The 58,786-nt window shown below is 42.7% G+C and overlaps 2 protein-coding genes and 1 long non-coding RNA gene across 3 annotated transcripts; 2 read left to right on the top strand and 1 right to left on the bottom strand.

The window, feature by feature from the left end:
• The first annotated feature begins 5,463 nt into the window (after window positions 1-5,463).
• Window positions 5,464-5,772, top strand: LOC119703726 (anti-sigma-I factor RsgI2-like). The gene has a single exon (XM_038143954.1). The coding sequence runs from the start codon at window positions 5,464-5,466 to the stop codon at window positions 5,770-5,772; it is 309 nt and encodes a 102-aa protein (XP_037999882.1).
• A 5,570-nt stretch (window positions 5,773-11,342) lies between these two features.
• On the bottom strand, window positions 11,343-47,824 carry LANCL3 (LanC like 3). Its single transcript, XM_038137405.1, has 5 exons — window positions 46,956-47,824; window positions 20,425-20,548; window positions 19,452-19,649; window positions 18,285-18,492; window positions 11,343-17,242 (listed from the first exon to the last, which is right to left on the bottom strand). The coding sequence occupies exons 1-5, from the start codon at window positions 47,499-47,501 to the stop codon at window positions 17,083-17,085; spliced, it is 1,236 nt and encodes a 411-aa protein (XP_037993333.1). The 5' UTR covers window positions 47,502-47,824; the 3' UTR covers window positions 11,343-17,082.
• LOC119701178 lies at window positions 47,121-55,217 on the top strand. Its single transcript, XR_005257033.1, has 3 exons — window positions 47,121-47,255; window positions 50,276-50,371; window positions 51,023-55,217. It is a non-coding gene; the product is annotated as an uncharacterized LOC119701178 (long non-coding RNA).
• The last annotated feature ends 3,569 nt before the right edge of the window (window positions 55,218-58,786 follow it).

Here is a 58,786-nt window from a genome sequence, read left to right as displayed (position 1 = left end):
CACAGAAAATCCCGCTCGGGCCGCGCCGGCGCCGGTGTTCCGTTCCGGCAGTCCAGTAGACGGACCGCGGTCCTCCGATTTGCGCGCCTTTTTTACCGCCATCTTGAGAAGGTCAAGCCCGTCCGCGACACGCCGCGCTCGCCCTGCCGCCCGCCGCCGCACACAGGCGTGCCCGCCGAGCGCCGCTCGGCCGCCGAGCGCCGCTCGCCTGCACTACCGCGCTCTGCCCACAGGGTGGCAGCACCGCCGCCCGCCCCACCCCACGCCGCGGCGCTGCCGCCGGGGAAGGCGGCAAAAACCGGCAGCTGCCACCGCAACGGGAGCCGCCCCCGGCAAAAAACCCTCCAGAATCAATGCCCCCCGACAACGCGAAAGGAGAAAAAGAAAAAAAAAAAACAAAAACAAAACCCTGCCTCTACCCAAATGAAAGCCAAAAAGAACCCCTTTCTTTTCAACTGCATTTAAGTTTAAAAAAACTCCATATTTTTATATTTACATTCCCATTTACATTTAAAATGTCTATTGATGTGTAGTGCTATCTGTATTCTATATTACATCTCTTCCTATCCCTTCTATTTATTTATATTTTATATTTCTGGAAATATTTTTTAAATCGTGATTATATGTCTCTCTATGTAGAACTGTATAACACTATCAAGATCTGTATTATTTAAAATAAAATAATTAATCAATTAAAATAAAAAACCCCGCCTCAAACCAAATAAAAAGCAACCCTCCCCCCTTGATTTAAACCATATTTTTTAGAGTATTACATTCAAGGTATTACTTGTAGTATAGTGGAAATTTTTTAGGCTATTACATTTTTCATAATTATATATTCATATCTCCATTTATATTTTTTATTTATTATGTAGATTATACATGTTATATAAAATACCTTTTAATATATTTTTATATATACATAAATATATATACATATATGTGTACATACTATTCTTAGATATCTCTCTTACTTCTATTAATTCATAGGTAATATTTATAGATATCATTATAGATATATTTGGATCTTTGGATTTGTATTTTTAGATTATTTCTATTTATGTTACTGAGTAAAAAACCTGCCTATCAACTAATAAAAACCAAAAAAACGCCCCGTTTATTTTAAACTGTATGTCATTATTTTTATATTTACGATCTATAGTTAGATATTTTTGCGTATATAGAATAGACTGTGTTTTGTATATGTTATACCAGGTTACAAGAACATACTATATATTACAGTTTGATTTGTTTCGATTCTTATGTTTACCCTTATAATGTGATCTTTTTAAATGGATATTTCTTTCTATTTTAAACTAGATATCGAACCCCATAAATTCACTAACCTAACACATCAGAACCACAAAAATGCTGCACCCTCCTCGGCACCGCCACGCGCTCACATCCCAGCACAACACAGAAAAACAGAGCCCGCTCCTGTTGCCAACAGAGCAGAGATCCCACAAGGCTTCCCCCGATTAGAAACTCAAACAAACCCATCTATAAAGAAATGTAAAAATCCCATTAGAGCTAGCCCAAAACCTCCGTGCTTCCTCATCATAAACTTCCTCCTCAATCAATTTCTCAGAAACCCAAAAAACTCCAATACACATCCAAAAGGAAAGAACTGCTAAGAAAAACAAAACCTGTACAAAATAAATCAAACCAGCTCCCTAAACTCCAGACTGTACAACTGACCCTAAACATTACTAAAAAGACCCCCGAAGCTCTACCTTTATGCTAACTCACAAGTAATGAACAATAATCTGTAGAAATAATTTTAAATTTAAAAAAAAACTGATGAAAACATAAAAAAAATTCTAAGCTATTAAAATGTCAAAAAATATCACTGCTAAAATTTTAAAAAAATATATACTGCCTATAAACACCCACCATATAAATGCTCCTGTCCCCAAAAAGAAAACTAAACCCCCCCCCCCCCCCCATACACCGGCTGCACACAACATGAAGCAAGACAATTAATTCTAAAAACCACCTTAAGCCACTACGTAAAAAAACCTTTCAAAAATTAAAAACTGCAGGTAACAAAAGCCATCCAATCACTTAAACACCCAAAACTCCAGCAGCCGAGTTGCCCCTACCAAATCTCTGTGTTTATACCTACGATAAACAAAGCCAAAATCCCAGCAATACATCTCAGAAGTCTATTAAAGAAACCTGTTGAAATTAATTCTGCCTCAAATACAAACCAAGCCATCCACAGAGTTATCTTCACTCAAAAAACAAATGACACAGAGTTAACAACACCAAAAAAGAAGACAACACACCGTACACCACCAAAGAGTATCACGTTGAAGGAAAAAAAAATAAATTATTTGGCTTTTTTTCAAACTAACTTCTTTTATTAGCTAGAACTAAAGCTTTCAAAACTCCATACGTATCGCAAGCAACGTGCAGTTCTGGTTTCTCCCCGTACACTCTTTGTACAAAGGGCCTGGGCACAGCACAGGGCCGGGATTCAATGGAATGAATGCATCCCCCACGACCTTTCAAAGAGCTCCGGCACCGCGGCTCGCAGATCCGGACTGCCGTGCTCAGCTACCCTCACGGTCACGTTCAAGCACAATCCACCAGATTGCTCAGAGAATTCCCACTAAAACTCAGCTATAATCACTGAGCAGAAAGTCCTTTGGGGTGCTGCTCCATCTCTCAGCTGCTCCGGGCAGAGGGAAGACGGCTTCTCGTCACGCACGGCAGCAGCAGCGATGGATCCTGGAGGTGGGGGGGGGGGGGGGGAGGGTTGGGGTTTTTTTGTGGATGTTAAAAAAAAGGGTAATGAAATTAAACCAGGTCTGATATAAATGTCTTGAAGCGCCATTCGAGCTTCTTAAACCCAAGAAAACCGTTCCGATTCCTGAGTCCGGTCTTCCGCTGCCTCCTCGCTCTTTGCGCTCGCAGCCTGTTGCAGGAAGCTCTGCAGCCTTTCTTCCCCATCCTGTGTTAGAGAGGGGACAGCTATTAGGGGGCACGCACACGCACAAACGGTCTTCAAAAAGATCAAATGCCCTGCAGTAAAAATTACATAAGTAATATCCTCTCTCAAACTGTTCAAGAAAAGGGAAACTGGAGGTTTAATGTCCCTCTGAGGGATATGGGATAAAATCTTCCCCCTGAGTGTGCACACAGTAATAAAATACTGATTTTTTGGACCAAACGAGGTAGGTCTGTATGAGACCTACAGCTCAGGGGGCTTTCACGGCTCCCGGCGATGAGGACTGAGCACAGAAGAAAGTTAAAGATGAAGTGTTAGTCCCCTGAATTATTGCCCTGATGTAGCCAATTTTTTTTTTTTTTTTTTTTCCTGCTAAGAGACATACCAGCTTCTTCCCTTTGTTTCTGGGTTTCCAAGTCACCCTGCAATTTGTAACCTGCACCAAGCTGACACGGCTAAGTGAGGAATCCGGCTGCTGTGCTCCAAGCCACGTGTCCCTGGCGTGACGGGAAGTCAGGAGTACAGAAACAGCTGTGGAAGAAAGGTGAGAGGAAGATCAGAACAGATATGCTCCTAGTTCCCCACAGCATTACCGAGCCAAGCTGCTCGGTACCTCCAGGACTATGCTTTAAAAGAGCTCCCTAACTCTTTTCCCACCTGGAGTAGTGGCTTTGCCCACGCAAGGCCAACAACTCTACTCGCAAAAGGAATGACCATTTTCCTGTTCAATCAAGCGGTTTGAAATCGGACCCCTCAGATGCTCTCACTGACCAGCAACAGGGATCAGTGTTGTAGTGCGGTATTTAAACCATTTTGGTTTTAATGGTTTCTCCCAGTCCTCCCCTCGTTGTAACTAAGTGTTGGCTCAGCCCCGGGTTTCCAGCCACCCTCCTGATTGGTTCCCTGCTCCCCAAGTTCAAGTTGTCAGTCATATTCCTCCACCCCTGTTACCATTGTTTTTTGCTTAATCATTCTGTTAACCCCTCCTTAAGTCCCTGTCCGTCACCTCATGATTCCACCCTTTATTCTAGAATATTCTCTCCTACACATTAGGCGATTGGACCAAGGGAAGACACCCCGCCTCATTTTATTTTCTATTTGCTAGCTGGGACATGCATTATGTTAGCCCTACCCTTTCTGCCTTTCCTCATTCAATGTAACTGCTCTTCACTCCCCTCCTATATAAGTTGCTGTCTCCTGTGAACTTGGTCTTTTGTTCGGTTGGCCTCCCTGGAGGAATAAATTCTCTGGACTGCACCTCGGCTTAAGACGTTCTTTTCTTCGCCTTGCCTTTCCTTCTGCCGTTGCCTGACTCCTGCAAGGTGCTGCTTGGAGCCTATGGTGGTATTGCCGGAAGGTAACCCAGGCAGTGCCCCTTCTGCCATTTGGTCTGCGTGTCGGCTCCTACCTGGCACAAGCCTCCTCCCAGACTGGGAGTAGCGCCTTTTGCGGACGCAGCGCGGCAGTCTGGCGCACAATGTGGGGCCTGAGATACAGCACCGGACCTCGGAGTCACTGGCTGGAGTCACTGACCAGAGGAAAGGCTTCGTCCGTCTCCTTCAGATCCGGCACTTGTTCCCTGGATGCCTCACTACCCTGAGCCGTGAGCAGACCCATTTTAGGGTGGCGCTCCAGCTGGGGATTGGATCCCTACCTCCTTGCACCCTGGAGTGGATCCAGGGTAAGGACCATCCCTTGGCTTTTTCTCCTGCCGGCGCCGGTCGGAGTGATGAGTACCCCCAGCACCCAAACTTCGGATGGTCCCCCTCTCTCAACCCCCTCATTTCACCCGTCAGGTCCACTGGTTTTGTCCAGGAGCCAGTGGGGTTAAGGCTGGTGCCTAGGAGATTTTGGTTTAAGTTTCTATTTATTTTTAGTCAAGGGGTGGATTGCTGGGTACGATGGGTGCCAAGCTTTCGTCCCAGCAGAAAAGAATTTACCTCCAAGTTGTGGGGATCCTTGGGGGGAGGGATGTAAAAATTAAGAGGGAGTTGAAAGCACTTGTTTTATGGTTGTTCACACATTTTCCTGAGATCTCCCCAGAATTAATCCAAAGCATAGGCTTTTGAGACCAAGTAGGCGCCAAATTAGTTGAATTAGGCAAAGAAAGGGGGATTGAAAGCAATTAAATTTACGTATTGGAGCTTCCAAATTGTTAATGCCTTGAAACAACAAAAGAAAATGCGAGAAAACCACCCCCAGTGACACACTCGCCCTGTCCTCGTGTCCCTGATTCCCAACCCACCCCGGTTTTCCCCCAAAAGCAAGGGACCTTGAGGGCAACATCCCGCACTGACACTGCGCCGAGCTCATTACATCTCTCGGGTTCTCCTCAAAGTCTCCAGTCCCCCTGCTTCAAGAGACCCGGCCAGTTTCTTGGAGATCCTTTCTTTCCCCATCTTTCCTCAACCCCGAAATCCCCGGCTGCCAGAACCCAAGTTCATTTTGCAGTTCCAGAGAGCTCCAACTTAGAAAATGGCTCCCAGGGAGCCCAAAATGGTGGTAGTCGCATGGCCTTTCCCGCCACAGCCCTGTCTTCTACCCATAATCCTTTTCTTTCCGCCAACCCTTTCTCCACCCCTAATCCTTACCCAAACCCCACCCCTTCTTATACCAACCCTCCACCCATTACCCCGCCCCACCTCTCCACCCCTCCTCAGGTTCCTCCTTCCAGTCACACCTCCAAGGTGGAGCCTTTGTTGTCACCTAACCCTGCCCAGACTCCCACACTTGATCCCTCCCCCTGGGCTTCCGGTTCCCACGCTCCCCAATCCAGTTCCCACGCTCTGGACTCTGAGGAGGGGGAGTCGGCGAACTGAGATGCCGGAGCTGCTCCTATCATCACTGCAGCTCTGGTCACATACTATCGGGAGGCAGGGGGACCAACCAGAGCGCAGTGGTTGCCGTTTTCTCACAGTATCATCAAGGAGTGTGCAAGGCGCAGAAGGAGTTTTCCCTGGAAAGTGAGTATTTCCAGGGACTCCTTCAGGCCTCTTTATTAGAAACTAATGTAGTACCCGCCGATTTGCGGAAGCTTTTTTCATGCCTTCTCAATCCAACAGAATTTCTAGTTTGGGAAGAGGCATGGAAAAAGGGCATATGGGATATTCTCCCACAACTCTGGGAGAATACCCAAACTGACACAACTCCTTTAGGTGAAATGATAAGCACTGACCACTTAAGTGGCCTAGGGGATTGGGCCGACGGGGCCACACAAGCAAGAGTGATCCCCCGTCAGGCACTCAAGGAGAGTGCGAGAGCAGCAGAACAGGCATTCCTAGCCTTGCGATCGACCTTTCAAATGCCATCTTTCTCTAAAATTTACCAAGGTTTGGAGGAACCATTTATTGTTTTTGTAGAAAGACTACGTTGCTCAATAGAATTACAGGTGCACGCCGAGGGAGCGAGACTAGAGGTGCTGCTCGAGATGGCTTCCACCAACGCTAATACCGCGTTTAAGGCAGCCATACTCAGCCTGCCTCTAGATCCGCACCCCACAATTCAACAAATGAAGAGGTGTGTCAACGAAAGGCCCCTGTGGTTCCCAAGGATGACTCCAACACCAAGATGTCAACGCGGCGAGTCTCTTTTGCAGAGTCCGAACCTCATTTCAAAGATGTAATGGCTGCAAACAACTCCTCACACCAGAGCACGCCCACCATGGGAAGAAGGCCACCCCCTGGTGGTCAATATCATCTTTGTGGGAGTCCTGAACATTGGATGCTCGACTGCCCGCTCCGAGACTCTTTTCATGAGTATTGGAGAAAATGGGCATCTTCACAGGAGGGATTGAATCAAAAAAACTAGATACAAAGCGCAGCCCCTCCCTGTGCTCGGACATAAATAAGGCAGGACCATTAACATCCAAAAGAGGGGAACTGGGGAGGGGACCCCACGCTAACTGCCCTTTACCGGACTTTACACATTCACCGGACATGACTTGTCATCCCATGGAAACGCTTCCAATCCTAACTACCTCCTCTGTAATCTCACCCTTCAGGTTGCAACAGGCAGACCCCCTCGACATCCGGGACAGCCAGTGCCGTCTCACCACGGTGAAGGTCCAAGACTCAGGTACCTGGTTTCGGGTCACAAGTAAGTGTGTTGTAGTGGGGGACACAAAATTCACACTCTCGGAAATCACCATCATTCTGGGGTTGCTGCTTTCCAAAACTGATAGTTTTGCGGTAGGATTCTATTTCATCCACCCACCAATTTTCCTCCCCAGGGGACAAACAATCGCCCAAGCCATCCCGGTCGATTTGTCTGAATTTTGGCAGTGTGAAAGACCACTTCCTTTGCATAACCAACCTCCGTCATTTTGCGTCAACTGGTCTCAAGCCTTGGGACAGGAAAAGCCACGTCTCACCTGCCACATGAGTTGTGATGGTCAGACGACCAAAGTAGATGGAATGTTGGACACGGGGGCAGATGTGATGATCATTCCCTTTTGGGAATGGCCGTCACATTGGGAACTGCAAAACGCAGCTGGTCGTATTCAGGGTATAGGGGGCATGCAATTGGCCAGTCAGTCAAAGAGCGTTGTGCAAATTATGGGGCCGGATGGGCAATTGGCGTCTATATGCCCATTCGATTTAGATTATGCGGTACCCCTGTGGGGAAGAGATGTTTTATCCCAATGGGGAGCCAAAATTGACTTACCCAAAGCTCCCCAGGTTTTCTGTAATGCGGTCACTGAAGAGCGCCCTACCCACAAATTGGCTTGGAAATCCGATTCACCTATTTGGGTAGAGCAGTGGCTGCTGAATAAGCAAAAGCTAAAGGCGCTCATGGAGCTCGTAGAGGAGTAGCTCAAGAAAGGACACATTGTGGAGTCCACCTCACCGTGGAACTCCCCAGTGTTTGTCATTTAGAAGCCAAATCGGGATCAATGGCGTCTCCTCCACGACTTCCGCCAAATTAATAATATATTAGAAGATATGGGGTCTCTTCAACCAGGGATGCCCTCCCCAACAATGCTCCCCCAAAATTGGGAATTGGCAGTGTTAGATATTAAAGATTGTTTCTTTCAAATTCCCCTACACCTGGACGATGCCCCGCATTTTGCTTTCTCGATTCCGACCATCAATCGGGAAGCCCCAAGGAGGAGGTATCACTCCAGAGATTCCACCAGAATGCCCCAGGCTTAGTCTGTCAATTCCAATTGACAAGGGACCAAGCAAAGGCGATTGTGGCCACATGCCCACAGTGCCAGGCATTTCAATTACCATCAATCTCTGCTGGCGCAAACCCTAGAGGGCTCAAAAGCTGTGAGCTATGGCAATGTGACGTTACGCATATTCCCAGTTCCGGTAAATTCAAGTTTGTGCATGTCTCCACTGATACCTTTTCTGGTGTCATCTATGCCTCCGCCCACACAGGGGAGAAGACCTCTGACATTAAAAACCATCTAATTCAGGCCTTCTCTGTGTTGGGCATGCCTAAGGAGATCAAATCGGACAACGGACCAGGGTGCACCTCCAGGGAGTTCCAGCGCTTCCTGCAGTAGTGGGGAGTAAGTCATAAAACTGGCACCCCTTACTCTCCTACGGGACAAGCCATGGTGGAGCGAGCCCACCAGAGCCTCAAATGGACCCTTGAACATCAAAAAGGGGCAATGAAGGTGGAATCCCCCCAGGTCCGACTCTCTAAGGCCTTATTTACTATAAATTTCCTGAATTGTAGCTAGGAAAATTTAAACCCCCCAGTGGTGAGACACTTCTCAGACCATCGAGAAGCACACCTGAAGGTGAAACCACCTGTGCTGGTGAGAAACCCAGAAACCTGGAAGGTGGAAGGTCCCTTCAACCTAGTCACGTGGGGATGTGGGTATGCTTGTGTGTCTGCCTCCACGGGACTGAGGTGGGTCCCTTCCAAGTGGGTGAGACCATACCTTCCAGGTTGAACCCCCAAGATCAACACAGCAGCACAGGTAGAGGAAGCAGCATGGAGGCACAAGAGTAAAGTAAATGTGAAAACTGGTGTTCCCTGGGTTGAACCTGAGCCAACTGTTTTAGATTATTTTTTACATCTGCACCCTGGTGCACTTGAATAAATCTAATGCTATCTCTTCTTTACTCTTAGTTCCTGGGAGTATGTTTTTGGTGGACCCTTCTCACGGTCCTCTCTACCCACCTGGTGCGCCCATGGGTCATCCCTCAACCTCGTGCGAATGTCTGGCGGACCTTGGCCAAAGCTATGGGGCAAGACCACCTCTGCCTTGCAACAAGTTCTGCAGCTGACCCTCTGGCCACCTGTCTCGTGGGGATACCATTATGGACCAGTAATTTCCCCTCACCCTTTTTTCCCGTCCTTAAACCCCTTATCCCAGAATTTGCTCCTGTTAATCGCCCGGAACCCAAGGTCACTTGGAGGGTGTTATTAGCTGCATTAAATCAAACAGATAAGGAACCCCCAGAATTTGACCTGCTCGGTTCCTCCCATGCCTCCCTTTGCTTCCAATTCCACCCCCACCCTGGGTCTCGACCTTCCAAGAAGTCCGCCAGGCTGATCCACGATACGTCTCCTCAACCTGGTGTGACACAATTGTCCATGTAAAGGTAGCTTCAACATTCTACAGTCAGCCCAGGGTGCTCCCAAAAGACACCTTTTTTATTTGTGGAGAGTGAGCATGGGCAGGCATCCCCTATCATCTATCAGGAGGGCCCTGTACTTTTGGTCAGTTGACCCTGCTTTCCCCCAGCCACACACAAATTCTTAATTGGAAACAGAAAAATGTCACACACAATGTGGCCAGACCTAGAAGAAACACCCACCAACTAAATTCACAGTGTGACGCCGAAATTACTCATTGGTCCAAGTCAAAAAACATTGCTGTATCGGTAATTTTGCTGTGGGTGGCGGCAGCAAAAGCCCTCGGGGAATTGGAAAATCTCGAGTGCTGGGTGCCTAAGCAGGCGAATTTAACATCAACTGCCTTAGCGGACCTCCTTGCAGATGAGGAAACAACGAGACAGGCAACCCTCCAAAATTGTGCAGCCATTGATTATTTACTCCTCCTTCATAACCATCATTGTGAGGAGTTCGAGGGTCTGTGCTGCACGAATCTGTCGGCAAGGGCTGAAAACGCCAGACTGACTATACAGTGCATGTCAGAATATATAGAAAACATAAAACAAGAAACCTCCGACTGGTTGAGAAACCTGTTTGCGAAAATGGGACTTACAGGCCGGGTTGGGTCCATAGTGTGCACAATTATGATTGTCATTTTTATTTTAATATGTGTCATTGTTGGAATTAGCATTATTTACAAGTATTGTTGAGTTTTAACAAGCGAGAAGCGAGTCACCATCACAGTCAATATCAACCATCTTACCATTCCAGTGGTATTCCCAGTATCCAATGAAGAAGCCCAAAACCCCAATGACTCCTTGAGAGATCAAGCCCCCACAAGCCAAAATTGGTTTGGAGACACATACCCAAACTCTGAGTACCTTCCCCGAGTTGAGTTTACTTCATTTTAATTTGTTTTATTAAACAAAAAAGGAGGAAGATGTTGTAGTGCGGTATTTAAACCATTTTGGTTTTAATGGTTTCTCCCAGTCCTCCCCTCGTTGTAACTAAGTGTTGGCTCAGCCCCGGGTTTCCAGCCACCCTCCTGATTGGTTCCCTGCTCCCCAAGTTCAAGTTGTCAGTCATATTCCTCCACCCCTGTTACCATTGTTTTTTGCTTAATCATTCTGTTAACCCCTCCTTAAGTCCCTGTCCGTCACCTCATGATTCCACCCTTTATTCTAGAATATTCTCTCCTACACATTAGGCGATTGGACCAAGGGAAGACACCCCGCCTCATTTTATTTTCTATTTGCTAGCTGGGACATGCATTATGTTAGCCCTACCCTTTCTGCCTTTCCTCATTCAATGTAACTGCTCTTCACTCCCCCCCTATATAAGTTGCTGTCTCCTGTGAACTTGGTCTTTTGTTCGGTTGGCCTCCCTGGAGGAATAAATTCTCTGGACTGCACCTCGGCTTAAGACGTTCTTTTCTTCGCCTTGCCTTTCCTTCTGCCGTTGCCTGACTCCTGCAAGGTGCTGCTTGGAGCCTATGGTGGTATTGCCCGAAGCTAACGCAGGCAGTGCCCCTTCTGCCATTTGGTCTGCGTGTCGGCTCCTACCTGGCACAAGCCTCCTCCCAGACTGGGAGTAGCGCCTTTTGCGGACGCAGCGCGGCAGATCAGCATCCAGGCTCAAGTGGAGTTGGGTTTTAAATATCACCACATCATGGCTGTGAATGGCTGTAACACTGAGAAACCAATCTAGGGTGTGGCACATACTCAAGGAATGAACATCACACACTGGAATATACTGAATAATCAAGTGTCACCAACACAAACTAGACATTAAATAATGCCATTTAAGTTCCCTGTACTTTTTTTTTTTTTTTTGTATTGGTACTCACGTATATTGCAGAGATTTCGAGATAAAATGTGTATAAATTGCCATCAAACAGGGCCCTGCATATGCAAACACCTGTGCTTTCCTCATACTACGCAGACAAGCCTTACTAATTCCATGGGACTCGTGTAAAAGAAAGTTTGTAGGCCTGGGGTCTGGAATGACATAGTTTTACCCCTCTTTCACATTATGTTGGAGGAGCTATCTTACATGCCGTTCTAGCAGAGGTTCACCACGGACATCAGCAGGTGGCCTATCAGGCTCTTAAAATGAGTGCAGGAGACCAATTCAGACCATTGTTAAAGGAAATCCTCTCTTGCGTGGTCATGGTAATGAAGACAGAAGCAGAATTAAATTTCTGGTCAGACAGCCTTTCCTCTTCTATATGATATAAAATATATGTTGGACAAGAATCTGTTTTCATTCCCTACTGGATATAACTGACTTAAGGACTTCTACATAGTCATACAATGCTGTTCCTGGATATCAGTACACTATAAAATCTCTTGTATTCAAATGTCATTATACCTCTTGGCAAAATAAGCTTTGCATTAATTTTCTGCCATTCTAGTTGGTATTGCTGTACTTGACCTAAATGACTCCATCTTCTCTTTGAGTCATGCCATGAACAAAGTCAAGGGACTCCCCTTCTAAGCATTAAAAATAAATATGGCCTTATGTGTTTTCAAGAAGATTGCTATTTATAAATTTTTTGAGAGCATGATGTAGAATTTCCAATACACGGGGTGTAGGACCAACGGTGACAGTACAAATTAGCCAAGTTTAATAATTCAAAGGCAGATTGAAAAGTTGTTGCTGTTGGCTTCTTGAATGTATTTTTTTTTAACTGCCTTATCATGGACAGTGCACATCACTTCTGTTCCATTAAAAGATAGGAGTAGGCAGTAGATTCAGCTACAGACAACTCCTTCACAGGCAAATGTTTTTTACATTTGATGACTTTGCTATAATGGCAATGGTGTGCTGTTCAAGGCAGCTGAAACCTGCACAGTGCTTACCTGTGCAATGAAACACTGTGCTGCTCCTTTGGAAAATGCCTATTCACATCCCTAAATTGCTGTATTATTCTGTAGGCCCTGAGCATTTTTGGCTTATGGCTTTGAAGTATGTTGTTCCCTCACAGTGGGATTTTTGGTCATTTTCTCATTTCTTTTCAATTTAGTTTCTGCTGTTACTACTTAGTATTAGACATATTTATATAAACTGAAACGTCTTCTCAGAGCAGTCCAGGCTGTGCTGCCAGCCAGTAAGTGTTAGCTCTTCAGAGCAAGATTACTCTTTGAAAATCAAACAGGCAATTTTTTCCTGATATACTAATCTTCCTACAGATTAGAATATGCACTCATGGCAGTGAATATTCAAGGTATGTAGAAGATTACCGCACCTGAGATTTACTTGGCAGACTTCAGAGATCCAAAGAACAAGGATATAATCTCAAAATGCATGCATACACTAAAATAGGTCACTGTTGGCATAAAACACGCAATATGTTGGCAGATGCTGTGACTGTTTACGCAGAAAACTGTATGAGTACAAAAACAAAAACTTGACTGCTTATCAAAGTTTCCATTTGCACATATTGCCCCTACAGCAGATACCTATGGTTCATTTATTTCCACAGTATTAAAAAACCAATCAGTATTCTTGTCATATGCTTTCCATGTCCATGTATAATCAGTATTAGAACATCAAAGTGGCATTACTTAATTTGACAGAGTAGCAATAGAGGTGATCCCTTTACTTGCATTCCCTTATGTATATTTCCCAGAACTACTTAAAAGTGAATTTTGGAATGTTTAGCCATTTCACTTGCTTTGGATTGTCCTGACAGAACTGAAACACTGAAGCATGGAGAAGTGACCATGCTCCCTAGAAAGTCTCTGTTTTATTAATGAAGTAAAACACCAGTGACAGTTGTTATAAAGGATAATGATTTTTCCTTAGCAGGTGGGAAATGGCACAGCCAGAGAGAAGAGACCATCTGGGAGCATAAAATAATGTAATGCAAGTTAGTAGAACACCCTGCTTAAGCAAAGTCAATCACTCTTATTTTCAAGAACAAAAGCCCTTGGCTGCTTCTTCAGCCTCCTCAAGTCATTCAAAGGTTGGGAAACAAAGGCAGGGAAATTGAAGGCAACAATGATGCAATCAAAGCAGATATTGAAAGCAGTGGCACAAAATAAACATGCTATTATGATGAGAAGTTGTGTGTAGCAATTAAAAATAAAGATATATTTGTTAGAACTGTACTTCTGATAAAACTTACAGCATCTGGTTCTAGGAATCCTGAAATCAATAAATCTGGACACTACAGATCTAGCTTCCCTCAAAACTATTCCCTGACAGTAATCTATGGATGGCAGGCTAGAAGTCATTAACAGTATATAGCTCCTTAAACTGATGTGTAATCTACAGCTTTACTCACAAATAGTACCACACAAACACAGATACATCACAAATAAGCACCAATACCCACAAAATGCATCCTCTTTGCTTTAACAGCATAATAAGAAACACCATTATATCACTTAAATTCCTATTTGCCTACACTTTAGAAACTAAACGCAACCAAGAAACTAATGTGCAAACATGATGTAAGTTCTGTGTTTTACACCCTGAAAGAGGCTTCTCGAGTTTCCCAAAACACAGTCTTTTGTCACAGCACCAGGGCAGAATCTGTTCAGGAATACATTTTCCAGTCCATAAGGGCCTAATTGGGGAGCGGGAGACAGCATTCCATGGAGAATGTCTAGCAAAGGTTGCAAGGTTGATTTCTCAAAGCAGGAAGAAGGGTACACAGAGGACCTTGCTTTTTATTACACTGGAAAGTGCTGACAACTCTACTCAGGTTACTGTTCTGTCAATGTCTTAAAAGCAACAAATAAAGATTGCAACAGCACGTTTGTAACAGCATATATAGTACAGACAGAAAATCAGATAAGACAATAAAGAGGGGAAAGATGAAAAACCCCTGCTCATTTAATGAGTCGCATTTTCCAAAGAGCCCTGGGATGTATTTGCACTGTGTTCAGAAGCTGTGACTGCAGCACATCTAGAAGCCACCTTAACCCAGCCAGGTCAGGTAAGAAAAGCCACAAATCCTGAGAGTGAGCTCAAACTGCCATGTCTGATGAAAGAGACGAACAAATATGTTCCAAGATTTTTACCAGATTTATCCCATGAGACTGGATGTTCATGTGCTGCCCTTGCCAGAGTCAGTGCTGAACTCACGTAACCTCCAGAGATGTTTGGGACCTAGATTTCAAAAACTGGGTGGTTCCATGAGTTTTCTCATTGTTGAATGGACTGACTCTTACTCAACTCTTTTGTCTCTCCAAAACATATGACTTCATATACAGAGAATGGTTGTGGGGACAGGAGACCTGTTTTGAGTGTGCTGTTGATCACAACACAGAAAAGATCAGTGTCTCCTCTGAATGTGAATTGGAAGAAATTCTACAAAGAGAGACACACAGGAAAAACCACTAGAAAACTGACACTGAGCTCAATGTTTATTTCCTGGTATTTGTGAAGAATCACATTTAGAAGAAGTGGATAGGCTAAGTTTTACCTTCCTTAAACTTTTCCTTAAGAAGACTCCAGTTATGTAATTTAGGAGCCAAATGTGTTACAGGAACCAACTAGGTAAAAAATCCTAATGGATTTGGGATCTTCACTACTGTCAGTTGGCTCTGCTCTGATCTAACAGGAGCATTTCCACAGTGCTGGGCAGAGCACACTCCCATATCCACTGACTTTTTGATTCAGCCTCATGTGTACATCCTCCCAATGGAATTCATCCCTCTGTGTGCACACATGTCACTGCTCAGAGTAACCAAGTAAGTAACATTAGTGGCTTTCTTAAAAGACCATATAGCCTTTTAACTTATGTGCTTTAATAAACACATAACAAATGTATATTGACATTTTAACATTACCATTCACTAAAAGATACCTGAACTCTTGACAAACTGATACAGAACTGCATTGCTTTACTCACCAGTGAAATATGGTTATTTCTATGATTAAGTAATTAATTAGAGCTGCACAGTGCAAGACAGAGTAACAGAAATCCTTATCTGCAGCTCATAAGCTCATAATAATGTAAGCCATCTCATTAAAATAACAGCGGCAAGAGCAGGAAGGGATTATTATATTAAAATGTGGAAGGATTTCAAGATCCAGCTCCATCCTATAGCCTGATCAAAGCCCACTAAAATGAAATGGGAACTTTAATCCATTAGGCATTAAAAATAAAGAAATTGTAATCTCCTCCAGCTGAGAATGCAGGAAGAGGGACTGCATTGTTTGGCAGTGCATGTACAGCAGCTTTTTCTCTCTAACTTCAGTTTTAGACATACTGGTCTTCCTGATTTGTCTTTACAGATATTATTCCCATATAAATAAAAATAAATAAATAGTAAATAGATTTTAAATACAGATATTAATTTTCTATTTTTTAGTACAAATCTATGTTAGTGTTTTCTTTAGCTTTCAAGTACCATGTCATCATATCTACAGTACATACAAAACACCATATATTTGCAACTATATGTGCTAGTGCAACTAGCATTGAGCAACCCATTTATTTCTATCTAAATTATTTTCTAGCTAAAAAACATTTGGGCATATACATTATCATGCTAACTAGGAAAAAAAGCAATTTTGAGTTTTGTTATCAGTTTTTTTCTGAGGATTGGTATGCCACCCCAGGATTGTATTAACTTTGAAGGGTTTGTAGTGAAGAATTCATCAAGGAAAATAGGTTTTCCATCATCTGAAAAACTTAGGGTACTGTTCAGAAATGCTGCTATAAGTAATTAATTTTTAAAGGAAGCTTTGTATCACTGAACAATACTTATCTAGCAATGCTGCATCATGAAGAAAGCATCTGCCTGCTGTATCTTTGCTACAGAACTTTTCCATCCAAGTCTTCTCCATGGCTCCACCCATCTTCCAGGTGACTGGGAAAATACTGACAAGGCATGACACAGTTACAGTAGATCAGAAAGGAGACCAGCTCCTTGCCACAGACTGAGCTCTAAAAGGAAGGGTCCAATTCAATGATCATTTACACACGAGACCCCACTTGCTGAAATGAACTGTGAAACTGCACTCTGAACACACAGCTATCTAGAGAACTGCCATTATATGAGGATCAAAGAGCTCAAAGAAACAGATTTTCCTAATACATGTTACTAAAACTAGCAGATGTGGTTTAGGTTAAAAAATCCCAGATTTTGCCTTTGTGCAGTGCAGTGACATGTCTATAACACCCTCCCCAATTAGTTTTGCTCCACGAATTGTTTTTGCAGGATTCTTTTTAAAACCTACTGGGTGCATCACTGTTTCTTCTTTGCATGTCCCTGCAATTCTAGCTTGCCTTTTTTTCACCAAATTAAAATTTGATAATGCCCCTTTCTCTCTCACTTGAATAATTAGATAAATATCTACGATATCAGATTCAATCAGCTCCCCCATTTTTTTCCCACTGACCCATTTATTTTGACCACACACTTCCCCACCCCCCAAGCCCCAGCGTGTGTTGTTTTTGATCTGACTCCCAGCTACATTAAGGCTAGCATTAGTGGTACCCTGGCTCGTTTTGTACATAGCCTGTCTTGAAAGGTAAGTGGAACTGCAGGTGCCCTCTCCCACTATCTCCAGGATGTGGCCCTGGAGAACATCAGTCTTTAGACAAAGACACTGAAGAGAGGAAACTCGGCTTGGCTGGGTTGCAGCAAGTCAGTCAGGAAACACACAGTTCCTGAAAAACCTTCATACAGACTGTATACACTTTCTAGTGCCCGGGAACCAGACTTAAATTCTTCTGTAAATAAGAACTCTGCAAACCTAAGAGAGAAAAAAAAAGTTTGTTATTATTTTATGTTTCTCTCTGTCTACTTGTTGTTTGGAAGTATCATTTTAATAACACTCTATAATTAAAGAAAGTAGAATGATCAGTATTTAACCTTTTCTGCAAATTCTACACTATCCAATTTCCACAAGAAACTGAGGTTCATTAGATCCAGAAGAGACAAACCTTTGCAATCTGTGTGTGCATTATGTTTGTTTAAGAGCTGTATTTTTTTTCTGATTTCTGTAAGACGTATCATTAAACAAATACTTTTTGATAACTTTTAGGATGCAAGCAATGTTTCAAATCAATGTAACAAACTGTGTAATGCTGAAACAGCTACACAAATTAAAAAAATAAGCAAAAGACTGAAAATCAGTCATCTTAATTACTATACCACTTCCCCTTGTTATTCTGTGCTGTAAGGAAAACAGTACCAAACATGGAATAGTATGTTTTTAAACAAGTACAGTAAACTAGAGATACATAGTTCAAGATAATTGCAGCACCACGACAGAATTTTCACTGGACCACATGTGCTTGCAGTCAGACAAAATAGAATTAACCCCACTAGCTAAGCTAAAGTTGAGAATGATAAATTTAAAAAATATAAAATAACTGCACACCACATCCTATACTTACTTTTCGTTTCTAGTAATATGGAATAGTGTTAAATGCTCTGAAAAAATCCTAACAAGTCATGTTTTACTCCACCCCTGGACTTGGGTAGACAGCTTGTCTGGGTTCTGCCATCACATCAGGATGAGACCTGGATGCATGTGACCCCTCCACATCCAGCCCAGTTCCCTCTGTAGGAACCAGGCTCCTGGGCAGGGAGGGAGCCTGGGAGAACCCAGGCAGCCTGGAAGGAGACTGCAGAGTTCCCACAGAGTGCACCCACCCCAGAACTCACAGCCGGAATTGATTGTGAACCTTAAACACTCGGGTTACATCTGAGGGTGGTGATCACAGACTCTGCTTTATCAATGTTCCTGAAACTTTTGGTATTACCTAAATCCAGAAGAAAGGAATGCTCACCTCTGTGCCCTGTATATGTATTTGGAGTTCCCAGTGAGCCTGTACAGCAGCAGGAACACATAAGCACTACCAGCCACCCCGTGGCATATGCCAGGGCCCTTCTTCAGGAGGCCTTTCTGCCAGGTGAGCTCTCCACAGCGGATACAAGTGTCCAGATATTGAGGCTTCTTGGAAACCAGGTAAGCTTTGGCAAACAGATATGCAATGCCTAGGAAAAGAGCAGTGAGATTGTCTTTTGTAATAAGCACACCAAGGGTTTCGAAGAACACCTAAGAAAATAAAGATTAACACACTAAAAAACTGCAGGCTCAAGCTCTATACATGTCAGTGTAGCCTCTAAATGCTCCACGAGGGGGGAGTGTCTGCTATGCTAAAAACACACAGTAAATGTAATTATCCACTCCCTGTGACAGTACCACTTTCAATCTTTTTGAAGCATTATTGAATTTCAGGGTTTACTCCAATATTCACAGACTTTCATAATTTTAAAAGAGCAGTCACATTTTTGCCTTTAAACACTAAACTCTTAGCATTGTCTTCTATTGGCTCCAAATCCTCATTCACCTCACCTGCTTACACTGACAAAAACACAAGGATGGGCAAGGTAATGTCTTACACTGGCAACAGACACAAACTTTTACTAAATGAGAAAAAGAAGCTGTATTTTTTCCCAATGAGGCATACACTGCTTTATTCTAGTTATACACAGTGATGCATACTAACTTCTGCTAAAAATAAAGCTATTTGGCTTATATTTAGAGGGGATTTAAATAAATTAATCATAATTCATAATTCACCAGAGCACTGCACAGCTCAGTTCACAGTAACCTTATGGGAATGCACATGACACATAACCAACTCAAGTGCCTACGGAAATGCTTAGCTGACTTGTGGTCTGAATTTAACAAACACTGGAGTAGCTGAAGTGTTCTTGTAAGCTACAGGTGTGTTACTACCCAAGAACAGTGATGGGATACAGGTTTCTTTGGGGAAGAAAAATAGCAATTAATGAATTTCCTCATCTCAAAGTGTAACTTCTTTATGTCTTTTGGGTTTTTTTCACTTTGGTTGAATTTCACCTGAGATTATCTCTAAGATGGAATCACCTAATGTGGAAAAGCAAAGTGATCAGTATCTGGCTGTGCATAGCATCAACGGGAAAAGAACCTGGAGCTCCATGGCACCAGTGCACCAGCTCGTTCTCCCTCTCGATGGTCTCCCCCAGCTCAGGGGGCCAGTTGCTGTTCTGCTCCTGGTCCATCAGGAAATCCACACTCTGCCACACCAGCTCCTGATCTGCTGGCTGCAGGTACTCGTAATAGGAGAGCAACATCTGCAGGATTGAGGAAAGCCCATGTGCTGCACCTGAAAAAAACAGAAACAACTGAATTAGAGTGGGTTTAGGTCCTGTCTGCACCTCATTGCAACTTTCCCTTGGGACAGATGTCCTTGTCAAGAGCATGGCTCCTTTATCTTCTTCATGCATAGTGGAATAGTGCTTGTAATAAAAGATTTCTAGATGCATAACACCGTATTTCACTACTTCTGTCATTTCTAGTTCCTCTAGCTTTGCAAAAAATATGTATGAATTCCTTCTGCTCTCACTCTGATACGACTGAAACTCACTATATGAAGTTGAACTGCACCTGAACTGAATTCTGTTTCAAGGTGTTACTCTTCTTAACACACTGCTGAATGTGGGCCATATATTTGCATTTGTTGAATGCAAATTGAAACTGGGCCATAAATGGGTATTTCCAGCTACTGACTGACAGTATCGGTGAAGTAACACCTAAATTTCAGTGCAAGAACTCTCTGTACTTGTCAGTGTCTGTGGAACACACAAGTCAGTGATTGCTCTATTTGCTCCCCTGCCAGGGAACTGTGCACCAATCTCACACTTTCTGCAGTGATTCTGTGCCTTGAGAAGTGCACCAGGGCCCTGCTCAGTGGCCTTTCATCTCTCCTTCAGGTGAGCTCCAACTCAGCTGCCCATGAGGAGGAGGAGGAGGATGGATGATCCCAATTGGTTCAGGAGAAATCCCACACTGTAGATTTTATGTATTTTATTCCTGAAGTGCCTACTAGCTCAGGATCTCCACACAGCAGACTCTCAGAGGTGTTGGTGCGTTTTACTCACCAAGATACTCTGTTCCATAGTAGGAATACATCAGTGGTACTGGTTTCCTCTTCTTCACTGAATACTGTTTTCCTGATTCTAGTATGGCCAGGCAAATTGATTTAATTTGTGCTGCAGTCAGCACCTAAACAGAAGCATCAAACAAACATCAAGTCTATTATAATTATTTCATTTTTAAGACTTTTTTTCAGGAGTCTGGCTTTTTAGCCAGTGCACAGGATGCAGTACTGCCTTTAATCTTATAAATATGCTGTAATGTACATCATTATTAGGAGTTCCTTACATAACACAGTTGATTTGCATAATGTTTCTCAAAACCAGAGTTTCATCCTGTCTCAGGAAGTGAATGTCAAATCTTTAGCTGCACAGATGAGGTGAAAAGAGGCCCTGTAAGAGTCTTTCCTTCCCAGAAATCCTTCAGTCTGATGGAAGCTGACAAGAAGCAGCAGGCAAGCTGCAGAACAGCAGCCTCCAGACTGGGGGAAGATGCATTAGGAGAAGACAAAGGAAAAGATGAAAGAAAAAAATGTTACAAGCTTTATTGGGACACACCGCCCTAGACAGATTTTTCTACGGACAAGATTTAAAAAAAAAAAGGTACCAAGGAAGAGTTACTAAATTGTTATTAATTCACTACTACATATGAGGGTTCAGAAACCTCTTAGTAAAAGAATCACTTTCGTAATACAAGAAAATGCTAAGAAAAATGAAGTGCAAGACAGGCTTCTATGAAGATAGGCTAGCTATGCTTGTGGGACTTTAGCATCACAAACGGGTTAATGCAGTCCCTAAAAATGACTAATGCCTTACTCTTAGAGGTGTCAGAAGTAAGATTGACAAATCACACATTTCACCAGACAGGAACTTTTCCATGTTAATGATCTAAAGCATTCAGTGAGAGATCAGTTTTACAGGTTTTAACTACAACTCTTAATTACATGCAATTAACTGCAATCATCAGCAATGTCCTGTGTCAGCCACACCTGGACATTACTGATCAACACCTAGGCCAATTAAATAATTTAGCCAAAGTACTGTTTTAGCTCTGGGGGGAAGCCCATATAGCTGCAGTACTTTGAAGAAATATATTTCAACTTGTGAAAAGAGAACTGAGAAAGCAAAAAGGAAAAATGACACAGAAAAAAAAAAAAATAAAAGGAAAAGGCTATACAAATAGACTTGACAAGATAAACAGCAATCCTAAAAATATCTAGAATATCAGTAATTAATGTCTTTGAAATGTTTCTGAACACATTTGGGTTTGCTATAATTTGTATTATCATAGGATTGACAATTACTTCCTCAAGTTTAAAAATACTGATAGGTTTAATATGGAGACAACATCTGTTATAAACTATATTTTCTCATTTAGACTGTAAAAGATACTACAGATAATTAATGTCACTTAAAACTTGACTGAAAAATAATGGCTGAAAGACCTTATTTGTGTGTCTCACCTTGCTCCATGATAACAAGGGATTTTATTACAGCTGCTCCAAATGACTCTGGTATTTGTACAACCTGGAGAACAACCTAGTTCTCATCTTGATTAGTGTTAATGTCACTGCAGTAGAATTAAATAAGCCATTAACATCTGGAGACCTCACTCATTTCCAGTCATTTTTAAATTAATTGTCTTAGCTTCACAGAATTCAAAGAGATGGTTTGAATCTTAGCAAATGAGGAGAGCAAGGACTCGGTGAGAAACACTGAATTCTCTCCAGAGCACTCATTTCACTGTCTTGAAATTTGGGACCTACTCCTCTGAATTCCATACCTTGTAAAAGCATTAATAAGATCATCCCTTAAAAATAAATGTGAAGGATAGGTTCTTCTAATTGTAATTCTGAAAAGCATGTGGGTTAGAAGAATCTCAATCAGTTCATCTTCTGTATGTAATGATTCATTCACTTAATATTATCAACTAGCCTTCAATATAAACCATGCTTTGCTAAGCTTATTTTTATGTTCAGCACATTTAATTTTTAAATTGAACTAATGACTGTTTTAGAATGCTGACTGCGTGTGTATTTTAAATGGATATAAACTTCTATCTAAATCCAGCCTTCCACAGTGCTGCATAAAGAAGTATCAGCTAGATAAGAATGCACCATTCACTGTTTTTTAATATAAAGTAAGTGTAAAAAGACAAAACACTTGAGCACTATGAATACCTAAGTCTATACATTCGTATAGTATAGACTAAGTGTAAGTATACCCTTTTGGCTGGCATAATGAAATATGCTAATGAATGTCACCTCTTTTTCAGAATGCAAAAGCAGCCCATATGCAAAGACAGATGAAAAACGGTTTTTAAAAGCATGAATCAATGGTAGAAATCAACCCACCTGATCCAATTCCACATGACCAAAGAAAACGGGAAAGAAAATGACCTGTGTATCTTGAAAACAGCCTTATTTCTGGCCTCTTGGACTGATCTGTGGGCTTACACCAGGTAGATGTGTCCTAACTAACAGCTAAATAAATAAATCTTTATGTTGACTACAAATACCTTTTACCAAGTCACTCAAGTCACAGTCATTGTGAGGTTGCTGCCTGTTTCCCAAAACATTTAAGTATGAAGGGTTTGCATTTGCTCCTTATTCTGGGAAATGGTTGACTGGAACAGCAACTCTCACTTACCATCACTATTAGTGGCCTGCCAAAGGCTGAATAATCAGCAATCACATTTAAGCTATCCATTGGTTTGACACATTTTATTTCAACCAGTTTTGTGTTAAAATCTTTAGATTTCCATCACCTTACCAAAAAAAAAAAAAAAAAAAAAAAAACAAACCAAAAACCAACCACCAAAAAACAAACAAACAAACAAAAACCCAAACCAAAACAAACAAACAAAAAAAGAAACCAAAAAACCAAAAAACCTGTGGCTTGTCTCTGTATGCTCCCTCACAGTATCTTTAAAAAAATCAGCTAAATCTTATGGCCAAAACAATCATAAAATACATTAACCATAACCACAGACAGTGCAACTGTGGTCTTGCAAACTTCATTTTCATTTCAGTGTAGTCGCAATGCCTCCTTGCCCCTGGGAATTACTGAAGTAATGTTTAATTACTTCAGAAAGTAATTAAACAGACAGAAAAGAAACAGACTGATCATCCTCAGACTTTGAAGGGATAAATCGTATATTGATACCACGTCCTCTAGAGCCATCAGATGCTTTGATGCAGAATAAAGCCAATATGAGAATATGCTACCTAGAAAAAAAAAAATCATACTTGAGATAAGATACATGTTTGGAGAAAATTCTTGAATGCCACTTAATACGAGCATGAGTAAAATTATTCTTTATCATGTCAGTGCTTGAATGGAAGACTAATAACACTAAGAGATATATTGCTAGTGCTTTAAAATTTCACCTAATTTATTTTTGTATTCTTGAAGACATCACAACCTGTTCTACCACAGATGGTTTGGGTTGAAGGCACCTTAAAGACCATTTAGTTCCAAGTCCACCACCATGGGTAGGGACACGTTCTACTAGACCAGGTTGCTCAAAGCCCCGTCCACCACGGCACTGAACAACTTCTCCACAACAATTTGTGAAACAACTTGTTTCAGTGAATCACTACCCTCACAGTAAGGAATTTCTTCCCAATATTTAGATGTAAGTTGCCTTCTTTCAGTCTAAAGCCCTTCCCTGTTGTCCTGTCACTACATGCCCTCTTAATCTTTCAACTATTTATCGGACACACACATCATGCATGTGCCTTTTCCTGGTTAAGTAGAGGTGGCCTGCCCACTTTAGTCAAAAGCAGTGATTTTGTCTCAGTTGATGTTAGAAATGTTTATTTTAGTCTGCTCACTAGACTGAAGTTTGGAATACATGCATTCCACGTTTTCCCTGCAATTTCTTTATCAGTTGGTCGCTGGAGTTCTTTATTTTCTGTTTAACATCATTGTCCAGTGATGCTGAGTGCTGCCAAATAATTGCTCCACTCACACTGGTGAAAGCTACATTCCCATATACCCGATACTTTAAGCACAACACATGAGCAGCACTTAAATACTTTCTATTTGTACCACTGTCTGTGTCTAGGAGCCTGACTTGCAGTAAAAAAAGCCACTGTGATTGTTCATAAAGTCTCTCCATTTTTCTCTGGTGCCACTGCAGACAATATGCCTCTTCCCATAAAGGCACTCCACACTTTTGAGAATTATTTAAGGCATGCCTTCTTTTCAGTAAATCCCTGTTTAAAGGCAGCCAGGAAGTGCTATGTCTACAGCAATCACAGAGCATCATTCTGCTTTTTGTTAGCAATCTCACCCTGAGATTGTTTAGTTGGAAGTCAATAATTTCACAACTCCTTTTAATCTACTAAAAGAGATTTTGCAGTTATTGGTTATGACAGTGCTAAGCCCCACACATGTGTTTTGAAAACTGTAGACAGAAATCTTGACCTTGAGGATTAGGCAGAAAGCAGCAGGGTGAGCTGTTCTGATTAGAGTAACATTTTCAGCACTTTTTCATTCCTCTGAATGCTCGTACAAACCCCTTGGCTCATTTTGAAAATCACTGCCACATCAAACTGCATACTGTATGGAGTGTATTTGACGGCTGTAAGCTTTTAATTCTTTTAACAGGTCTGTATTTATTTCCTTAGAGCTCTTTTCTGTGACAGAAGGCATTACTGAAACCAAGTATCATGATCTTTTGATAGATGCATGAGCACTTTCAGGAGGTAACAGCTACAGTTTCATTATTGTGGAAAAATCTTCTATGCATATAAAACCATTTTATTATGCATCTAAAACATCAAATCTCTCTCTGTTACACTTCTAACAAGCCACTTACATGAATTTGATCATACACTATTTCTGATGCTGTACAAAGTGTCAAAATAAGCTGAAAAAAATGGGCCAGTCTGCAAATAACATCACAGGAGCTTTGCCATTGCTCTCCTATGCTGGGAGCCCAGCAGAGGGAGCTTGTGAATTAGTTATAATGACTCAAAATGCTGCAAAAAATGATAACATATTTGTGTTCAGCAAGACAGCAGACACTGGTAATTTCATGATACTTACTGCAGCACGTGGTATTTCAGTTCATTCCCTAAGCTTGATCTTTTCCTGCCAAAGACAGGGACTGGCATTGTTCAGGAACCTTTCTATGCAATGTCACAGTCAGGTTTTTCTCTTTCAGATGATGACAACACCTGAAACCATGGAAGAGCAGCAGGTACAATAACAGGGTCTGCCTCCCCTTAGTGTTATTCCAGTTTGATTGATCTGCCTCTCCTTTAGCACAGCTCCAAGTACACAGACACAGAAGCTCATGAGTCTGCTTCCCTCGTGAGCACTGTCAAGTGCACTTCTTTTAAAGATAAAAAATATATGGTTTTAAATCTCCTGAAAACTTGGTCAATAAATTAGATTAGTTTCAGAAGTACTGTTCCTAATCCAGTCTGTTTGATGCTGTAACAGCACCACGTATTGTCTTGAGAGTGTATTTTCCCAGATTTTTCACACTAACACAACTGACAATGACAGTGTGGTCAGACTCAGAACAACTGCTGCTATGATTCTGCCAGTTCACTGGAAAATGGTACTTGACTGCAATCCTGAGTAAGTCAGACTTCCCTGTAGATCCCATTGGCACTGCTTGTTTTTAACATGTCAGTTTGGGTGGTTTTGAGGCTTGTTCTTTGCCTCAGCACCATGGACCAGAAAAAGCCTGTCCTGTTTTGTGGGTTACTGATCATGACTCTAATCATAAACTGAAGGCTGCCTTTATTCCTGATGAATCAGATTACTGGTAAATAAGACAATACAGAAGTTTTGTTACATTAACAGAATACAAAACTTCCACAGGTCCTACCTGCCAGGGCTGTGTAGCACTAAACCCATCAAATTCTGCTGTTAAACCTGTCCTTCAGAAGGGGAACATGAAGTGTTGCAGAAAAGGATGGAGCACAACTGTCACTGTAGACAGGTGGCTGGCTCAGAGCAGCTGGTGCTGCTACACAGTTGGTCAAATGCAATGAGCATCTCAATCCCTTATGTCTCCACTTAAAAATTGAGAGTTTCAAAGAAAAACAATTGGCCCTTTGTGGTGGTGACAACCACACCCACCAGGGTCTTGGTGTGCACTGTCCACACACACTTCTCTCTCCTTTGTGATTGTCACTGATGGGCATTTTCATTTGTCCTGAGCTAAGAACACCAGGTAGGAACTGGAGGAGTGCCCAGGTGGCCCAACCTGCAGCAGCATTTTACACCCCTTTGCAGGCTGATATGTACCACAGTCAGCAGCAATAATCCCAGCTTCCCCCATGCCTGGAATGCATTCAGCTCCCTGGCAGGAGGGTGTAGCCAGGTGGGCACTGGCCTCTTCTCCCAAGAGGACAGTGTCTGAAGCTGTGCCAGAGGAGGTTTAGGTTGGACATTAGGAAGAATTTCTTCACAGAAAGGATGATTAGACATTGGAATGAACTGCTCAGGGAGTCACCGTCTTTGGAGGTGTTTAAGGAAAGACTGGATGCAGTGCTGTGGTCTGACTGACGCATTGGTGCTCAGTTGCAGATTAGATCCGATGATCCCTGAGATCTTTTCCAACCTAATTGTTTCTGGGATTCTGTGATTATGCAAGCAACCACACAGTTCCTCCTGCATTCTTTTCTTAGGACATTTCTCCCTAGGTGTTCTCATCTTAGGACAAATCACAATGCCCAGCAGAGATGATGGGAAGGGAGAAGGTGTGTGTGGAGGGGGAGGAAGCACAAGAAGACCTGAGTATTTTTTTTTGCTGCTGCACTTTTCTTCAAGCTCCCCCTACCCTGTGTCAGTGAAGAGAGACGGAAACATGAGTTTTTCTTAGTTACACTCAGGCTCCCAACACCTCCTACTCTGCTCCACCAGGGTGTGGCTGGATACACTTATCCAGTTGTAACATAGTGGCTCTCCCCGATCTTGGGAAGGAAAAAAACAGTTCTTCGTTACTTGAAGAAAGTAGGGAGGCACCACCTCCCTGCTCTCTGCTGCTGGAGAAGTGAAGCAGGGAAGATGCCAAGGAACAGATCCGGATCAGAACAGTTCAGATAATCACCATGACTGAGGAGGTATCAGTCTGCCCACTGAGAGCTGAGGTCCTGCTCAGCAGCAAAGCCAGCAGGGCATTTCTCAGGAGGACAAGTCCAATCACAGGAGAAGTGACGCATCCCGAGATGCACTCCTGTGCTGAGGCTTTTGAACAGCAGCTCTCTGCACCCCAGTTGCATTTCTCTGCTGCCTAGTCGAGGGTTAGAGTTACCACAGAGCACAGAGAGCCAACAATTTAATTTCAAGCATCTCTCCCTAGAATTGCACCCAAATTCAAGAGCATGAATTGAAAGGCGTGTTTAAAAACATTAAAAAGAATTGCAAATTAAGTGAGAAACAAGCCCAGCACTGCTTGGAGAGGCTTCTTCTTACATTACAGAATTCTACCCCAACGTTTTTCAACAAGCATGTAAAATCCTTTTGTTTTTTTCCTTTTTCACTGTTGTTATTGACTAGCCACATAATGCATGGCTGAGCAATAACAGGCCCAAAGACCATGGAAACTGGCAAAAATGGATGTATCAGAGATCACCTTTCTGCAATCCAGATCCTTGTTTGGAGCTCCTGTGTATCAACCACTCCTTCATCAGACACAGGAGCAGTTTATGAGAGCTGCAAATAAGCAGAAGATTACTGCTGCAGGGATACTGCTTTCCTTCCTATTCTCCTCCTACAGGCAGGAAGAAGATTATTCATGCATAAAATTCATCAGTGGGAAATCCTTTGACTCTGTTTAGTCTCAGTAAGAAAGTAAATCAGTTCATGAGCTCTGTAATTGGCTCATGCCAAAAACACAGCACAGAGCTGTCAATTCCTGATGGGAGATTTATCCTTCTGCACTCCAGACAGGTGTCCCTGACAGTGGTGCGTGATGATGACAAACACCTTCCAAGCTGGGCACCTTGCACTCTTGTAGGGGTAACAGTGTGCTGTAGCTGTGCTGCCCCAGGATCCCATCCCATTTATAACACTACCAAGCAAGGAACATCTGCTCTGCCTGTGAATACTGGATCAGCTTACTGCCCCTTAACAGCGGCTCTGCTGGTTCTCTGGAAGTGATTCCATGCCTTCAGCTGTTCCACAGACATTTCTTGTGCTAGCAAAGCTGTCCTGGTGCTTGGACTGGTACGTGAATGCAATCTATGCAGAGGCATATTAAGTACTGTCCATTCTTCCAGCTCCAGAGCAGCAGGAAACAGGATTCATGAAACTGTCCTTGCAAGAGACAAAATCTTTGTAACCAGCAATGAGAGGACCCCCTCCCCCAAACACTGCATTAACCTGTGGCTTTAGTCTAAATTAAAAAATTATGCAAGTCCAGTTCATTTGGGCACCATCATTTGCTACTAGGAACCCAGGCAGGCTGCTTCTTGGGAAAAGGAATTTATTGTTGTTAGTACACATCTGCAGGTCAGCAGATGGGCAGAACTCAATTTCAAGTTAATCAGTAAAGGCTAACATTAGTCAAAAGGAAACTGACCTAAGCTTAGAGTTCTACAAATGAAAATGACAACTGTATCTAGAAACCAAAGAAAGTTGATGAACCATTTCTGAAGATGACTTGAAAGTCTCCAGAAAGAACTGGACACTTCTGTTTCTTCATTCTTTTGCTTCATCAGTAAAGATGTGAGATCCCAAAAAAACCATAATAAAACTAAGAGATTATACTTAAAAGCAACTATGTAATACAACAAATTAAAAGTACAGGATGAGGACAGAGAAAGATTGATTGCTAGTTCCTTGAGAATATCTCTTAGGAAGCTCATCATTCAATTAATCTTAAGTAACACCATATCTTAATCACTCACAGTAATGGAAAAGAGCCTTCTCAAACTCATGCAGCACTGCACTTTTTCAATTTGTCAAAGTTACTTCAACTATTAGATCATTCTTATGGCTTTTAATATCAAAGTTCTCATTGACCTGAACGGGTCTTGACTGTAGAGGCTGTTATTCCTGGCAAGTATCATGTAAGAAATGCTGAAAAATTTACAAGTTTGTTAGGGTTTCTTAATCTTGCTAGTATCATCATAAGGCTGGCTCATGGTTTGTTGGGACTGATAATTATGTCCAAGTTAGCCCTTAAATACTGAGACTTCAGGAACATGAAATACTTCACAGAGTAAAATGCTGACCTCACTTGCAGAAGCTGAGTAGAGACCCTTAACAGATACACCTGAGCAAATATCCAACTCTTCAAACACTGATCCTACTCTCATTTCAGTCAGTTTGGAGGAAACTGACTAGCACATGCACTGCCATTCATTGCTCTAAACCAATGTGGAGTGCATGACTTAGGGGCAATAAAAAATATTTGGGCTTTTAAAATCACTTTTTTCCAGGGCTGAGCATACTTCATGCCTATTGAAAAAAAGCTGCTTTTATAAGCAGTAGTTCTCCCTCAGACTCTCAAAGAACTGCCAACAAATATTCTCAAGAAGACTGTCTACTGTGATGAGCCAGGCAACATGTCTTCTGCATCTAAATGAAACTGAAAAAAATTTCAGTTGAGGTATGAGGCACCACTCCCCCGAAGCCAGAATTCCAAATAATGCATTTTCTGTGGAGGCAGAGCTTGAGCTCTACTCATGCTATAGATCTTCTTTGCTGCCACAAATACATTACTTGAAGAATTGAAATAAAATAAATAAAATTAAGAAGTTTGAAAAAAAATAAAATAAAGGATTGCAGTTTATATACACACCAGCAGATTGTACTGGATCAAATTATCTCTCATCTTGCTTGATAGTTAGTTTAACAGGAATTCACTTGCCTTTCAAACTAATATCCTGGGTCATGGTTCACAGATGTAGCTGAGACTGTCAGACATTTACAGTTTTCCATGGAGAATGTTTTTTTCTGTCAGGACTACAGGATTTGCCCTGGACTACACCAGTCAAAAACATTTTACCACTTTTCAACAAATCAAGTATTACAATGTAAGCAGCTGTACATCCACTTAATTTTACATATAAAGTGTGCTGCTGGATGTCATAGGTTCATTCTTTCTTCTTTTTCTGGCTTCCTTGAAGTTTTGTTCAGCATTGTTGACACAGCTGCAACTCACAAAATATGCCAGGGACATTTGAAACTCAGAAAACAGAGACCTCATTCTATACATTTTTAGGTAGCCTTATAATTTTTTCCCCTCTTTATGTTAAAATTACTGCATTCCACATCTGTCATTATCATCCAGTCGTTTCATGTTCTTCACGCAAGAATTCCCAGTCTACTTCCAGTGCCTGCAGGCTTCTTTTGGGAGTGTTCAGACCTCCTCCTCCTGTACAAGTGAACGTGCGTCATTCACAGGCTTACCAAACTAAATAAGAAAACAGATACATCTCCTCAAAGCCTCCTGGCAGCAGTGTTGGAACCAAAAAATTGATGGAGGAGGAGAAGTGCAGCAAGTAGCATTTGGAAACCTATCCATAAAAGACTGTACAGCTTGTTACTGTTAAAATTTGCAGAAATTAACTACTACTCATTCCTTCATTTGTTTCAAATTAAGGCTCAGAAAGAGAACACAGTTGCTGCCAGCATCAGAGGCTCCTAACTACAAAGCCTTCAACGCACTGGGGTTTTTTTTCCCACATTTAAAATGAATAAAAGCTTGGGCTTCCATGCTAACTTGCTGCCTAGGGATACACAGAATGCCACAACAGGGCATTCTGTATAATCCAGGTACAGCTGTAACAGCTCAGTACCTCAGAGGAGTCCCTGACCTGCTCGAAATGTGACACTCAGGGAGAAGAAGGACCTAAACTGTGTGTGACAATTCTCTCAGAGCTGTGAGCAGCTCTGCTATCTCTGCTCCGTGTACTGCAGCACTGGGGAAAGGAAACAGAAAGTATTAGGATTCATGAGAGTAAAACTGAAATGATTATTTAACAGCGACTTTAGCACTGATTGCTTTGTTCTTTCTTTGGATAATTCTCTGGGTCTGTTCTCCCATTATCAAAATAAACAAAACAAGAAGTCAAGCAGAAACAAATACTTTAGAGGTAATTAAGAAATTCTTCTAAGTGAAGCCAACATCTGTTTTCTGGACAGGAGATAATGTGTTAAAGGAGATAACGTGTTAAAGAACACCAAAAATTACTTTATCTTGCAATGTATGAACAAAATGATAGTTTATGAAAAGCTGCAAGTTTAAAGACAAAATATCTCTCTGCTCTCCCAAGACTCAAGTAAGCTAGGGAAATTACTACTGCAAAATTTAGCTGATTCCACTCACACTGTGTATTTTTAATAAACCAACTGAACTTTTCCATAATTGAGAATTTTTAGAAAGATCTTTGGCTTGGCTGCTGGAAGTGCTCCACTGCTCCAACTGAATTAAATTTGAATTGTTCATAACCCATGTTGTGTAAATAAATAATTTATCACCTTTCAACTCATCCAATATTACAATGTAAGAACATTTATTCTTGACTGTGAGAGACTGGAATGTTAATGGTTAATGACTCAAACAATTTCCCATTTGTGCTTTGCACCCCCTGAAGGGCAGGGAGTGAGTTTTTGGGTGTGTGATGGTGAAGCCTCTGCTCCCCATAAGACCAAGGGTGTGAGCACCCACCACCAAGGGCTACAAGCCAGGCTCTGAGCCAGGTAAGATCCTGCAAAGGTGGGATGGTGCTTTTTATCGTGCCAGTTGTCCTCCCTCCGTTGTAAAACTCCCCCTGCTACCCCAGGGAAAGGTCCTGAGGGTGTTCATCCCCTCTGATGGGGCATAACTGGCTCAAATGGGTTGACTTGAGAGGCAAGAAGGGCTCATAAACCATCAAAGACCCCCAAAGCACCTCCAGGGTTATTTCTGAGGCTTTCTCCCAAAGGACTCAAAGTTCCCCCACCAGGAAAGGTCCTTGGGCATTCTCATCAAGCCTAAGCACACATTAACCCATTGAACTTTGTGTTTTGGGGCCTTCCCCCACCCCCAATGCATCAAGACTGTGACCATCACTTTGACCAATGGACATCAAAATTGCATCACATCTCACTGCAGGGGCTCATTAGTGGGATATCTTTCTACTCTTATGCTTTTTTCTTTTCCCTTGTACATTTACTTGAGTGTTATTTTTATGCTTTTCTATTGCTATATTACTAAAGATAATAGTAACCAAAATTATTATTTTACAGCCACTTACCTGCTCTCCTTTGCAACCAAACTGTTCCAAAATAAACCCTACAGATATATGTTTACAAACACCAATCATTCCGTGTTGTTTCATTCTAATCTGCTCCAAGGGATCTATTAACAAGAACCTGGGCTACTCTTGCCTTCAGGGATCACAACACTGCCAGATGTTGCAAGGCCAAGTCATAGAATCAACTCCCAGAAGTTAGCCAATCAATTCTGGAAGAAAAATGAAGCCTTGTGTTTCAGAGCATAAAGCCAGTCCTTAATAAAAGCAGGTTAGGCATGTTACAGACAATACATTTCACAATCACTTTCCACAGACATTTGTGTAGCTGAGTCATCTAGCACTGGTACAAGACATTAAACCAGATGGAGCACTAGAAACAAATCTTGAAGGAGAAAGATTTGTTTATACACTATAGTACTCCTCACTGCAATCAAGTGGAAGCATCCAACTGTCCATGCTGTGCTGCGTGTGGAACAGTTTGAAAACTGTTATTTAAACCTGTTGTGCAGTTACTGTGCCTCTGCCATGCTGCAAGCAACAGTTTCTTCCCATGCTGCCACTTCAGGTGACAAAGACAGCGTTTGGGGCACTTCCCTCCAGGCTGTGTTCTGAAGAATGTTCGAGTATTAAACGGGAGTAATTTCAATCAGAGGTGCAATAAGATGCTCCAGCCATCAGCACACTCTGCTGAGAGGCATCAGCTTAAATCACTGCACTGTGTCAGAAAAAGAAGGGAGGGGAATTTGAATTGCCAGGTCTGTGATGAAATCTCAAGGTTATTGCATATAAAAAGGAAGACCCTCACTTGTACTGTAATTTGCTCAGAGCCCATTTGGTCTTAAAATTTGTAAGGGTGACGAGAGGTGAACACATTCTGCCCTTGCTACTGGGAAAAGATGTGATGCCAAATTTGCTTTTACTCTGCAGCAGGTCAGACCCTTGGGGCTCTGTGAGAAGAGCCCTTCCAGCAAACTGGGAGGGATGAGCTATGTGGGATGTGCTCCCCAGCTGCAGCTTTACAACCTCCTTTGGAGGATGTAGAGACGAGTTATGGCAGGTGAGATGGAGTGCAAACTGCCACTACCTGTGGGAAAACTGGAAGGAGTTGCATAAATACCATGGAGAAAAGAGAGCACTATAAATCTGCACCAGAGCTCCACAGATGGTGAATGATGTAGCTGCTGGCCTATGAATTTTGGCATGGCTTATGTGACCCTCAACACAGCACTCTCAGGATTGGCACACCTATCAAAAGATGTCCAGAAGATTTCCAGGGCATAAATCAGGTGCCTTGGACATATAAGGGTATCCAGCCTCATCCACCAAACCAAGAAAGTTTTGACTGCAAAACTTTCCACACTTCAGCATCCCAGGTGAGTTTCAGGCAATAGAAAGGTCTGAGGATTCACAGAGAGTGAATACTTAATATCTCTGTTGGATGGTACAGCTGTGTAAGGAGTCCAAAATGGCATTGATCTTTGCGGATGCCATGTTGTGATACTGAGAACTGGTTATGGCTTTCCATGGATATCAGCTGTTAATCCCACAGAGAATAAATGCAAAGGAATGGAAGGAGAATTTACATTAAAGTAAGTGCTGAACTCTGATGTACTCAGGCTTTGTCATGTTCACCTTACTTGAATCTCACTTTCTTCCTAGCATACAGGATAGCTATTACAGATATTTCTTTGCAGATACATGTGCTTACACTAAAAAAAAAACCACCAAAAAACCAAACTTTGTTTTAGTTCATTTTTAATCTCTTGAGCTGTTCTCATACTTTCCCTCTGCCTGCGCATAATGTCTGGCACTTGCTTCAGTTTAAATGCCAAAGCAATTCTTATCCAGATATCTGCCTCTTCTGGATCATTAATGAATATAATAAATAAGGCTGGTTGCTACATCAGTCCCTTATTAGTACTTACAATTAGTTTTGCTTGGGTTCTTTCAGCCAAATCCAAATCCACAATGTCTCATCCAAGCCAGCATGAATTTAGTTTTAAAAGAAGATTATCTTTGACATTGCATCAAAAGACCTATTCAAATGTAAACAAGGTATTGGATACCTTCATCAGCCACTAATTTTATGATTCTGTTGTTTACAGCAAGTGATCCTGCTTGTCTCAAGACTTCTTTATTCCATGTCATGCTGCTTTATATGCACAGTTCTACTATGCAGATGTATGGAAGTATGTCTAAATATTTGCTGCTGAAGAACAATGTGGCTACCTGTGAAATTAGTTAAATGAGGTAAATGACACAACAGCATCATTCAGAGGCTAACTAAGGCATAAATTAGGCACTTTGAAGTAGCACCAGCACTGCCTTCAAGCAGGGGGAATTCTAGAGAACTCCATGCTGGCATCATGCCACTTTTACTTTGTGTGATGATCTGCAATTTGTGCCATGCCAATAAACCACTGAATAGAAATATCAACTTAAGCTATAGGAAGAATGCTGACAACATAATGCAGGAAAACCAGATGAAGGTGATCAAGTCCTCTGAGTCATCTGAATTTCACTCTATCCTTACACTGTGGTAACAGCCTGATGTAGTAAAAATCCTGATGTTCTGTGTGTGGCTCCCAGATACTCCAGGGCACATCGACAAGACGGCTCTGAAGCAAAGGACAGTAACAAAAGAGTTTCCAGGGGCATGCAGTGCCATTAGCATTGCCTGGAAATATGCCCACAACTCCAAACACAATCCAAGTCATATTTCAAATACAGACAGTCAACTTAAAATTCAACACTGCCACATTTCAAGGGCAGAGTAAGAGTCATGGGATTTATTTGAGGAAGTGTGGAATACCGTACTCTTTAAAATGTAGCGTACTTGGTAAGTAATGGGATTACTATCTGTACTTTCCTCCTAGTTGCAAGATTGCCATTTGGTACTATAAAAGAATTAGGAACATTTTATCTATCTTCCCTTTGTGCTACCTTTTCTCAGTTCTCAGTAAACCAAGCAGACTTTGGGAAAAAGAGACTGCTGTGTCAGAAGGCACAGTTTAGATTACTCTTAAGAGTTCAAACCTCACACATAAAGGAGGAAGAATAAGAGCCATGAGACAAATCACACCACTGCCAACATTAATAAAGAAATATTCACAGCACTTGGCCATTAACTTGTATGCAATTAACTAACAGGAAATACAATTCCTCATGTTAGAGATGACACACGGTGCCCTGGGAGCACTCAATGCCACCTTCTCTTTTGCTGGATTTGTCATTTGACATGATTGTTCTCTGCATCCCCACAAGAGGAACTGAGCAAAGTGAGACAGGAGAGCCCCACACAGCTCCTTCTGGACCTACAGCTCACAAAGTGTGTTTTCCAAGGCAAGCTTGTTAAGTCAAATACATGTATTTGAAACTCTTTAACAGATGCTTTTCATACCCTATTTTGTGTGCTTAATATTCTGATGCCCATGGAATAAAACAGCTTCACTTCAAGGGCCTGGAAGGACACTGATGTCTGTCATGCAGAATCTGAAAGAGATTCCACAAAAATAACAACAGAAAAGAACCTCCCTCATAGCCCCTGTGCTTGAGGGGTGTCCTGGCCATCTGCAGACACTGGAAAGAATGTTTTATCATCCCCTGGCTGTAGTTCAGCTTTCAGAAAAAGGTTTTGTCTGTTTCCCCTGCTGCATCTGTGGCTGCTCACACATCACACGGGACAGGGAACTCTCCCCCTCCACTGGCAAACAGCACCTGAGGTGTTTGATTAACACAGTCAGGAGTTTATGCTCCTGCAGTGCAGGGGCACAGGCACTTTCAGGGTATTTTTTGTCTTCTTTCAAAGGTGGGGGTGATTCTTCCTACAATCATGCAGGCATTTTCACTGACATTCAGAGCTGCAGGGCTGTGAGGCCCTTGAGAGGCCTTCGAGCTCCAGCATGCACTAAACCAGAGAAAAAAGAAATCTTTATACCAAAACTTTTCAGATCCACAATGTTCCAAACTACCTGCCAGAATCAGGAAAGATTTTGTCAAACCTTAATATTTAGCTGCTAAGAGAAGATTCTGCCCTTCCTCAATACAGCAAAGACTGACAAGAAGACTATAGAGCTGAGTGGATCCTTTCAACTCTTCTGAACTTCCCTGCTGGCAATTGCAAGAGAAAAAAAATTGCAATCCTTCACCCATTCAAAGTACTAGAGGAAGTCAGAGAAGGTGGAATGACATTGTGAGCCTGCTTTTGGGGAAAAGAGGCAAAAGGAGCAGGAATGACTGTGTGCTTTCCATGTACAAACTCCAGGATAGCTCAGCCTGGAGAAGAGAGCCAGAGGAGACAGAGCCAATTTAAGTAGAATTTTCTGCCCACTGACAGAAAATTCTACTTAAATATAAAAAGAAAGCCTTTTTACTGTAAGGGTGGCCAAGCACAGGAACAGGTTTCCTAGGAAAGGCTTAGAGCAGAGATATTCAAAACCAAGTGAGCACCACCCTGGGCAATCTGCCCTTGTGGACCCTGCTCTGAGAAGGGGGCTGGACCAGAACATCTCCAGAGGTGCTTTCCAGCTGTGGCCATACTTTGACTCTACAACTGAGCCAAATCCAAATCTGAGTATGCTTATCCACTGTTCAGATAGATGGTGTAGTTTTATTCATTTAGAGACCCTTAGATTCAAGTCCAAGTTTGACTCAGCTTACCTGAGTGTTGTTTTTTTTAAAATATTTGTTTTACCAAAATAAGCTAGCAGTCCCACAGTGCTTAGAGAATAAAATCAAAATAGGACAAGTGCATTCACACTACAACTCTGTCTATGTTTTGTGTCCTGGATGTGTAGCAGTTAAATGAACATTATTTCCAGGCATTTTTGATAGCATAATAAAAAAAAAACATGTATGGATGAAAATGGCAGCCTGGCATAAGAAAGCTCATGATTGATTCAGCTCTGCAAGACCAAAAACAAAACAAACAAAAAAAAAAAAAAAAGAAAAAAAAAAAACCAAAACAAAACAAACAAAAAAAAAACACAACAAAAAAAAAACAACACCAAAAAAAAATCAATATTTATTTAAAGAGCCTGAACAAGTTTCATTTTCTGTTCTACTGTTAAGAATTTTCCCCAAGTTCATATTTGACCAACTTAGCTCTGATCAAATTTAAACAGCTCCATGTGCAGTGTGCATCTTGCAGTCCATTGCTATTATTAACTGGAATTTTGACTACTTAATCACTGGCTTAGTCCCAGAAAACTAAAGCAAGTATAGCATTAGCCATTTCACAGATAACAAAAAAAAAGACACAACCCTGAGTTTTATCTTTACATTAGCAACTAAAGTAAATCACAAGAACAGAGTAAATTTAACCGCCAGACACTTCAGATTTCACTTACTCCTTGATTTCTAATGCGGACAAAATAATTGACTTAATACAGCCCTCTCAAATAGGTTGTTCCAAGTGTTCTTCCACAAAAGAACTCTCATCACTTCACAGATTCCCCTGGTTATGTACTGGCACACCTCAAGTTACAACACAGAATGACATATTCCCAGCTTTATTCAGGGAACAAAGGAAAAGAGATTCTCTTGTTGGCCTTAATGACACAAAGCTCCTTCAGCTGAAGAAGCTTCTCATCTTGCGTATCTCAGCACAGTTCAATGGTTCCCTGTCACCACATGACCCCTACCTACTTGTTCAGAGACTTTTTCTGAAGAATACCTGTCCATGAGCTGCAGCCCATTAAAAGGCTGCTGGATAATGGCAGGTCATGAGCTGGAGGTGAGTCAGGGTCAGGCTGGTGTGAGATGCAAACACCTTCCTCAGCTGTGTATATGGGAAAAAGACCTGGAAGAAACAGTTATCTCTTTGCCAAAGTCAAAAGGCCTTTGCCAGAACCATGTGACCAACTTCTGGCCCTCTTCAGCAAAGGCTGGAGGGAGACTGGCAGAGTGCAATGGGAATGACCAGAGACATAGGAAACAAGACACACATGGGAAGACTGTAAGGATTACGATTGTTTAGAGAAGAAAAAAAATAAGGGTAAAAAATTGTAACAGTCTTGAAATTATAATATAAAGAGCCTCTGCAGAGAGGAACAAAGTCTCTTGCTATTTCTCAATGGAGAGGACATGGAAATCAGGCTTAAATTACAGCAAGGTTCAGATTAGTCATTAGGCTGGAATTTCTAACAAAGCAGTGTGTCAGACATCCAGGGCCGACTGCACATCCCCCACCACTGACTGGGGGTATGAAGAGCAAGTCAGGGAGGGGCTGTAAGGAATGACAGGCACAGGTACACCTTCCTGTGGGCTAGATGGCAGCCTAAATTCCCTCTCAAGGTCCCTGTCAGCTCTCTGACTGTGGCAGGGATATTATTTGGTTGTCAGGACTGAGACAAATTGTAGAATGCCACCAGTATGGAATTAGCAATAATTACCATCTTCCAATTCTGCACTGACCCACCAGCACAGAGCTGCTTTGTCCTGTGCTGCTTCTAGACCCAGGCCCATACGCTTTTAAGAGCAGCCTTCATTTAAGAGCAGCCTAAATATGACCAGCATATTCCCAATGTATAATCCTCAACCATGTACCAATGAGGGACTGGCATCCTCCTGTGAAGAAGATTAGATTATTAACACAAAATAACTAAATGCCTTGAACAGATAGAAGGTGTATTTATCTGCCACATTCTTTTTCCTCCCAGATAATTCAATGCTATCAGACATCCCTTCCATCTCACTCATGATCCACTATTCTTCAACAAGAGATATCAAGCCATTAAAATGAAGAATTCAGGAATGCTGATCTACTGCAAAAATAGATTTATGGCTCCTCTCTCAGACATCAAAATATACTGAGCTGAGAAACACCAAATGACTCAGCCACAGCTTGGACTGCTATTAAAATACTTTTTGATCATGTCTGCCTAAAATGAAGCAGCTATTTTAATTATTTTGCCTTGGTACTCCAGCTCACTAACTATCAATTGAAAATAAGCCTACAACATAGATAAGAAATAACTGTTTTTGACAGGATATTGTCCCTGAACTATGCTGTAATGGAGTGGACAGAAGGTTACACAACATCACTCAGTGCTTAATCTCATGCTTGTCAATGGTCAAAGAACTCCCTGCCATGACAGCCACAAAGACATGTTTTGACAGATCATCTCATCAGAAATAGTGACCTGATTGCATACATTGAATTCAGTATATTTTTTAAAGAAGGGGTAGAATAGAGAAGTTCGGTGACAGCAGGACCATGGGACTGAAACAATTTCAACTGATCCTCTCAACAGAGCTTCACTACTGCTCAGAGGCAAGGCTGAGAACCTGCTCTGCAATCTAAACCCAGCCTGCCAAGGGGGATGTAGGTTGATTTTAAGACTGTCCAGATGAATTAACAGAGAAAGGTAGGATCTACTGATTTAATGAACGTGAGACAAAAGAAGAGGATCTTTTTTACATCTGCACCCTGACAGTTGTGGTGCATAGCTGTGCTACATCTTTTGTAAAAATCTAATGTTCTAACAATGTGTATTAAATGGCTACAGAGGAACTTACAGCTTACTTTTATCCCTCCATTTCTGTGCTGTGAAGTGCTGGGATGCTACACTTTTACAGAGTAATTATTGTTAGCTTGGTGCTCTTTTCTTTCTCCCTGGAGCAGCTCAGTCCTTCATAGTCTTGCTTCTTTAGCCTGGTACCACAGTAAAGTTTACTAACAGCATCTCTGTTCAGGTTACACACTGATTTATAGTATTACATGCATGTAACAGGAAAATGTCAGTGCCAGAAGTACAGCATTGCTCATGAAAAAGCCTTTATTTGCTTCCAGACATCAGTAGTTGTCTCAATTATTCCTTAAAGAAAATATGGAATATAACACATAAGGCAGTGCTCTGATTTGCAAGCACTGAATGTGATGACAGCTATTTCTGTAAATGTATGAGTGTATGCAAAGAGAATATGGGGGCAGAATGGGTGACAAACAAAAAACAAGCAGACAAAAGAGTAATTTTCCCCAACAAAATGTACCTTACTCCTCTGTCTGTCCCCTTCTCCCTGTGTTTACTGTTCTGTTGAACTTTTTACCTTCTTCTAAATTGAGTACATTGGCCATCACATCTCCACTAGTCTGTCAAATAACCTGATTCTAGTTTTAAATCTCCCCTGCTCTGGGGACTATGTAATTTCTTTCCTTTTTCCCTTCATCCTTGAGTTCTGCTACCCCCTACACCTTTCAATTTTTCTACTTTTGCCAACAACTAATTCTTTTGCTTTTAAAATAATTTTTAAATTGTCTCTTTCTTTGCCTCTCTGTTCAGCCTCTGTCAAATGTCTTTTTTCCCCATGCCTCCACACACTCCAGCACATAAGCATGTTTGATATGCACTCTTCCTTTCTGCTGTGTCATCCAGTGCTACCTGTGAGTTAACACAGGTAACTGCGGCTTTTGGTCCTCTCTAAGAACCAAGGGGGGAAAAGATCAATGTCAAATAATGCTACCTGTAGAAATACAGCACGGTAATAAAGCTCTTTGGTGTACACATAAAACAAAACACACAAAAATCTGAAAATCCAGATTTAAGACCTTGTGCCACCAAAGTGACCCCAAGGAAGTAATGCTGTGAAAAACAGCAGCTCCCAGCCCAGCCCTGCACCCTCTGCCAGAGAGATCCCCTGCTCTTCTGCTTCAAGCACTGATGGCTGCAGATGCTCCCAGAGGTTCAGTCACCAGCCACACTCCACAGGTCCAAGAGCTGCCCAGCACCTCTCCACAAGCATGCCCTCACTGCAGCTCCTGTGTTTGGCCCAGCAGCTCCCACCTCCAAAGCAGAGGCAGCACTGCAGAGGGCAGGGACACCGCCTGGGACACCTCTGCTCCCACACAGCACCCACAAACTCCAAAGGGTGACCTCAAAGCTCTCCATGGGGATAATAAGGAAGGTGACTGAACTGACAAAGTTTAAGAGTTAACTGCTGGCATATGAAATTTAAAGGAGTCAGGAGAAGGATGGAGAAGTAGAGACCAATTCTGGATACTAAAATATTCCCTGGGTTTTTTTTTTTTTTTGTTAAAATCTCTTATTATAACATCAGTATTACTTCCTGGGCTGCTTTTTCAGCAAAAAGATGCTGCTGCATAGGCAAATGCTCTTCCAACAGCACAAAGAGGTACAGAGATACAGCACTGCTTTTGTACAGAACTGTCTTTTTAATACCGCACTTCAGCTCTAAGCAGCTGAAATCCGTATTTCTGCAGCAGAATACATAACTTATGTCACTAAACTTGTGTCAATCAAACCTCCAATTCCAGCAGGATCCAGTCCGTATTACAGTGCTTTTTTGCTGGCTGGTAAACAGTGCACTTGAAATTCAGTATTTTGAACCTCCAGTTTTCTACTTTGACTCTACAGCTGAATATTCAGGGTCCACTGCATTGAACTGAATTCAGCCATTATCAAGATGTCCCCATCTCCCAGTCTGAAGGCTGTTAAAATGAAAAGGACTTGCATTGCCTTGTTGAAGAGGAAAACAGGAAAATTCTGAAATGTATACACAAATTATTTTAGATTCATAAAAAAAATCCAGATTCAAATAATTGCCTTTGTTTTACTGTTTACTTTAGAAAAAGCCAGTCTTCAAATTCTGGTTTAAATTCATCAATTTAAGCAAACTAATTCAAAATGTATCCTCTGTGTGTAATTTTGAAAACCATGGCTAGGAGACTGTACATTTAAAAGCAGCAGGCTAGGATGAAAAGATTTTATCTTTACTGTTAACTCATTTTAATCCTCTGGCAAAAAAAAAAAAAAAAAAAAGAGATCGTGGCTGTGTAGTGGCCTGTGTGAAATGAAATAATGAAATCAGCATAGTCCCAGCTAGCACCATATCTGATATTTAAAACACCACAACCTTTCACATTAACTGGCAAATTCTTCCACAGAGAGAAATGACTTTAATGGCCACAGTGGAGGAATGAAATCTCACCTCAAATGACAACCCTCCCCTTTCAGGCACAGGTGGGAATTAAAGCCTGACATGAGGATTCTGCACTACAACACTTGGAGGAGCATCGGTTTTGTGGGTATTTTGCAGAGCCCCCTTCAAAGATCTTTAATTTGTTTGTCTTTCAGAAACACTATGTTCAGCAGTAATACATTCCACGTTAAAGACCTGCAAATGAACATGCTCTAGGCAGGACTCAGGAAGATTCTTCCTCTCACACTTTCCATTTTTTCCTAAGAGATTGAAAAAAAAGAAAAGAGTGGATCAAAGTAGCCTACAATAGTCTTTAAACACTCACTGACTATCTGGAGGGAAGGCTCCAAGTAACCAATAACATCACCTAGAATTGTCTGAGGAGCTGAAAGAAAATAGTTTTAATTTATTTTTATCTTCTCTCCTGGAATATTACAAAACACACACTGGCTGGACCCGTCAGGTTCCACACACTGCACATCCATCCATTCCACTGCCTGTTAAAATAACCCCTGACACTTCCCTGCTCTGGCAGCCAGAGCCCAGCCGTCCCACAGCAGAGCTGTTCCAGCTTTCCACATACCAGGTGACTCATTCAGCTTGGTTTGCAATCTCCTGGGTCCAAGACACAGGAGGCTCTGGTGATGGACAGCAGCCAGGACAGGAATGGTTCTCAGCAGGGCCCTACACTCAAGGAGGTCCTGCTAGAAAGACCATGGCCCTTTCTGGGCAGGCCCTGACAGAATATCAGGTTGTGCACACTCTGACAGGATAACACCCCTGGACACACACACCAAGTTGTGACCTAGCACTGGCTGGAAAAGGAAATTGAGATGTCCCTCTGCCACAGAGACAGGAACCACTGTGGCACTGGAGAGCCTCTACAGGCTCTCAAGACTCCCCAGAGCTTCATTCCCTGAGCAAACAGGTTTGGCCACATTGCTGCCATTGTGCTGGTTCACCTTGTCACCCCTGCAACTGCAGCAAGGGTCTCTCACGGGGTCCTCAAAGTCTTTTGAAAGCAGGGTCTCCAATGAAATCACAGCCCCAGGCTGTGCCAAATGCTGCCCTGTCTCCTACGGGGCACCTCCGCTGTCTGTGCTGCTGCTGCAACCCCGAGCCACTGAAAGTCAGTGGAGCCCATCCACAGAGTCAGTTATTAAAAGATAACCCAAGCTGTGCTAAAAGGCAGCAACATCTTCAGCAGATGGTAATACAAGGAGCCACTTGAACTCCTGTACCTTTCCCGTCATCTGACAGTTACATTGCCAGAAGGGAGTGCATCGACCCAGGCACACCATGCTCCATCAACCACGAAATGTGACTGAAGCATCACGGAGAAAAATTGAGGAGAGGGTAAGATATCATCCAAACAGATGGATGGGACCACCATTTTAATGGTGCCTTATTGCTGTTTGCCCGAGCAAACAGAGAGTGAGTGAAGGTAATTAAAAGCAGGACTGACAGATTTCCCCAAGGACACACAATGAACCAACAATACAAGCATTAGAAAAAGATACTCTTAAGAGAAAGTAAAACAGTTTTTCCCCCCGAATGGTGAAAACACAGCAGTTAAGGACAGCTAAAGTACACACACCTTATACAAATGGCACACTGTTTCTGCCAAAACAATTATTTTACCTATCTCTGTCTGGGAAGCACTGACTGCAATATAATGGAAATTAAAGAAGGGATGAAAATAAACATCTTTCCTAATGCACAGTGCATCATGAAAGTCAAATCCTGTTAAGCCTTGACTATTGAAGTAATCCTTACTCATGCAAAAAATCCCAATTAATTAATCAGGGAAAAATGCTGTATTAGCCTAAAAATCTGAAAACCAGCTGAATGCAAATGCCTTCTTCACATGAGGTCAGTGTTATCCAACAGAGTGGATCCTTCAGGACAGTCCATTAACTTCATGAAGAACATGTGGAGCTTAAAGACACCAGGACTCTTTAGCAAGAAACTGAAGTATTGGGGCACAGCAGCTGAACCAAACGCGTGTCTGCTGAAATAAAGCTGTCACCTTTCATCCCTGCTTGGATTAAACAAAAAACAAACACAAGACATAAATTATAAAATTCCCTCAAAAGGCTTTTTTCAAGGACAAGTGATTTCTCGTATGTAGGTCACCACTGGACTCCTTCAGAGGGAAAAACCATGTGGGCAGCAGCGGCTGTGTTTCAACATAAGGAATGTATTTCACTTTGTGCTGGGAATATTTGCACAGCGTCCTCAAAAAAAAAAAAGAAAAAAAAAAAGAAAAAAAAAAGAAGAATGTGGGTAACAAGAAAACATGCTGCAATGAGCCATGTGAGGCTGTGCACAATCAAATTACAGGAGGTAGCATTTTCCAGCGGTTTGAATCACAAGATATTGCTTCTATTCTGGGATGTACCTGGCTTACAGTTTGACCTTGGGCAATAAATGACATACACTCTCTCTGGGCATCCCTTTCTTCATTTGTAAAAAGATGCAAGGTTTGGTCTGGCAATGTACTAATTAAAATAATTCTGTTTTAGGCTGGGAATATTTATCGAAGGACACAAATTTTGCTCAAGCTTGAGTACATATAGACTAGAAATCATAATTCTCCTCACAAAGAAGCAAAATATTTAAGTTGCAAGTTTTTAAAATATTTGTTAAAATTTAAAAATTTGATTTGATTTTATTAATGATTAGAGGTATGCTTCGTTTCTTGCACTATGCATTTAAAATTACAACGTATCTAACAGAAGAAATAATGCTATAAGAAGGACATTAGCTCATAAATGAAAACACCAGCAAGGGGTCACAGGATATGTTTTACTGGCAAAATAGCAACTAACCCACCTGCTAAATAAATTCCACAGTAAGTGCACACCTGTGCTTTTCTGTGGGGATGTGTAACTCTTTACAGCTGCCTTTAGTACAATTTTTCACCAAGCAAGCAAATAGAGGAGAGCTCTCCCATTGCTCACGCTGCCTGTGAGAGGTGACTGCACCCACTCTTCCACCTGTTCAGCAATTGCTCCCAGGGATGTAAGGCAAATGGAAATAGCATTAAATAAAGCAGCAGAGTGCAGGGTGCCACCTCCTTCTGCTGGAATGTCACAACACCATCATAAGCACTGACATGGGTGCTGGACACACTCCCCCAGTGCAACTGAACCAAGAGGGATGGCTTATTTCTCCAAGAGAAGCCATCCCTTCAGGCAGGCACTGCTGCACAATGGATTGTGACATGTCTACAAAACTTTGCTGTCATGGGAAAGACTACCATATGAAAAATTTGGTTATGTTATGGTTACAAATAACATAACCATGTTTATGGTTATGATTGTCAGACAATCCTGTACAAAGAAACAGCAGGCTTGGTATGCTACTTGAAATACTTAAGTGTGGTTAGGAATTCTAGTTCAAGGCAATCACAGTATTTAACATTCTTCCTGGCTTCTCTGGATCCCCTACAGCCTCCTGAGACCTCCATTAAGTGAATCTCCTCCAACTCCAATTGCAGTGACTGGTATTGGATGGGGAAGAGTCACTAGTTTTACATCATTTATTTACTTATAAATAAACCTTGCTTCTTCTCCTGGGAGGGAAGAAAGCCAGAAGCATATGAACTTGCAAATCGGTGATTAACAGAGGAAACACTGATTGGACCTGACAAGAGGACAGGAGGAAAAATCTACCAACTGCCTGCTCAGATACCACACTGACCAGTTAGTAACAAACACCACAGCAAACACAATCAGTTGCAATAATTATTATGCCATAATCAGTGGAAGCTCGGAATTATCAGTTGACTTGTACTGACAATGACAATGTCCTGGGGTAAAGTCCCGACTACTGAAACCATGGTTCAACTATGTTGAACCATAACCACATCTCACTCTCCCAGCAAAAACTCCCTGCTCTCATTCATGAAAAGCACCAAAATATAGGGCCAGATTTCCAAAAGTTGGTGTGCTGGGCTTAGCTAGACCAAATGCCTCTGAAGGTCTGGTTCTTTACTTACAGATTACAGTACAGCATCGCTTAGTGTAACAGGGTTCCTATTTCTTTTCTCACCCACTTCATTTTACGGAAATACTCTTGAAAAGTCCGGGGTGGCTTCTGCCAACTAATTCACCATCCAGCAACCAACAGCTGATGCTCTCGGCGTGCCCCGGGATGCAGCGCTCCGCTTCACAGCCGGGACCCCATCCCGCTCCCTCTGGCATCTTTTCATTTCGGGGAGGAGCGCTGACGAGAACAGCTCCCACGGACTCGCTCCCCGGGGGCTCTGAAGCTGTACCCCGAAAGTGCAAGCTGCAGACAGCGGCCGCATTCCCGTCTAGCACCGAGGGCACCGTCCCGGCCCGCAAAGCCGCGCGGGTGACCGCCCCGGCCCGCCCTTACCTCCATGCCCAGCCGCTGCTTCAGCACCAGCGCGGCGCACAGGTACCCGGCGCGGCCCACGAACAGCTCGTCCGAGCCGCACTCGAGGAAGGAGAGCGGGGCGCAGACCTCGCTCAGCTCCCGGAACTTGCCCAGCGGGCGCGCGTACTCGGGCAGCCCCAGGGCGCGGTAGACCAGCGCGGCCACCGCGTACACCCCGGCGCCGCCCAGCAGGAAGGCGGCGCGGGTGTCGGCGTCGGCCTCGCCGCATCCCTCCTGGTAGCGCAGGCAGGCGTCCACGACGCGGCGGGCGGCCCGCAGGTACGAGTCCCGCGACGGCGCGAACAGCGGGCACTGCGCGACGTGGTACAGCATGTAGGCCACGCCGGCCACGCCGCCGTACAGCCCGCCCGGGCAGCCGCGGGGGCCGCCCAGGGGCGGCAGCTCCCGCAGGATGCGCTCGATGGTGGCCGTCACCAGCGGCACCGCCGCCTCCCTGTCCGGCGCCGCCGCGGGGCTGCCCGGGTAGTCATCGAAGCGGTTGGCGAAGCAGCGCTGGCTCTCCATCCCCCGCCGGCGCGGCCGCTCTGCGCAGCGGGGAGCGGCGGGCGGGAGCTGCCGGCCGAGGGGGCGGAGGGAGCGCGGGGGAGGCGGGCGGGGAGGCAGCGGAGAGGCGGGCGAGGGGCGCTCCCGCCGCCCGCGGCTGCCGGACGGGGCGGGCGAGGCGCTGCTGCGGAGGCGGAGGCGATGCCAGCCCGGAGCCCCGGCGGAGCTGGTCCGGATCCGGCACAGCGCGGTCAGTGCCCGCCCAGCGCCCCTCGCCCGCCGCCGCCCCGCCTGCGCTCGGCGAGCGCTTCTCGGCGGCCGTCCGGGGCGGCTCTGGCTGGCCCGGGTCTCCGGGCTGAAACACGCGGGGGCTGATCCTGTTCTGGTGTCCGGCACCTCCTGCCGTAGGGCTCTTCCTTCACGCAGGGAAGCTGGTGCATCACTTTTGCCCCACCCGTCTGTGCATCCCCGAGGAAAAGGGGTTAATTGGTCTGCTGGAGAGATCCAGGGGCTGGAAGGGTGGCCGGAGAGCTGCTGAGTTATTCCTGGCTGTGGAACGGACCCTCGGAGGCTGCTGGAGCCAAAGCTGAAGGATGGAGCCAAATCCAAACGAGGGCAGCCCAAGGCCAATTTACATGGGACGCTAGCAAGTCCCCAGCAGACCAGTGGTGGCACAAGGCCATCTTTGGCCCCTTTCCTTCATGCGTGAGCCAAGCAGAGCTTAGGAGGAACAGAAAATTTAGGTCAGTGAATAGATTCCAGTTAAAAGAAAGAAAAAAAAAAAAAAAAAGAAAGAAAGTCTTGAAATAGAGATTAAGAGAAACTCTTTCATTATACAAATACACAGTTGTCACTTCTGCCCCTGATGATGGGAACTTCTGCACCATAAATAAACTTCTCATCAAAGACCTGTGATTTATGGGCACCTGCTAATCTCTGGTACTTTCTCTGGACATGCAGCCTCAGTAATTGAGGACCTTCCCAAAGAGAGGTGGAAGATGCAGCTCTGAAGGCTCCAGGCAGTAACCAGCAGCTGGCACAGCAGTAGCAAGCACCAGAGCACTGTCCTTTGGATGATGAAAGACCTTTTCTGAAGTTGTGGCTGGCTTCTCTCAGCTTCGTGATGGCTACTTGTTTCAGCCAAGTTCCCTCAACCCTGTGCAGCTCCTCACTTGCACTTTCACACCCTGTTTTTGATTCAACTGATCTGACCTTTCTCTTTCCTTATTTTTTATGTGGTTTATGATCTGCTCAGAGATATTTGCTTTCACGCCCTGATTTTGGTTTCTTCACTTCTCTTCAGTGCCATTTTGCCATGTTTACATTCCAGATACCCACATACCAGTCTGTGTTTGTACTGTGTTCTTTAAAGCCCCGTCTTCTGGCTTATTCACAATTGTACCATATGTGGTTTCTACCACACAGACCTTGGCAGTCTAGAGCATTGAAAATGTGAAAATGCCTTGCAAATGGTTAGGACATCTCATTCATATGTTATTTTCTGTCATAAACTGGCTTCTGTTGGTGCCCATTGATAGAGTTGACAGTGTAGCTAAAGATTTTCCAGCAGAATTTCTTTTGGTTCTAGAAAAGTGTATTCCCTAAATGCTTTTTAAAGTTAAAATTTGGGAGTTTTATTTTTCATTCTGGCATAATTAATTTGACATTTGGAGGAGGCTTGCTTCATCTATTCAGTCTTCTTTTCCAATTAGAAAGGCTCTCTCATTTTGAGAACCTCAGCAAAGGGAACTGGATCTCTGCCAGTTTCAGCGGTAAAGAATTTAAGAAAAATACAGATTTTATAAGCAAATGAGCTGAGTTAGCAACATTTTTCTACATAAGAGTTAAAAGGGAGTCAGTAATGACATGCCAAGAAGGAACACCTTCTGTGCTCTGTTGAAATAAAGAGAACTTAGCAAATGCAACAGAGCAATTGAGCAAGAAATGAGGATGACAGTTTCTGCTGTACTTCTTTTGTATGAGTATTAAACCACCAAAGCCAAAGGGAGAGATACATTGAAAAAACACATGCTTCTTGTAGCTGCAGACCCCCCAAATCTTAAAATGCTCATGTACAAAAGTTTCAGGTTGTGCTCTGTATCTTTTTCTCTCAAACAAGCACATGTGCAGTCCTAAAGCAACTGGAGAAGTAGGGCTGATTCTCAGGTGTAGTTCATATGTTTCTCACCAGATCATTTGAGATTTTCCTTCCTCTTCAGAGCAAAAGTGGGCCTCCAGTGAGGGTCTTCAGCTTGACAAAAAAAATGTGAATTCCCCCCCTCACTCCTCTGCATTTCTGCAGATCCTTGATTTGTTTGCTTTGGGCATACTATGCCTCCTCTTTGCTCTATAAATCTGATGCCACAAGTCAAGGATCATGAAAAAAGTATGGATTGTACAAGGAAGGGATATAATCCTGGTGTGATGGGTAGAGGAGGGAACTGAAACCTTCAAGCTGTTTGTTCTGTATTAGTAAATCCACCATTCTAGAACACATATTCTGGAGATTTGCTTGTTGTATATATTGATAAAATGTCTAATCATAGAATAAATAGGCTTGAGAGGAACTTTAGGATCTAGTTCAGCCCATGCCCAAAGTGGCACCTATTGGTGTACTTGTTCATGTATGCTGGTTCATTTCTACTTGTTTATTTACAGATTCGTTCAGGGAATGCAGGTGCCTGATATTTCCAAGAGAACACAATAGCCTCTCCCGTTTTTGTGCAGGGACTGGAGGCATCTCCAACCAAATGTCTTATGGATTGATCTGTCATTTGTCTTTTATACTTTTTTAGTGATGTACCAGTTTTGTATGCCTTCAGGATTTTGGGATATCCATGTGGCTGCAGTTCTGTTCCTACCCAGTATTCCACATCCCTCCTGAGCTGAAGGTGAGCACTGGACTCCATGCACAGGCTGTGCTTCAGCAACAGAGTTGTATTAAATAGTGTGAACACATCAGCAGGGTTTTCAAGGCTGGTTTGAGCAAACCTGCTATTAAATCCAAACCCAGTTCCTGTTCTGCCTGTCAGTATCAGCCCTTGGTTCTTTACTGCCCAGTGCTGCTCTTCCCTCCCCAGAGAGTTTTGCTGCTGCAGGTCAGCTTTGCAGTTAGCTCCTTTCCTGCCTGGATGGGGTTTGTCCTGGGAATCTGCACTCCTATCCAAGAGGCTCTGGGTTTACTGCCCAGCCCTGCAGTCAATTCACTTTTGATGGGCAGCTGGCTCTGGAGCATTTGGCAGAAAGGAACGAATTAGGTTGAGCTGTTTCGTGCTCACATCAGAAAATAAGTATTTATATTTCCATATATTCTCTGTTAAGGATTCTTTGTGGGGGAAAGGGGGGGTGGATGGAATTATCACTGCACTGCACAGACCATGCTAGTAGCCAATATTTGGAATAGTCTGAATAGTATTCATGCAGTGGAGGCAGCCCCAAGGGTTTCATAGCATTGTTATTTGGTAGCCAAATTGTCCCAGCAGTTTTTGGTTGCTCAATATATTCTGGTTTCTTACTATAAGTATTTTTTTTTTATTTCTCAGGTTGAACTACCCTGTCCTGTATGGACTCCATTTACAAAGCTACACAAAAGATTTTGTGGTTTTTGTTCCATAATGATCATTTGGCGGTGATATGAACACCTGTTTTGAAAATGAAATGTTCTTGGCATTGCTCAACAGAATCTCTTTTCCTGAGTCAACCTTTTCTCCTGTAACTTGTGTGTAATAATACAAGTTGATAATACAAATACAATTTCTGCATAACCTAAGTTTTGGTGCATGCATTGCCATTTCATCGCAATGGAAATTACACATCAGAAGAAGACAGGGCTGCACTGAATTACCTTTTGCTTCAAGAGTGCACTGAATTTTTGTCCACTACTCAGGTTGATTAAATTTGTTAATTTAACAGAAGTTGAATTTCTTTGAGACTTAATTACCAAATATGGTAGAAATTTGCCCACATGAGAAATTATGGGATAGTGGGAAATGCTGAATAAGTACTTGGACAGTCATGCATGTCTCTTCCTTAAGAGACAAGACTAGAAGTTTTTGGGGTTTGTTTGTTGTTTTGTGGCAACTTACGTATTTTTGTAACGAGATACTGAAAGCATGGGTAGATGTACTCATTGCTTACAGAATTGATTTTTATTACAAAATCTCACATTTTGCATTTGGAGATGTAGGATGATGTTGGTAAGGGTTTCAGCTTAGGTAGAAACAGCTGGTTTAGAGTCTCTGAAGAGAGTATTGCATTTTTCAGTATCTTTATGTAGAACTACCTGTGATGAATGAATCACTCTTCAGCTATTCACAATTGCCAGGGCTTTCTGCAGAGCAGCAAGTTTGAAATTTAGAGTTTTGGCTTAGCTGGTAAAACTCTAAAATAGTAGTACCTTGACCCTGGAACTTTTTTTCCATAGGCTTTGTTATCCCCGGTTTTCATTCCCTTGGCTCAAGCCTGTTCAGGTTAACATGATGGTGGAACTCTTCTCAGACATGTCTGTCAAAATTAACAATTTCTTTGTCCAGCAGGTTGTCCCATATTTTTTTTATGTTCAAAATGATTTCTACTGAACACAAGTACTCTTGTATGCTTGGAGACCAGTCGTTCATCTGCAGTTCTCTGCATGGCTCTGGCATTGTCTGATAGAATAAGGAAGCAAAGAATCCCACTGGGCACTCTACTGTTGATATTTAAACCAAACCCTTCTTTTTGTCTCATTAATTAGTCTGTCAGTACAAAATATATTGTAAATTCTAAATTTCCTTAAGTGCATCTTTTCTACAATAGATGTCAGTGCGATATTCAAGATTTTAATTGTAACATTTTTGTCACAGCCAGAATTTGGAAGCATTTCAAAGTACAGGAACAAAAATCAATATTGGAAGTCAACTAGTACATTTTGCCATTGCCTTTGTGTTAACTGATCTCAATAATTGCTGTAATGGAAAGAATAGACTTGTATTAACAAACCATGTTTCTACTTGGCAGGGCAGAGACCTCACCAGGAGGAGTCCCTGCCTGGTGGGGAAGGGAGCTGGGAACAGTGACTGGGCCTTGGGCACAGCCACAGGCACTGAGGAATGATGCAAATTGCTGGGATTTCAGGCTGTAACACTAAATGTGATAAGAAAATGTCTTGGAGTCTTACATACAGCTAATGATGATAATGATGATAATGGTTTTACGTCCTTGGGGAAAGCCAGCACCTGCAGAAACAAGTTATCCTTTAACAATATGCTAAGGAAGTTAGATACATGATAATGGAAATGGAAGATTTCCAACTTCTGAATCATCAAAACTAGTGCAGCCTTTCACCTTCTTTAAAATTTCCATCTTGGCCATGCTTTGGCCAGGTCTGAGTCTCTTAGTTTTAATATTTCATAGTGCCTTCTGATAATGGTGTGTGTTACAAGATGTGTACACACATACAGACACACACAAAAACCACATTGTCCATAAACAAAACCTCTCCCAGGTGTTTTGATGTTTGCTTGATGGTTTGTTTTGGTGGGGTGAGTTTTTTGTTTGACTAGTGGTTTCTTTAGTTTTTTGGGGGATTTTTTTTTGTCAGATTAACAAAACTGTAAGACAAGGCTGGGTTTAAAAAATGAAAATTTTAATATGACACTTTTCCTGAGAACCTTCTAGCCCAGCCTTTTCCAGTTTTCCCTAAGAAGTAAGCAGCCTAGGTTAGGGAACACAGAGTCGTGCAAATTCACACAGGTCCAGCTTTGTACATCTGAGAGCAGCCTGGTCTGGATGCTTTTAGAAGTCTTCATAATACTGACTGCTCTCCATGGGGTGCTGATGCATTATCACTTACAGCTGCAAACCTAGGAAAGCATAAAATAACCTGACCTTGCGTGTATAGTTCTTGTCCACTCAAAGAACGAAGCAGTTGGCTTAACTAACATTGAAAAGGAATGAGGTTGATACTCAAGACAGTGCAGTCTCCTCAAGATTTTTTTTTTTTTTTAACTGACACATTTTAAAGCTCAATTCACTATATAGGATGACAGAACGGCTGAGGTTGGAAGTGGTCCAGCGTCACTCTGGTCCAGCTCCCCTCCCCTCTCAAGCAGGTCACTTAGGGTGAGTTGCCCAGAACTGTGTCCGGATGGCTTTGGAATATCTGAGCACAGAGACTCCATGACATCCCTGGACAACCTGTGCCAGTGCTCAGACACCCTCACAGTAAAAAAGTGTTTCCTGATGTTCAGACAGAATTGTGTTTCACTTTGTGCCTTCTGCATCTTGTGCTGTCACTGGGCACTACTTAGACAATCCTGGCTCTGTCCTGATTGCACTCTCCCTCCAGGTATTCCTCTGCACTGACAAGGTCCCTCCCTGAGTCTTCTCCAGGCCAAGCAGTCACAAATCTCTCAGCCTTTCCTTGTGGAAGAGGTATTTCAGGCCCTTAAAAATCATTGTGACCCTTTTCTGGACTCTCTCCAGTAGCTCCATCTCTGTCCTGGGGAGCCCAGAACTAGGCACAGCGCTCAAGTACAATTCTTGTTCTACTTAAGTTTGACAATCCATACAAGTTTGCTTGTTTTTTATGTAAATGTTGCAGCTGCACTGAAAATAGGTCTCAGAAGAGAAAATAATTAAGGAGGCCAGAGTTTATTCTTAATAATCCTGAAACAGTGCATGTAATGCTTCTCTTTAAATACAGTGATAATATTTTCTTGGGAAAGTGCCAAGAACATTTCAAAATCAATTTCTGTTCACATTCATTTACAGCTCTTGCACTTATTGCACCGTCTGTCTTCATTTCACTGCTCTGTACTACTCTGATGGGATGCATAGAGCTCTGCTAAACTGTGCTAAAGATCTGTGTGTGGAAGGTTATGCTATTTTGCTTGTTAAGCATCCAAGAGGGAGGTAACAGAAATATTAAAGGTACTGTACTCTGATTTGGGTTTTTTAGTAGGAGAAGGTTTTATGGGCATTTTCAAGTTATAAATTTATATAATGTGAAGTGTTATTATTGTACTTTGAACAAAAATATTTTGCTTTGTTTTTGCACCCTCAAGTGTGTAAGCTATGATCAAGGAAATATTTGCATCTAGTATTTATCTTGCAATAAATAGTCCCTCACTGCTCTCAGTACTGTTCACAACATCATGGTCTAAGTTTGTTTCAGAGCACTGTTAAGCAGTTTTGTTTTTCTATAGTTTGGTTTTCAAACAGCTTTCTTAAAAAAAAAAAAATAGAGGCAGAAGATATATAAAAAATAATTCACAGCTTCATGAATTATGCAGGGCAACATTCTAGTTGGTAAGGCAAAATTTTCAGGTACTAAGATATAAATTTGGGTGGGATATTACAGAATTAAACCATATGGATCAGAATTATTGCTTACAGACTTGATATAAAAAGCTCGTGCTTGAGTGGATCAGACCAATGCTGCTCTGGAACAAGATCTCCCCCTTCCAGCATTCTTTAAGTTGATATTTCTCTGAAGTAAGCAGATTTAAGACTGTTTAAAGGGCATTTTAAGCCATTTAAGGCTTCACAAAGTGATACTAGTGAGTGGCTGAAAAAACCCACTGTATTTCCCATACAAACATGGTTATTAAAACTTCTCTGTGTAAGGCAGATGATTAAAATTCTTTAATGATGAAAAAGGCAATGCAGATAAAGAAAATTATATTTATGTAATATTTACATACAAACTTACATTTTATAGATACATATGTATGTATGTATGTATAAGCTCAAATTTGAAAACAAAACTTGTGATGAGTCTGAAAATAATTTTAAAATGGAGCCCTTCCTTTCTCTAATTATTACTTTAATCATTGCATCTCATTAAAAACAAATGAAACCAGTTATGCATACTTATTTAGTGCTTGGTTTACTTGCAGGTTTCCACCATTTTTGTGAAAGGTTCCCACCTTTTTACAAAGGCTGTTTGTAAAGCCAGTCTTTTTCATACCACAGCATTGTTTTCATCATTTGTGCAAAGAGGCTCAACAGTACTTTTTGGAATCACAACTAGTTCAGAAGGGTTTGCCTGCATTTGCTGCCTTCTCTTGCTGCTCTGTTCCCTTGTGTCAGAGCCAAATTATGAAGCAAAGCCATCAGCTCTCTCTGATACACAGTTGGATGAGAAGCCTCTCCTTGCAAAGGGCTGCTGGGCTCGGTCAATAGTCACTGCAGTAGAAGCTTTGTGCTTGGAGTGCAGCTGCTGATGCTGCCAGGGCTGGACTGCTGCCTCTCCGGATGCCCCACATTCGGATGTTTGTTATTCACTGCACACTGACTTTCACAGTCAGTGTTTGTTACCTGCTGGGGAGAAATTAAACCTCTGCATGTTGGCTGGTGTACAAACTGTTCCCGCTCTTTAATGTCACTTCCCTGCCAGCCCACGCTGGCTCTGAGGCTCCAAGGCCCAGTTAGGGTGCTCAGTCCCATGTTCCCGTATCTGTGGAAACCCAGGGCCCTGGGAATATTTCTCTGTCTGCCCTGGGGTGCCCTGAGCCCCAGGGCAGCACTGACTTTGACCCTCCTTCATGGAGAAAGTTTCCTAGACTTCAAGGTAGACTAGAATCCACAAAAGTGTGAAATAGATTATAGAGAGTAGTGTAGGCGTATCACTTGGTGAGAAATTTAGGTTTTGGGATTTTTAGTGTGTTGTGGATGGAAGCAAAATGGAGGGCACAGGGTGTTGGTCTGGGTTTCTTCTTCATGCTGCTTCTTCCTTCTTCTTGGGTTGGGGTGGCATTTTGTAATTGGGCAGAAAAGTCCACATTGCAGCTCTTTGGGATCAATTATTGGGTTAAAGGGAAAATAATCCAGGTGTCAGTTCTTAATTGGATAGCTTAGTCTTGAAAGACCTTGTAACAAGAGACTGTTAGCCATTTTGTGCCTTCTAATGAAAAGCTGCTGAACTCACAGCAGTGAGACTGTTTCACTGATAAGAAATAATAAACACCTGAGTCCAAACATGAACTGCCATCTCAAGTTCCTTCAATCCGACCCAGAGAAACCCACAAATGGTACTGCCACACATATCCACCTTTGGGTTCAGGCATTGTTGTGCTCAGGAGATGGAGTTAGCTTTCAAATATTTCTTCTGATTAGAACAACCCCATCTCAGCAGGCCATCAGCCTGATGTTTTCAGTGGCTCCCATTTGTATTAAGGTCCTGAACTCCTGTTTACATCAAGGTCCTGTTCTTGCATAATGTTTCCTGGAGCTGTGTCTGAATCAGTCTTGACTGTCACTCCAGTTGCTTTTCACTGCTTGGGTAGTTAAAAAAGATGGAAAAACTAGTATATTTGACCTCACTGTGCACAGGAATTTTCCACTGGCATTCTCCCCACCACTGCACGGAGAAAGGGTGAGAGAGGACGTTTTTCAAGTGCTTTGTGGCCCAGTGATGACCTCTTCCTAAAAAAGCACCTAAGTAACCTGTGGAACAAGGTAATGAAACTCCTACTCTTCCAGCCCCACATCCCTGGCACACACATCCTGGAGAGCATGGACGCTCCTTGGTGGCAGGCTGGTAGTGGGCTGGGAAAGGAGCTTTGTGGAACTTGAGCAACATTTTGCTGCTGACATTGTATGTCCTTGGATCCCTGTTCTTCACCCTATGGCCCACAGACCTGACTGTTAAATATGTCAGGTTGGGACAGATGATTACATGTGTTTGTAACATTGTTAGTTATTTCTTTATAGGTCCCACTTCAATCCTTGGCTGAAAATGAAGGTTTCTGAAAATCCATCTCTGGATTAAAGGTGACTTTCCAGGTGCAATTTCTTCCATCAGCAAAACCTCTCCCTGCCTTGCTTTTTTTAAAGTTTACCCTCTTTGGTGCTTGCAGGCCCAGAAAGCTCAAGTTTTTCTACCCCCGAAAAGTTCCAAGCAGAGGAGGAACAGGAGCTCTGATCACAGGGCAGAAGGGGTGGGACAGGAACCAGGAAATTGTGCTGTGAAGTGCCACTGCCTCAATTAATTTATTTTCTCCTCCCTTGTTGTGTAGGGTGGAAGAATAAGGGATAGCAGCTGGAGCAGCTGGCAGTTTCTGGGGTAGGTTGCATCTAGAATGAAGGAAGACATGGTAAAGCATGGCAGACAAAAGACATGCAGCCACGGGCAAGGGGCAATGTGACATGAGCCAAGTGTATCTGTGTCACACCCAGTGTGTGACATTTGACAGCTCTTTCACATCAGAGGCACAAGGATCGTGTGTGGTTTTGGAGCCTATCTCTTAGGGCAGCATAAGCAGGATTAAAGACTTAAAATCGAGCCCTTTTTTTTTATTTTTAAATAAATTCAAAAGATGCTTCCTTCTTCCAGCACTTTATCCTCTGTGTAAGTTGGGGTTTTATGATTTTAGGAATTAGTAATATCCCTTTAATCACGTGACATAACTGAGATAAGAATTTATAAATGCATTTGGAACAATCAAGTCTGTGTTACTGAAAATAAGACCAGTTATGTGATTAAAATGAACGCAATCACATTTGAAACTTGAGGCACTGCAGCTAAACAAACATATCTCTAATCAGCAAATTATGTCCTTCCAAGGAACACCATAATTTCAAAATGGAGAAACTGCATTAAAACTGTCTTCTTTAGCGAAGGAATGGTGATGCAGCAATATTTACAATGATGGAAGCGCCTGTTAAAGGGAATCCGCGGGGATTTTCCCGATCCATCGGCGCCGGTACAAGGGCGACCCCTCGCGGTCAGGCCCCGCCATGGCCGTGCGGTTCCTCAAGGAACCTGGGAAATCCTGAGGGAAAACCTGGGAAAAGCCCGGCTGCTCCCTCGGGAATGGAGTATTGGAGTATTTCTACTATTGGCCTCAAGGACTTAAAGAACTGGGAAAGGGAAGAGGCAAGGGAACAGGGAAAGAAAAAGCAACAAAGAGGGGGAAAATATTATTTACATATTACATTTTATGCTTCCCTTTAAAATTTGCATATACAATCAGTTTTTTATAAATTTTACAAGTTCAAAGAATCAGAGAATCATTAGGGATAGGAGGGACCTCTGGAAATTACCCAGTCCAACCCTCTTGCCCAAAGCTGTCACCTGGAGCAGGTGGCATAGGAACGCATCCAGGTGGGTTTTGAATATCTGCTGAGACTCCATGACTATCCTGGGCAGCCTGTTTCAGTGCCCTGCCAGCTTTGACATAAACTTCTTCCTCATGTTGAGGTGGAACTCCTTGTGTTTTAGTTTATGGCCATTGCTCCTCGTTCTGTCCCTGGGCCACGCTAAAGTGTCTGGCACATCCTCTTGGCACTGCCTTTGTGTTATTGATATGCATCGATGAGGCCCC

The sequence above is a fragment of the Motacilla alba genome, chromosome 1 (assembly GCF_015832195.1).
Source record: "Motacilla alba alba isolate MOTALB_02 chromosome 1, Motacilla_alba_V1.0_pri, whole genome shotgun sequence".
In the NCBI taxonomy this organism is placed as follows: domain Eukaryota; kingdom Metazoa; phylum Chordata; class Aves; order Passeriformes; family Motacillidae; genus Motacilla; species Motacilla alba.
The sequence above is the reverse complement of the archived record's forward strand: the minus strand, read 5'-3'. Positions and strand labels throughout refer to the sequence as shown.

What these genes read in the sequence shown, in the direction of transcription:
- LOC119703726 (XM_038143954.1), top strand. Translation starts at nt 5,464, where the DNA reads ATGGCCTTTCCCGCCACAGCCCTGTCTTCTACCCATAATCCTTTTCTT.
- LANCL3 (XM_038137405.1), bottom strand. Translation starts at nt 47,501, where the DNA reads ATGGAGAGCCAGCGCTGCTTCGCCAACCGCTTCGATGACTACCCGGGC. An exon ending in AGCAGCGGCTGGGCATGGAG is followed by an intron (nt 20,549 to 46,955) that starts GTAAGGGCGGGC and finishes GCTTCTGTTTAG; the next exon opens with GTGCTGACTGCAGCACAAAT. An exon ending in TACATATACAGGGCACAGAG is followed by an intron (nt 17,243 to 18,284) that starts GTGAGCATTCCT and finishes TTTCTCTCTTAG; the next exon opens with GTTTGCAGAGTTCTTATTTA.